The following is a 65,539-nucleotide window of genomic DNA, read 5'->3' as shown; positions in this document are numbered from 1 at the left end:
ATATCTGAAAATCAAACAAATGGCAAGTATAACATGCCCAAATGCAGTATAAAAAAATAATACGCTCCCATTTATGACAGGATAAGAGAAAAGTAATATTGCATGATTAAATATGGGCGTGTCATTTACTGTGTACAATCTGAATAAATACTAAAGGCAGGCTGGTTGCTTCTTCCACCACTATGTGGCTCAATAGATAAACGTTTCATGTTGCTGGTAAGCAGGTAGCTACAAGTGCACCCGAGGGAGGCAATTGACTTGTTGCGCATACAATGTTGCAATTCGGATCACCTAGCTAAGCAGCAGCTTGTACATTTGAAAAACAACTGTCTTCTGCAACATCACATACATCAGCTGTTCCAATGTGGCTAACATTGGTTAGCTTTGACCGTTGCTTCGCAGCCGAGCAAAAAAACTTTACCGGGCAGGTGGTCAAACTCAAGTAGATGGACGAAGTTGATATTATTAACAACAGTTAAATAATGTACTGTCACAACTTATGCAAGAAATTCTGAGCTAAGCTGAAATAGCCTGTCTTCAACTTCCGGCACCTACAGTATATTTACCCATAATGCAACGCTCAATTTATTTTCCTACGTTTTCATTGGCCTTGTCTCTATCCGCCACAACCAATACATGAAATGCATTAGAACGATATTAGATATCTATTTTACGTCTGCTACGTTAGGTTACATCTCAACAGATCTGGGATTGTTACAATGTGTAATATTAGAGACGCATCAAATTTACTTGGGATTGTTATAATGTATTGTAATGACCTGGCTAGCTCATAAAGGAACAATTGTCCAGACAGAGGTTTGAGTTTACGAATTTACGGTTTAGTAACCAAACTCCACACAGGCTACAGTTTGGCCGTAGCCCACGCCAAATAAATGAAAGATACCCTATAAAACAACCGTGACCTTCTCTTGCGAAGACCAGACGTAAGAGAGAGAACAATGGCTAAACATGGTCTTAACTTGCAATGTTCCATCCCCCTGCCAAGCCCCCACGCCACTCCACCAACCACCAGGATGCCCAAAATCAGAACATTCCAGGCATTCTCATGATTGGCAGATTTAACATAGGCGGAAATCCCAGGGGGGACGGGGGGGACACGACCCCCCCATCCTGGGAAAAATATGACTTGTCCCCCCCAATATATCACTGTAAACATAACTATGTAATTTCAATAATATTAATAATACGCAATGAAAGCACTTGTGCTGATTATAGACACTTAATAGCGCGTTTTTAAGTTTCACAAGATTGCGACCCCCCCGCCCTTTGCCTCACAATGATTTGATCCACTGACAGTTCTTTAGCTTGCAAGGTAATAGAGGGTTCGTATCTACTGTCCGAAAGGCACATGTACGTAACTGACGTGAGGTAGTCCAGTCAATCGCGCCATAGCAATGTATATATTTTTTTAATGTTGCAGGGTTCACACACTAGCTGAATTTGCAGAGCTAACGCGCAAACTAAAGCAAACATTAACTATCAAGCTAGCTAGTACCTATTCCATTTATGTGGCGTCGTCAAAGATGGAATATTTGCTATCGTCAGTTTATTCCAAGATTAGCATGCAGCTGTAGTGCTTCAAAGTCCCTGTGATAAGGTTAGCGATAAACTGAAGTCCAAACTGAATAGAACTACACTCTTATACCATTGTCTTAAATATATTTAATGGTCTCGTTGCAAAAGCTAAATTGTCGCTAGTGATTTTTTTTTTTTCACCTTTATTTAACCAGGTAGCAAAGATTATATCAAACACCACAGAAACGGAATTGGTGCTCGCTAGCTTTGCAAATTCAGCTATTGTTGGAAGCCAGCCAATATGAAACAAACTATGTTAAAATTACAAAAGGTTGCAGCATGTGTTGTGTAAATGTGTGTGTGTGCAGCTAGACCAGCCAGCCAGCCAGGTAGAAAAATGTCAGAAAAAAGTAAAAAGACGGACATCAGAGTATTTTTCAGTACACCAAAAACGCAAAGTAAGAACTCTAGTAGCCTAATATCTCAAAGACGAGTTGATAAAATGTTCATAAGAAAGAAGTGAAATGCTAATGGAAATGTTTCACAATGATGTCATTAGGCAGAGCAGGCAACAGATGGCACACAGACAGCAGAGCTGGGGACAGATATGCAGGGACAGACTGGCAGAGACAGGGAGTCTCAGGTAAGTTTGTTGAGTCTTTGTTTGGCAACATTATGAAAGGTTCTCAATTTTTTTTATTTGTAAAATAGGGACATAATTAGAAAATGCCATGGATTCCCCCACTCTCAACTTAAACTGGTGACTGAACCAAGATTTGTTTAAGGCAATGGTATTGCTGTTGTGATTAATTGTGTAGTTTTGGGTACCGGTAGTTAGGAGTACAGCAAACACCTTATTTCTTTTCTAGGAGACAGACTGTGAGTCAGTGAGGGTGGTGAAAGGGAAAGAGCCAAGGAGAGAGACTTCAGAGGACAGTGTCACAGCCACGGCAGGACCAGGTGTCACCCTTGTTGCCAGCAGCACCAGTATAGGGGACAGTGGCACAGCATCGTCCAGTTACCTCAGTGATGGCACAAAACCATATCAGCCACACCCACAATTTATAGAACCGCAAACTCTTGTCAACAGAGTGTTGACGTTTCAAGAGAGATGGTTTCGCGATTTCCCCTGGCTACATTATAATCCACCAATAAAAGGAGTGTTGTGTTTTCACTGTAGCCAAGGGTTTTCAAGCCAGCCATCTTTTGGCCAAAGAGCAGATGCTGCCTTCATTAGTGCAGGATTTAGGAACTGGAGAAAAGCCATTGAAAAATTCACAGCACATCAAAACTGCCAAACCCACCGCCACTTTGTAACTGTAACAGCACACCAGCTAAATCCAATCTGTGTCCAGTTATCCAGCGCGTGGGGTAAACAGCAGGAGGACGCAAGGCATTGCTTGATGAAAATTGTTAGTTCGGTGCGGCATGTAGTAAGACAGGTACAAGCCTTTAGAGGCCACACGGATGACAGTGGGAATTTATACCAGCTTTTGAAACTCAGGGCAGAAGAGGATGATCCCATTTTACTGAAGTGGTTAACAGAGCGTACCACAATGTACACAGGCCCCAAAGCACAGAATGAAATTCTGAACATCATGGCCAATACAGTCATTCGAGGCATTGCAGCTGAGATTAGGTCTCTTCCGATTGTACAATTTTCATTCATTGTTGATGGTACTCAAGATGTCTCTGGTGCTGAACAGGAGAGTGTCTGTCTGCGTTATGTTGACCATGACCTTGTCCCTCACGAGGAGTTTATTGGGCTATACAGGGTGTCGGAGACAACAGGCGAGGGCATTGCGAAAGTGGCAACTGATGTGTTGTTGAGGCTCAATTTGCCCATGTCTGGCTTACGTGGGCAGAGTTACAATGGTGCCTCAAACATGGCAGGAAAATGCACAGGCAATTGTGAGGAGGCAGCAGCCATTAGCCCTCTATGTCCATTGTGGAGCACACTGTGTAAATCTGATTACACAGGCTGGCTGCTCAGCCTCCCCACTGATCTGGGATTCCCTTTCTTGGGTCCATCATTTAGGTGTCCTCTATGGCCAGTCAGGAAAGTTTAAGAGCATGTTTGAATCAATTGTCACGTCCAAAGATACAAATCTGACCACCCTGAAACCCCTATGTCCAACAAGGTGGACTGTGCTGAATACTGCTATTAGAGCTGTGCTAGGGCAGTATGAGCGGGTACTAAGCAGCCTAGAGGAGATGGCAAAAACTGCATCCAAGACAGCTTCAACTGCCAGTGGCTTATTCGAGCACTTCAGCAAAGGCAAGACTGTGTTGGGCCTCACACTTGCCTCTGCTGTTCTTGGAGAGCTTGAATGTCTAAACATTTCACTGCAGAAGAAAACTCAGACTGTCTCTGGTATGCAGGCTGCAGTCGAGTGTGTGCGGTCATCTCTTAGGGGCAAGAGAAATGACGAAAGCTACCTTGCACTGTATGAGAAAGCAACAACTTTGATTGACTATTGAATCCATTGAGACGCACTCAAGACGATTTGCTGGCAAAGCAGTGGATCACTATAGGGCAGAATTTTTTAAAGTGTTGGATGGTGTGGAGGTTCAGTTTGGCGACCGTTTTGACCAGGACAGTCTAAACGTCCTGCAAAAGTTGGAAAGAGCGCTTCTCACGGGGGAGTTGGATGAGTCTCTAGATCAGTACCCTGAGCTGAACATAGATTCTCTTTCAGTGCAGATCCCTCTCTTTCACAACAAATACCCCTGTAGCAGCAGTTGAGAGGCAGCAGAGGTCCTCAGGAGGCTTCCAGTGGAGGTGCGGGGGTTGTTTGACCAAGTTGAGGTGCTGATCAGAATTTTGTTTGTGGTGCCAGTGTCTTCATGTGAGGCTGAGAGGAGTTTCAGTGCACTTCGCAGGTTAAAGACTTGGCTACGGGCTAGCATGGGCCAAGAGAGACTGAACGGCGTAGTTGTCTGTAATGTACATAAAGACAGGCTGGACAGTCTCAAGAGGGAAAATATCTGCCAGCAATTTGTTGGATCCATTGAAACCCGCAAACATATGTTCGGTTCTTTTGTTCAGTGGTGTGTATAGCAGTGGTTCTCAACCTTTTTTGGGGTACTGGAATCCCTGCATATTTTGAGGCAAGGCAGGCAAGGTTTTGAGCGGTCCTCAGGGACCTCCACCCCCTCTATATTATATGTAAACTTACTGGAAACCTTGTGGTACTGAATACGTTCATTACACTTTTTTTAATTTCACGGACACCTTGCAATTAGTCCATGGACCCCTGTTTGAGAACCCCTGGTGTAATTGATATTTGTTCTTTTGTTTAGTAGTTTTCAGTTTTTAGTACATGACAGTACACTTACAAATTATTTATTTCATGTTATTTTATTTAAAATTGCATACTTTGTGTGACATACTTGTCCATAGCTGCTGTTTGAAGAGTTGAGACACTGACTGAAGGATATTTTGTTTGATTTATTTGGGTTTTTCATTGAAGTAGTTATTTTGCTTTTAGAACTGTACTTATTTTAAGCTTTTTGTTCTTGTAAAGATATTGTAGTAGACTCAGGCCAGGTGCACATATTTAATGACTATATAAATGTATCAAAGTCAAATTAAAAGGTCAATTCAATACGGAGACCAACTTTGTGATGGTTCTCAATGGAGATTCTTTACGATGAGATCACACCATGTTCATTGTATTTATGAAAACTGCTCCCATACAGTGTACAGTACCATTGCCGCCTACTGGCCTTTCTTGATATTGCTGGTTGTAAGTACAAATACCTGCATACATACTGGACTGATAAGGAACACTGCTATAACTATTATTAGTAGTAGTATTATAATGATTTAAACAAGTTGGGACAACCCTTCAGTTAACTACTGTACCTAACAATTATCCAGTAGTAGTGATTATGGTCCCTCAATATACATTTAACATATTACAACGTAGGCTGTGTTACAGCACTACTTTTGGTGTCCCCCTCAGGAATTGCTCCTGAGAAAGTTTTCATGTAATTGTCCCCTCCAAGGTTGATATCAGATTTTCGCCCCTGGGCAGATAGCAGGTTGATTGGCATGTCGGACCCCGCGAACACTGGGTACTGGTAAGTACAACACAACCAACTAATAGCATAACACATAACACACAGCTGTCTGTGCGGGTCGCTACACTATCAAGCGTACTATCAAGCATCAAGCATCTATGTCCAGCGGCAACCCGTCATACATTTTTTTTTAGGCTTGTCTGTTTTGCATGTTATTTTGGCATATCACTTATCACATATTATTTTGGCATGTCACATCAGTTTTCAAACAATGTAAAAAAAAAAAAAAAAAAAAAAAAAAAAAAAAAATCATTAAGTTAATAAAGCTGCATACGAACATGGTCTCTTTTTTGTTTTCTTGAGTAAGGGAGATCCAAAATGCAGGTGTTTCAGCCTAGCACAGTGCTTTCTGTGGTGTTGAGGCAAGCCAGCAGAAAATACGGAGCTTTGCGCCGTGATTGGCTCAGTGTTCTGTCACTCATAACGACACTACGTCACTGCCAAGTCTAAGGGTAGAGCTTGAAAAAATTCAAGCTCCTTGGGTGCTGCCATAGAGTTACATTAGAAGTGCCCATCCAAGTAGGCTCAAGGTCATTGGCCACAGATAAAATGACATCAAATCACGTTATATCTACAGTAGCTTTGATTGGAATGATCATGTCAACATCATACTTTCAAAATCTTAGCTAGCAGTCATCATCATGAATGAAGTTGACAATCTACTGGCAAATCCTTTTTAATCCTTGTCATATGAAGAGAAATAATGAAGAGAAATTATAGATGAAACGTATCGGTGCTCATTGGACATAAATATTACACAACAAGTTTGAAATCGCAAATTCAACAATGAGTGGTTTGGAAGGAATCAGTGGCTAACTGCAAGCTTTGCAAATCAATCATTAGCCTGCTACTCAGTGGAGTGGCGGTGTGGTCCCAAGTCTAAGATTTAGGTTCTCTTTTCCTAGTTTCAAGTTATAAACATTTAACATTGGCCATGCTGTCAATGAAGCATGATTTGTACCGCGCTCATAACAACTGTAAACGCAAAGTGAGTTCAAGATAACTGGGACTGGGAAAATACGTTTTGAACTTTCATCCAACTCGGAATTGTAAATCGGGAACTCTGGCCTCTTTCTAGAGCAACGACCTGAAGATCACTGACGTCATCATGATTTTATATATTTTACCCCCAGTTCCCGGTTGTTATGAAAGCACAATAAATCAAGAGAATGCCAGACTTTGATGACAAAGTTTTATGACAAAATTTGCCCACGAAGGACCGCCGCGCCACCTTCCTGTTCAACTGAGCACAGCACAATGGTGAGTCCAAACATGTCTTGTATGCTGCTGCATAAATGATGTAATATGCCAGGAAGATATGTATACTGTAGCTAAGAAAGTAATACTAAGTGCAGTAGTGTAAAGTACTTAAGTAAAAATACTTTAAAGTACTACTTAAGTAGTTTTTTAGAGTATCTGTACTTTACTTTACTATTTATATTTTTGACAACTTTTACTTTTACTTCACTACATTCCTAAAGAAAAATGTACTTTTTACTCCCCTGACACCCAAAAGTACTCGTTTCATTTTGAATGATTAGCAGGACAGGAAAATTGTCTAATTCACTCGCTTATCAAGAGAACATCCCTGGTCATCCCTACTGCCTCTGATCTGGTGGACTCACTAAACACATGCTTTGTCTGTAAATTATGTCTGAGTGTTGAAGTGTGCCTCTGGCTATCCGTAAATAAAAATCAAGAAAATGATGCCGTCTGGTTTGCATAATATAAGACATTTTAAATGATTTATACTTTTAATTTTTATACTTAAGTATATTTTAGCGATTACATTTACTTTTGATACTTAAGTATATTTTAAACCAAATACTTTTAAACTTTTACTCAAGTAGTATTTTACTGGGTGACTTTTACTTGAGTCATTTTCTATTAAGGTATCTTTACTTTTACTCAAGTATGGCAATTGGGTACTTTTTCTACCACTGACTAAGTGTATGTGGTGTAGCAAGCTGTTAGTAGCCCATGTGCCTCACCCTAATAATTTGTTATATTTTCATCTCTTAATTTCACCTACTGTTCTGACTTGGTGGTGCACATGTAGCCTATAACCTGTTTTTGAGAAATGTAATCATTGAATATTGTAAGAGTTTTCATTGTCTGCTTATATGCTCCCTTTATTTATCCTTTATTTATGGTATCCTTTATTTATGGTTCTTTATGTATGGTTTATATGCCCCCTTTATTTATATTTATGGTTCTGACATGGTTTACAGGGAGAACACTGTAAGAACTGCCCATGTTTTGAATTCTGTTGCTGTTTATTTCAAAAGTGCCGTCCTAGCTCGCTCAAATTACGAATAGCCTCTTATCTGCTCATCGTTTCCTTATGCCATAGATTGTGCATCTCAATTGTCAGTAGAAACCACATTTGTTTTAGCAAGTCAGCTATATCAGCTATGTTTTTTTTAAAGACAGTAAATGAGGCTGAATGAACTGTTTTGCAAACAGACAAGCCTCCGCTGATAGCCAGGTGTAGCAGTGGTAAGGTGTTGGGACAGCTGTATGTAGGCCGTAACAGATTGTGGGCACCGTTTGGCACCGTTATAGCGCAATTCATGTATTGTTTAGTGTTGTGTTGTGTAGTGGCTTTGCTGGCATGCATCCCACTTTTTCCCCCCCCACCAAGGTTTACATACTAAAATCGCTACTGTCTATGGTATCAAGTATGGGGCAGTTACAGAAATTCAATTTGACAGTGATTTTCATTATGTAGACTTCAATTGAGACATCTAGTTTAGTGTATGAAATAATTACATTTATTTTAATGCCAGACTTGGTGGGCTCAGGAATGCAAATGTTATTAGTCTGGTTGACTCCTAACTCGTGAGTCGCGTCAGCCAGGCTAGGCTAGTGTAGCCAATCCAAGTGGATTTGGAGCAATAAAATATGGTAGCCATAATAATACATTATCCATACTCCACCTGGCCATGGCAACTTTATCAGTAAAATCTTCTATCTTCTGTTTTTCTTATCTACTTTAAGATTATTTAAATTAATGAAATTGTTGTACATTAATCATGAGGAATCAGATGACAACACATGTCCATCTATCTGCAATACAGTCCATTTTATAAGGTTCAACGTATGTAGACGTGTATTGAGACGTCACTGGTAGGCGCGCGTGCGGCTATGCGCTCCATGGGCGATTAGGGAGTGAAATTTGATGATAAATTGTTGTTGATGAAGACGAGGCCTGCTGTCAACAACTGATTATGTGTGTCATTGAACAACAGTTTGATATTTCAACTAAACTGATTGTTTTAATAGCTATGTGTACATTTTGCTGCTTAATGTTGGCATATTCAACATCTTCATGATAAAAACTCATCCAGAGGTCAGTGCAAATTCTGCAGTACTGAATTGTGTCACTGGAGCGAGCAAGATGACTTTCGTAAACTATCCCAAGCCCCACAGTCAGCAGCACATTTAACAGTGCTGGGGATGGCGGTAGATGGATGCTTTTGCTACGTATTCTTCCTGACACCCATTCAACGCCATCGTCAGCTTGTGCTGGCAAAGAGAGAGGTGTGCTGCTAGCTAGCTGATTGGGAAAAGCGGTCGACGTTAGTTAGCCAGATAGATATTCAGCATAAAGGCTGCAAGCAGTCAGCGGAACTCTGGATAGCTTGCTAGCTTTTTGATAAAATACATGGCTTTAACGATGTCGTCAGCACGCGACGGAATAACTTTTTTCTGAAACAACCACTTGAAGACTAACCTAAACTAGCTAGCTATTTTAATTGGTTCATAGCTTTAGCTAGCTGCAAGCTAATCTTCGACACAAAGGTACTGACTGTTAGTTGGCTATATTGTGAACTTCATGGCCAACAAAATGACTCTTGTCTGATGAAGCACATCACAGGATTTACTTTTCCAGCTCTAAAAAGTAGCACGACTCCACTGGAGAAGGACGCAAAATGAAGAAACAGTTCAATCGGATGAAACAACTCGCCAACCAAACAGTTGGCAGGCAAGTAACGTTAGCTGTTGCTAAATTGTTAACTAGCTAGCAAGTTCTGTCTTTTATTGTTAAGTGCGGCGTTGGGGGTAGGGAGTTTTCGCTGATTTTTCTATATCGTTGTAATGCCATATTGTCAGTTCATTTGGCTGAATACATTTTTTTTTTGTACCAACAGCTGGTAACGCCAAGGCTTTTATCATAGATCTAATATTATTGTCCCATTTTATCTGGAGTATTATGCATCAAGGAAAGAGTGCTGAGGTTTCCTAAACAGTTCACACGTTTCTGTATAACGGTTTTGTTACATGACTAAGTCTAAAAGTTTCCAGTTAGTTTCATGATGAATTTAGCTCACATCTATTCGCCAGAATGCATTCCGCACATTTACATCGGTAACAGGCAGATTTGCACCTCCTACTGCTGAGCAAGCTAAAGATATTTGACAGCTCTTATCCAAGGACTGTGGCGTTGCACTACTTCACATGACCTAGCAACAAATGGCAGATGCTGGAGATGCATAGCACAGGAAAGTGCATGCCCTGCAACAACTGTTATTCAACTTGTCCCCAATCTAACTGACATTAAAGAAGAGATTCAAATAATGGAGTCATGCCATGCTCTTCCATTCCACTTTCACTCAGGCTAAACACACAACTGCCAATTCAAACCCTCTGGAGTTGCATTTGGCACACAAAATTACAGTCAGCTAGATTTAATGCATAACGCATTAAACAAGCTACATAATGCTTGAGGTAAGTATGGCACGATATAGTCGGATGAATCAGTCTGTAATACACAATTCATTGGTATATACCATCTGCAATTAATGCCTGTAAATCGTGTAAATGTATTGTACAACCCAGAATGTTGAAGGCCTACTCTACCGGTTGTCTGTGTGGTTTGTCCTTCAGCTGCTCGAAATTTGAGGCAAAATATCCACAGGAAACTATTGTTTACCTGATTTAGAGAGCCGGTAGCATTTGGTTCGGTTTGTCACGAGGTAAAGTTAGTTTTATGTATTCCGTTTTTTCTCGTAAATAGCTATTGAACTAAGCATGCCATGACAATAAAACATTTATATTCTCAATCAGGGGAGGATGGAGAAGAATCCATACCTTTTGTTGTTTTGAATTGTAGTTATGTATTTAAGATTAAAAAAAATAAAACAAGAACAATATTTTGTCTCATTTCGAGCAGCTGAAGGACAGACCACACAGACAACTGGTAGAGTAAGTTTTTAATATTTTTTTTTTCTACATTCTGGCTTGTAAGGAACAATTACAAAATTTAGCAGGCAGTAGTTGCAGGTTGTATATACCAATTAATTGGGTATTAGAGCCTGATTAATCAGACCAGGCACGATTGCCTCACTCAACCATAGCCTAGGCAGCCTGGCCAAATTGCCAGTAGTGGAACCACCCTTCAGAGAACAGCCCTTTGAAGAAGTGCAATCTTTGGGAATATCTTGGCATCGGATCTCTAATTCCATAGGTTTTTTTCCATGGCGATAGATATAGAACCTCCCTGTAACAGTACCCTTGAAAAGGAGAGGCCTGCCCTGTGTTGCCCTGCCCCACCTGGGTGATGGAGGAAAGGTGACTAGGAAAGAAAGCAATTGAAGAGTTTTGAAAAACAGCCAAGATAACATCTCAGACTGGGACATTTTGCTCTGCTCTCGTTAAAGTATAAAAAAGTCACCTAGAAATCATCTGTGGGAATGCCACAAATATGTGGATTGTGGAATGGAACATAGATTTGAATCTGAATGTCCATTCTACAATTTATAATTCTATGGGGAGAAACAATGTTCAAAGGATCTAGCTCTAATTCTATAAAAGATCTGCATGGCTAAGCTACTCTGTACTTTTTGTCCCACTGGCATCATTTGATTGGCAATTTAGCACTGAGAAACATCCATGTTGCCACCCTCAATTAGGACTAATCCTGGCATGTTTATTTGTGTGTAACCGTATCCTGAGAGTGCTCAGACTATCCCCTTAATGTTCCTTCAGCGCTGTGCCGCTGGCTCAGGGTCAACATACTCAACATTTCTTCACTGTATTTGACTAACAGTAAATCAGGAGAGTGTGTGTGATGCGGAAAGCAGACTTGTGTGTGTGAGGATCTGTTTGTGTGCAAGCTACAAGCGTGCATGTGAATGTGTGTGCTAGACGAGGGCCCTTAGCCTGTTCCTGTGATTGTGCCGGAGCAGAACACTGTGTTCAGCAGTCAGCCACTCTGAGGAAATCTCTCATTCTTCACCAAACAGGAAATGGCCTCCCAGAGAAGTGCTGTTTCTAAGAAGAGAGAATGGGTGAAAAAACACTGGCGTGACCAACGCTAGGGAGGTAACTGTGTCAAAGACGATGTGAATCCTTACCTGCTCTCGTTTCTTGATTTGAGCTCCCAAGTTCTTGAACGCCTCAGACAGATAGAAACTGGTGAGGTACCTCTGTGGTGATAGTGGGATTAGATCTGTACATTGGTGAAGATAGATGTGGCCTTTTCAAGCAGAGTGGTGAGATGATTGAGGAAGGAGTCTAGCCACAGCTTGTCACAGACAGGTTGCACATCTCAGCAGAGTTGTTTAAAACCACAAGACATTCTTGAGTTCCTTAGTTTCCCAAAGGGTTGGGTGTCAGTGAAGTATGCGTTTGTCTGTTCTTGTAATAATTTGCTTTGTTGAACTCTGTGGTAGATCCATTTGACACTGAAATTGACGGATCAAATGTGGGCTCAGCTCATCTTTGCACAACATCTCCTTGTAAAACCAGACAGCAACAGTAGGCTACTTCACACCAATAGGCATTATAGCTATTCACTTGTGCACAAGTCCTATCCTTTCATCTCTATTCGATATCCATTATCTTGTGAGCCCTGAGCGGCCAACTGTTGCTAACATAACTAACTCAACCTCCTGTCCAAGCTGATTGAGTGTTGAAAAGGCCAGCAACACCCCCTATAAAGTATTAATTTACCCTCTCGATAGCACGTTGCCATGGGGATCATTCTCTAGCTGGTGGCAGGGTGTAGCCTAACTTATGTTGTTCAGTGATCCAAGTAACCCTGTTCTGTTGTAGCCAGCGCGCGCGCGTTCTCTCTCTCTCTCGCGCGCGCGCTGTGATATCACATTGTGATATTTCGCCTAACAGATATGGGAGTTTATCAATGTTTGATTTGTTTTCAAATTTTTTGTGGGTCTGTGTGATCTGTGTGAAAAATGTTTCTAATATGGTCATACCTTTTGGCTGGAGGTAAGGAAGGGCAGCTCAGTTTCCACCTCATTTTGTGGGCAGTGGGAACAGTCTTCTCTCGAGAGCCAGGTCTGCCTATGGCGGCCTCTCTTAATAGCAAGGCTATGCTCACTCGGTCTGTACATAGTCAAGGATTTTCTTCATTTTGGGTCAAATGGTGGTCATAGTGGTCAGTTATTCTGCTACTGTGTATTCTCTGTTTAGGGCCAAATAACATTCTAGTTTGCTCTGTTTTTTTTAGTTGATTATTTCCAGTGTCAAATAGTTGTTTGATTCTAATTGTGTTGCTGCCAGGGGCTTGGTGGAGTGTGGCTGTGAACTGAGTCCCAGAACCAGCTGGTGAGGGGACTCTTCTCTAGGTAGTGTTGTCAAGATATCAGTATCGCGACACTAGGAAATAAGGAAGCAAAGGAAACAAACTCAATGTCTTGAGGAAAACAGTCCTAATGATGATTAACAGCCTTGTGTTTTGACCCAGACTCACATTTCTTTGTTGCATGCTATAGCACACACTATTTTGCCAAAGTAGGTTTTAAAGGACCATAGAGTTTAGTCTGCTTCGTGTTTTTCTTTTTTTGCCAAGGAAAAGCTGGTGTCGTAGTATCGCGATATTGGTATCATGACAACACTATCTCTAGGTTTATCTATTTGTAGGTGAGGGATTTTATGGTGGAATGTGTGAGCATCACTGCCTTTTAGGTGGTTGTAGAATATAACAGCTCTTTTCTGGATTTGGATAATTAGCAGGTATTTCCTAATTTTGCTCTGCATGCATTGTTTAGGATTTTGCATTGTACCTGAAGGATATTTTTGCAGTCTCAATCGGGTGTTTGTCCCATTTTGTGAATTCTTGGTTGGTGAGTGGACCCCAGACCTCACAACCTGGAGAGCAATGGGTTCTATTTAAGCAATAAGGCCCAAGGGGGGTGTGGTAAGTGCTATTAAGTATTACGCACAACACAATGCAGAGTGCCTGGATACAGCCATATACCACCGACCCCTGAGGTGCCTTATTGCTGTTATAAATGGGTTTCAAATGTAATTAGAGCAGTAAAAATAAATGTTTTGTCATACTCATGGTAGACGGTGTGATTTGCCACAGCTGGAGTTTGTCAAAAGGCACCTGAAGACTGAGAAACCAAGATTCTCTGGTCTGATGAATCCAAGATTGAACTCTTTGGCCTGAATGCCAAGCCTCACCTCACATCTGGAGGAAACCTGGCACCATCCTACAGTGAAGCATAGTAGTGGCAGCATCATGCTGTGGGGATGTTTTATCAGCGGCAGCGACTGGGAGACAAGACAGGATCGAAGGAAAGATGAACGGAGCAAAGTACAGAGAGATCCTTGCTGACAACCTCCTCCAGAGTGCTCAGGACCTCAGACTGGGTTGACGGTTCACCTTCAAACAGGACAACAACCCTACGCACACAGCCAAGACAACGCAGGAGTGGCTTCAGAACAAGTCTCTGAATGTCCTTGAGTGGCCCAGGCAGAGCCTGGACTTGAACCCGATCTAACATCTCTGGAAAGACCTGAAAATAGCTGTCCAGCAACGCTCCCCATCCAACCTGACAGAGCTTGAGAGGATTTGCGGAGATGAATGGGAGGAACTCCCCAAATACAGGTGTGTTAAACTTGAAGACTCGAGCCTGTAATCGCTGCCAAAGGTGCTTCCGCAAAGTACTGAGTAAAGGGTCTGAATAGTTATGTAAATTTAATATTTCAGTTTTTGATTTTGTATAAATTAGCAAACATTTCTAAAAATCTGTTTTTGCTTTGTCATTATGGGGTATTGTGTGTAGATTGAGGGGAAAAAACGATTAAATACATTTTAGAATAAGGCTGTAATGTAACAATGTGGAAAAAATCAAGGGTTCTGAATACTTTCCAAAGGCACTGTATAGCATTTCTTAATAGCATGCAGTTCGTTCGGCTACCTCATGGTTGAGTATTGCTCTGTTCAAGTAGATTGGGATTTTTCTGCGGTGTATTGGTGTATTGGGTGGCTGATGTGTGAATATTCTGAGAGACTCTGGGTTGAGGTAGGTGACAAAGTAGTCTACAGTACTACTGCCAAGGGATGAGCTGTAGGCGTACCTAGAGAAGGAGTCCTCTTAAAGCCTACCATTGGCTATGTACTGACCCAGCGTGCGACTGCGCTGAAAGTTGTGACCCATTTTTGTGGTTGTTGTCATAGTTGTGTCAAGGGGTGCATATTTAGGAGGGAATGCTGTCACCTCAAGGTAGGTGCTTGTCCTCTTGTGAGATGGTGTCAGGTTCTTGTCCAGTTCTGGCATTTAGATTCTAGTGGGGGGGATATAGGTAGCACACAGGATGACATTTTTCTGAGATTATTTCCTTTTTAATTTCTAGACAAATGTAAAATGTTCCTGTTTTGATTTCACTCACTCATTCACCATTCTCTCTGGGTTGTAATTGGAAGCAGCCTGTACCATGGTCACAAGGTTACTATAGTGCAGAGAGCCCTGTTTTTGAAAGAGAAGAGGGACTTTGCTGAGTTTAACTTCTCTAGGGTAGGGGGCAGCATTTGGAATTTTGGATGAAATGCATGCCCAAATTAAACTGCCAGCTTCTCGGGCCCAGAAGATATATGCATATAACTGGTATATTTGGATAGAAAACACTAAAGTTTCCAAAACTGTTAAAATAGTGTCTGTGAGTATAACACAACTGATTTGGCAGGCGAAAACCTGAGAAATCCATTCAGGAAGTAGTTTTTTGTTTGTTGGTTTTGTAGTTTTCTATTCAATGCCATTACAGTGTCCATTGACTTAGGACTCAAATTGCAGTTTCTATGCCTTCCACTAGATGTCAACAGTCTTTAGAAATTGTTTCAGGCTTGTATTCTGAAAAATGAAGAAGTAAGAGAAGTCTGAATGAGTGGACCCTAAAGTGTCACAGAGCTTTTTCATGCTCGTGACCGAGAGAGTGCGTTTCTTGTTTACCTTTTAAATTGACAACGTTATTGTCCGGTTGAAATATTTTCGATTATTTAGGCTAAAAACAACCTGAGGTTTGAATATGAACATCGTTTGACATGTTTCTATGAACTTTACGGATACAATTTGGATTTTTTTGTCTTCCTGTTTTGACTGCGTTTGAGCCTGTGGATTACTGAAGAAAACGCGCGAACAAAACAGATTTTTGGGTATAAAGAGACTTTATCGAACAAAAGGAACATTTGAGTAAATTAATGTCTGCTGAGTGCAACCATATGAAGATCATCAAAGGTAAGGGATTAATTTTATCTCTATTTCTAAATTGTGTAACTGTTCTACTTGGCTGGTTACTGTTTGTAATGATTTGTCTAGTGGGCTATGTTCTCAAATAATCGTAAGGTATGCTTTCGCCGTAAAGCATTTAAAAAATCTGACACCGTGGTTGGAATCACAAGAAGTTCATCTTTAAACCTATGTAAAATATGTTTTGTTTTCTGAATTTTTATAATGAGTATTTCTGTATTTGAATTTGGCGCCCAGCAGTTTCACTGGCTGTTGAAGAGGTGGGACGCTAACGTCTCACGTGCCCAAGAGAGGTTAAGGCTCTAGTTACTGACTGCAGTTTAACATCTGACTTGAGAACAGTTCTCTGTACATCAGCCCTAACCTAAGCAGGATGATCTTAACAGTAAAACTGTACCAGGACCAGTTGGCAAGGGCAAAAGTTACAAGCTACAAAACGGAGGTTATGTTACTTGTAGTAGGAATGGTCACAATTCTGTTTGTACACTTGTTTACATGGATATGCTTCTCAATAAAAACTTATTTGAAACAAGCCATTACACTTCATTATTATCATGGCCTGTCTTTATTATTATTGTTAATACTTATTAATTAATCAACAAATTACAAAATTCCAGGTTTGAGAGGATCTGTTACGTTTTTGTATTAACACAACATTATTAACGGAGACAAAATGGTAGGCCGTCATTGTAAATAAGAATTTGTTCTTAACTGACTTGCCTAGCTAAATAAAGGTTAAATAAAATACAAATTAAAAACGTAGTCAAAATAAAGATATGCCTACCTTGTGCTTGTCTGTTGGCTTTTCTGCATATTTTTTTAAATACACATCCTATTTCGATGTACAAAACCCATCGGTCTCCGTTTGAATGGTTCTCCCACTTTCCCCCAAATATTTGCATAATGTCTGTTACGCACGCCTCTAAAAAGAGGGAACGCAACTCCCTGCTGCAACTCAACTCTCCGTGAAGCGAAAGAGGTATGAACTGTAGGTGCGAGAAAGGACGACAAAGGCAAAATTTACCGTTACTAGGATTTATTTCCTTAAACGGTAATATGGGGAAAAGGGGCTGGACGGAACCAAAGCAAAGAAAGTAAATATCAAAGCTCCCCCTCTCCTATCTAACCTGCCTACCCACTACTTACCTAACTTAGCACCACCTGGTGCCCTAACCAAAATACAGGGGGTGGTCCGCCCAGGTCTTACCTAGTGTGCCTAGACATTGAATATACTACGGGTATATGTATGCCCTCGGGCCTCTTGCCTAAGCACTCCCTAAGTGCCTTCCCCTTCCCCCCTGGGAACAAATGAAACAGAATAATTATTAACAATTTCACAAACACTTTACAACAAAACTGAGTAAACTAACTCAGGCCACTAAAGAAGCTTTGACAAAGCAACAAACACAGAACATATCAAAGCTGCTACCAACAACAACTAACACATTACATACCACACTTTCTGTTAAACAACCAACACTATATCACAATCTAATTCTCCAGCAAAAAAAAATCTCTCTCTCTCATCTTTCTCCTGATCTCCTGAACAGAACACTGGCTTTATATCTTCAGGTGGCAATGGTGATTAGAGTCAGCTGCTTCTTGACGACGGGGCGGAGTCAGCTCCAATCATCAATTAGCCTGGGGTCGACCAATCAGTTGGTTGGGGAGGCTTCCAGGAAGCCATCTCCTGAAACACACACACTCAAATACAACACAGAAACTGGGGAACGTAACAATGTCATTCGATGGCATTGGCAAATGTTCTTCAAAGAGAGAACGCAGTAATGAGAGAATGTAGCGTAAGCTACTGACAATAGGCCTTTTACAAGATTACATTATGACAGGAGCGTTTGATTCTTATTAAAGAGATGGAGTCCAGACAGGTTACTTTAGGAAACTCTGAATGGACATATACAGTGTCTCGCCTAGGGCGTCATATTGGCCAGGACCGGCCCTGATCATCGTTGGTTAGTCTAGAAATTAAGAAAATATTCTGTATCAAATTAAACCATGCCAGGTTGGAGAGGATTTGCGCATTGTCCATTTGACACAACGTTAGCGCATTATAGGCCTCAGAGCCAGAACAACCTTGTTGACTGCTGTTCAATGATTAATGAAGTCAGACACAATCAACTTTTTTTTAAAGAAGACCGGTTATTTTTTTTACTAATAAGTAATGAAAACGTGCATTGTATAAAAGAATGTCCACCCATCAAAACATTTTTTTTAAATAAAGTGCCATGGCCTGTAACACTCTACACTCAGGCCTTTCTAGAGGATCAGCTGCTCCAGCATCAAAGGACAGTTGGAAAGAGGAGATGTAGAATGTTTAATAGACTGTTAGCAAAATCTACATGGGGGAAAAAAGTAGTAGTAATAATAATATTAATGTATATAATTTAAACAGTTTTGATTGTTATTTTATTTTCATTATGGTCTTCATCCATAATAGTCAGTTATTCAACTACCGTCACAGCCCTAATGGCTCCCTGATATCTACTACACATAAATGCATAATTATGAATGTCATTCTCCTGATGTTTCACAAGTTTGGACATCACAGTGCTGCGTAGTAGAGTTCAGTGCTTTACAATACAGCAGAGTAGAGTTCAGTTAAGTAGAGTACAGTACAATATACTCTACTTTTCTTTACTGTACTGTACTCTACTGGGCCATACTCACTGTGCTATCCAAACTTGGTCCACTCCGGTCCATCTAGTAGATACCATAGACTTCCAGTCATTGTGCTAATGCTAGTAGCAGGTGACCCAACTGTGGTTTTTGACTACTATAAATTCCCATTGTAGCCAATTCAGTTGCAATAATTCCTTTTTTACAGATTTGTTTGGTAATTCCGTTACCAATTTGGTAGCAGTTATGCGTTTTAATCACTTAATTAAAATGATATCAGTAAAAGCACTAACTAATTGGTTGGTCTACCATTACTTGCTACTTTTGAACTTTTATTCTCCCTCATTAGGGGAGGGAAATTAGAAAATATCTTAATGATTTTTTGGTAACGGAATTACAAGGCAATATTTCTTAAACTTAAGCTAAACATTTTCTCCAACAAAATGTGTTGATATTAGTTGACAGGGGTCTTTAATTCAACATTGTGTTTTGTTACATTTCTGATAACTTTTAAGACTGGTAGTTGTTTTCTAAGACCCCTTTTCTATCTGTTTATCCAGAAATTAAAGCCTTTACTTATGACACATTTTTAAGATGGACAATGGTTGAAAAATGTATCTTTGCCTTAATTTCCCCATTTGACACCCAATTTGATATGCTGGTGCTCATGGGTCCCATTTGATGGAAATGCCCAATGGAACAAAGGATGTGGATAAACTAAGATCTTAAAGTTTTCCCTACTCTAGGTGTTCCACAGTCAATGTAACATAATGCTATTTGGAGTTGACAACTTGGCACAAACACACACATCTAAAAAATGTATCATAGTTTATCTACTGTAAGTATCCCACACACGCTAACACAATGCTATTTAGAGTTTTCTGGGAGTTGAATGTAAATTGACAGTTGAACATTTTCAACTAGGCCTAACTCCACACAGTAGGCTGTGTCAGGCTGTCAGTGACTGATCCTACAGTAGTATCAGGGTCCCCATTGGCAACGGTAACTATCAGCTCCTCTCCTGTATACTGTGCTCGAGCTCCATGCTGAGGGTATTGATAAACTATTTTCTCCTCTCCCTTTAAGTGAATCTAATCTCTCTGACCCTCAGAGCCACACTATTAGTCAACTATTAATAGCCCTGGGCCCATGGGTAAAGACATGCTAACTCTATCCAAGATGGCGTCTTTTGTCCTTGTCTTGTCGTGTCCCGTGTATATTTAAAAAAAAAAAAAAAAAGTTTTCTCAACCCCAACTTCAACATGCTATCCTGCAACCCGCCTCACCCAATGTGGTATGGATTTTCTTTACTTTAGAACCGGAACCCCCAACAGAAGCTAGCCAGCTAACTAGCTAATAGTCAGCTAGCCACTGCTAGCGGTCATCAGCTAACCTTTAGCCCGGACAACTCCTGCCAGTCTGCACAACGCGATTCAACCCAGATCATATCGGACTTCTTTTTCTCCATATCCCCGGATTCCTACCGCATGCTCTGAACCTCTTCACCTTTATCATCGCAGCTAGCTAGCTGCTATCCGATTGGCTTCTCCTGGCTAATGTCTCTGTCCCGAAGCAAGCACCAATTAACCTGGAGCTAGCCTATGCTAGGCCCATCTCCCGGCTAGCTGAAGAGGTCCATCAGCCACTCCTTGGGGTACAATACCTATTTTGCCAATTGGCCTGGACCCCTTTTATTGCCGATACAGAGCCCCGCCGATCCATCACGACTGGACTACCGACGTAATCCGCCCGAGGGTTTTTGTCAACAGGCTCCTCCGTCGCAACGTCCCCTGAATGCCCATCTGCTAGCTGGGGCCCGCTAGCTGGCTAGAGCATACCAGACTGTTAGCTGAATAGGTCCATCAGCCAATTTTTTTGGGCTACTATACCTGTTTTGCCAATTGGCCTGGACCCTTTTACTACACGAACCCCATCACGACTGGTCTGCCAACGTAACTGCACAAAGGGGCTACAACAGACTTCTTCCGTCGCGACGTCCCTCTAAGGCCCTTTTGCTAGCCCCGGCCCACTAGCTGTCTGAATCGACGTGTCTCCAGCCCGCCCAGCTACTCACTGGACCCAATGATCACTCGGCTACGCATGCCTCTCCCTAATGTCAATATGCCTTGTCCATTGCTGTTTTGCTTAGTGACTGTCTTATTTCACTGTAGAGCCTCCAGCCCTGCTCAATATGCCTCAGCTAACCCTCTTGTCCCACCTCCCACACATGCGGTGACCTCACCTGGTTTAATTGTCTCTAGAGACAATACCTCTTATCGTCACTCAATGCCTAGGTTTACCTCCACTGTACTCACATCCTACCATACCTTTGTCTGTACGTTATGCATTGAATCTATTCTACGGCGCCCAGAAATCTGCTCCTTTTACTCTGTTCCGAACGCACTAGACGACCAGTTCTTATAGCCTTTAGCTGTACCCTTATCCTACTCCTCCTCTGGTGATGTAGAGGTGAATCCAGGCCCTGCAGTGCCTAGCTCCACTCCCATTCACCAGGCGCTCTCATTTGTTAACTTCTGTAACCATAAAAGCCTTGGTTTCATGCATGTCAACATTAGAAGCCTCCTCCCTATGGTTTCATGCATGTCAACATTAGAAGCCTCCTCCCTAAGTTTGTTTTATTCACTGCTTTAGCACACTCTGCCAAACCGGATGTCCTTTTTCGTGCCTGAATGCTGGCTTAGGAAGGCCAGCAAAAACCCTGAAATTTCCATCCCCAACTATAACATTTTCCGCAAGATAGAAATGCCAAAGGGGGCGGAGTTGCAATCTACTGCAGAGAGAGCCTGCAGAGTTCTGTCTTACTATCTAGGTTTGTGCCCAACTTTTTAAAACCTTTTTCTACTTTTAAAAATACACCTTTCCAGAAACAAGTCTCTCACCATTGCCGCTTGCTATAGACCATCTTCTGCCCCCAGCTGTGCCCTGGACAACATATGTGAATTGATTGCCCCCCCCCCCCCCCATCTATCTAGAGAGCTCGTGCTTTTAGGTGACCTAAACTGGGATATGCTTAACACCCCGGACATCCTACAATCTAAGCTTGATGCACTCAATCTCACACAAATTATCAATCAATCTACCAGGTACAACCCCAAATCCAAAAACACAGGCACCCTCATAGATATCATCCTAACCAACCTGCCCTCCAAATACACCTCTGCTGTCTTCAACCAGGATCTCAGCGATCACTGCCTAATTGCTTGCGTCCGTAACGACCACCCCTCATCACTGTCAAATGCTCCCTAAAACACTTCAGCGAGCAGGCCTTCCTAATTGACCTGGCCCGGGTATCCTGGAAGGATATTGACCTCATTCTGTCAGTAGAAGATGCCTGGTTATTCTTTAAAAGTGCTTTCCTCACAATCTTAAATAAGCATGCCCCATTAAAAAAATGTTGAACCAGGAACAGATGTAGCCCGTGGTTCACTCCAGACCTGACTGCCCTTGACCAGCGCAAAAACATCCTGTGGCATACTGCATTAGAATCAAATAGCTCCCGTGATATGCAACTTTTCAGGGAAGTTAGGAACCAATATACACAGGCAGTTAGGAAAGCAAAGCCTAGCTTTTTCAAACAGAAATGTGCATCCTGTAGCACAAACTCCGAAAAGTTCTGAGACACTAAAGTCCATGGAGAATGAGAGCACATCCTCCCAGCTGCCCACTGCACTGAGGCTAGGAAACACTGTCACCACCAATAAATCCACGATAATTGAGAATTTCAATAAGCGTTTTTCTACTGCTGGCAATGCTTTCAACCTGGCCACCCCTACCCCGGTCACAGCCCTGCACCCCCCCACTGCAACTCGCCCAAGCCTTCCCCATTTCTCCTTCAGCCAAATCCAGATAGCTGATGTTCTGAAAGAACTGCAAAATCTGGACCACTACAAATCAGCAGGACTAGACAATCTGGACCCTCTCTTTCTAAAATTGTCAGCCAAAATTGTTGCAACCCCTATTACTAGCTTGTTCAACCTCTCTTTCGTATCGTCTGAGATTCCCAAAGATTGGAAAGCTGCTGCGGTCATCCCCCTCTTCAAAGGGGGAGACACTCTAGACCCAAACTGCTACAGACCTATATCTATCCTACCTTGCTTTTCGAAAGCCAAGTTAACAAACAGATCACTGACCATTTCGAATCCCACCGTACCTTCTCCGCTATGCAAACTGGTTTCCGAGCTGGTCATGGGTGCACCTCAGCCACGCTCAAGGTCCTAAACGATATCATAACCTCCATCGATAAGAGACAATACTGTGCAGCTGTATTCATCGACCTGGCCAAAGCTTTCGACTCTGTCAATCACCACATTCTTATCGGCAGACTCAACAGCCTTGGTTTCTCAAACGACTGCCTGGCCTGGTTCACCAACTACTTCTCAGAGTTCAGTGTGTCAAATCGGAGGGCCTGTTGTCCAAACCTCTGGCAGTCTCTGTGGGGGTGCCACAGGGTTCAATTCTCAGGCTGACTCTTTTCTCTGTATACATCAATGATGTCGCTCTTGCTGCTGGTGACTCTCTGATCCACCTCTACGTAGACGATACCTTTCTGTATACTTCTGGCCCTTCTTTGGACACTGTGTTAACTAACCTCCAGACGAGCTTCAATGCCATACAACTCTCCTTCCGTGGCCTCCAACTGCTCTTAAATGCAAGTAAATCTAAATGCATGCTCTTCGACTGATCGCTACAAGCACTTGCCCGGCCGTCCAGCATCACTACTCTGGACGGTTCTGACTTAGAATATGTGGACAACTACAAATACCTAGGTGTCTGGTTGGACTGTAAACTCTCCTTCCAGACTCACATGAAGCATCTCCAATCCAAAATTCTATCTAGAATTGGCTTCCTATTTCGCATCAAAGCATACTTCACTCATGCTGCCAAACACACCCTTGTAAAACTGACTATACTACCGATCCTTGACTTCGGCGATGTCATTTACAAAATAGCCTCCAACACTCCTCAGCAAATTGGATGCCGTCTATCACAGTGCCATCCGTTTTGTCACCAAAGCCCCATATACTACCCATCACTGCGACCTGTATGCTCTCGTTGGCTGGCCCTCGCTTCATATTCGTTGCCAAACCCACTGGCTCCAGGTCATCTGTAAGTCTTTGCTAGGTAATGCCCCGCCTTATCTCAGCTCACTGGTCACCATAGCAGCACCCACCCGTAGCACGCTCTCCAGCAGGTATATTTCACTGGTCACTCCCAAAGCCAATTCTTCCTTTGGCTGCCTTTCCTTCCAGTTCTCTGCTGCCAATGACTGGAACTAATTGCAAAAATCACTGAAGCTGGAGAATCCTATTTCCCTCATTAATTTTAAGCACCAGCTGTCAGAGAAGCTCACAGATCAATGCACCTGTACATAGCCCATCTGTAAATTGCCCATCCAACTACCTCATCCCCATAATGTTATTTATTTATTTTTGCTCCTTTGCACCCCAGTATCTCTACTTGCACATTCATCTTCTGCACATCTGTCACTCCAGTCTCTATCACTCCAGTGTTTAATTGCTAAATTGTAATTATTTTGCCACTATGGCCTATTTATTGCCTTAACTCCCTTTTCTTACCTCATTTGCACACAATGTATATAGACTTTTTTTCCTACTGTATTATTGACTATGTTTGTTTGTTCCATGTGTAACTCTGTGTTGTTTGTGTCGCACTGCTTTGCTTTATCTTGGCCAGGTCGCAGTTGTAAATGAGAACTTGTTCTCAACTAGCCTACCTGGTGAAATAATAAAAAATATAAAAAAATAAGGCCTGATGGTGGTATGTAGGACTGGTCTGGCCTTGAGAAAGTGGACCTGAAGACACTTACGCCTGTCTGTCTTAACCACCTGCTACTGAAGGCTAGACTCAGACAAGACTGGGGGGGGGTCAGCTGTTGGTCTCTGTGTGACTGATACATGTTTGGTATGTTCTAGTGTTTGGGTTAGGCTAGCATACTAGCCGGCCTCTGCCCAGTACCCTGCCCTGAACGTTAGTCACTAGCCGGCTACCACCCGGTTACTCTACCATGCACCTTAGAGGCGGCTGCCCTATGTATACTGAACAGAAACATGCAACAATTTCTACGATTTTACTGAGTTACAGTTCATGTAAGGAAATCAGTCAATTAATTAATTAATTGGGCCCTAACCTATGGATTTCACATGAATGGGTAGGGGCGCAGCCATGGCTGGACCTGGGAGGGCATAGGCCCACACACTGGGGAGCCAGGGAAACCCATTTGGGAGCCAGGCCCAGCTAGTCAGAAAGAGTTTTTCCCCACAAAAGGGCTTTATTACAGACGGAAATACTCCCCAGTTTCATCAGCTGTCCGGGTGCCTGGTCTCAGACGATCCCGCAGGTGAAGAAGCTGGATGTACAGGTCCTGGGCGGGCGTGGTTACACGTGGTCTGCGGTTGTGAGGCCGGTTGGACGTACTGCCATATTCTCTAAAACGACGTTGTAGGTGGCGTAGAGGTCGACTGATCAATGGGCATGGCCGATTTCAAGTTTTAATAACAATCGGTAACGGCCTTTTTGGACTCCGATTATGCCCGATTACATTTCAATCCATGAGGAAACTGCGTGGCAGGCTGATCACCTGTTACGCGAGTGTCGCGTCAAAAGGACCTTGTGGCTGCAAGGAGCCAAGGTAAGTTGCTAGCTAGCATTAAACTTATCTTATAAAAACAATCGATCTTCACATAATCACTAGTTAATTACACATGGTTGATGATATTACTAGGTTAACTAGCTTGTCCTGCGTTGAATATAATCAATGGGGTGCCTGTTAATTTGTCATCGAATCACAGCCTACTTCAACTTCGCCAAACAGGTGGTGATTTAACAAAAGCGCATTCGTGAAAAAAGCACATTCGTTGCACATATGTACCTAACCATAAACATCAATGCCTTTCTTAAAATCAATACATATTGATATTATATATTTTTTAACCTGCATATTTAGTTAAAATAAATGCATATTAGCAGGCAATATTAACTAGGGAAATTGTGTAACTTCTCTTGCGTTCAGTGCAAGCAGAGTCAGGGCATATGCAACAGTTTGGGCCGCCTGGCTCGTTGCGAACTCTGTTTCTTCCAAACAAAGTCCGTAATTAATTTGCCAGAATTTTACATATATATGACATAACATTGAAGGTTGTGCAATGTAACAGCAATATTTAGACTTATGGATGCCACCCGTTCGCCAAAATACGTAATGGTTCCGTATTTCACTGAAAGAATAAACGTATTGTTTTCGAAATGATAGTTTCTTAATTTGACCATATTAATGACCAAAGGCTCGTATTTCTGTGTGTTTATTATAATTAAGTCTATGATTTGATATTTGATAGAGCAGTCTGACTGAGTGGTGGTAGGCAGCAGCAGGCTCGTAAGCATTCATTCAAACAGCACTTTACTGCGTTTGCCAGCAGCTCTTAGCAATGCTTGAGGCACAGCGCTGTTTATGACTTCAAGCCTATCAACTCCCGAGATTAGGCTGGCAATACTATAGTGCCTATAAGAACATCCAATAGTCATAGGTATATGAAATACAAATGTTATAGAGAGAGATAGTCGATACGTCACAATTCCTATAATAACTACAACCTTTAACTTCTTATCTGGGAGTATTGAACCACCAGTTTTCATATGTTCTCATGTTCTGAGCAAGGAACTTAAACGTTAGCTTTTTTACAAGGCACATATTGCACTTTTACTTTCTACTCCAACACTGTGTATTTGTTTTATTTAAACCAAATTGAACATGTTTCATTATTTATTTGAGACTAAATGGATTTTATTAATGTATTATATTAAGTTAAAATAAAAGGGTTCATTGTTCATTCAGTATTGTTGTAATTGTCATTATTACAAATATATAAAAATCAGCCGATTTTAATCGGTATCTGCTTTTTTTGGCCCTCCAATAATCAGTATCGGCGTTAAATCATATTCGGTGGATCTCCAGCGTAGAGAAATAAACATTAAATTCTCTGGCAACAGCTCTGGTGGATATTCCTGCAGGCAGCATTTAAATTGCAAGGTCCCTTAACTTGAGACATCTTAGCGTTGTGACACAACTGCACATTTTAGAGTGATCTTTTATTGTTCCCAGCACAAGGTGCACCTGTGTAATGATCTTGTTTAATCAGCTTCTTGATATGCCACACCTGTCAGGTGGATCGATTATCTTGGCAAAGGAGAAATGCTCACTAACAGGGATGTAAACAAATGTGTGCACAGAATGTGAGAGAATAAGCTTTTTGTGTGTATGGAACATTTCTGGGATCTTTTATTTCAGCTCATGAAACATGGGACCAACACTTTACATGTTGGGTTTATATGTTTGTTCAGTGTGTGTGTATATATATATAATCATGGAACACTGGTCACTTTAATAATGTTTACATACTGTTTTACCCACTTCATATGTACAGTGCATTCAGGAAGTATACAAACCCCTTGACTTTTTCCACATTTTGTTACGTGACAACATTATTTGAAAATGGATTGAATAGTTTTTCCCCCTCATCAATCTACACACTATACCCCATAATGACAAAGCGACAGGTTTTTAGAATTTTTTGCAAATGTATAAAATAAAATAAAATACTTATATTTACACAAGTATTCAGACTCTTTACTCAGTACTTTGTCGAAGCACCTTTGGCAGCGATTACAACCTCGAGTCTTCTTGGGTATGACGCTACAAACTTGGCACACCTGTATTTTGGGAGTTTCTCCCATTCTTCTCTGCAGATCCTCTCAAGCTTTGTCAGGTTGGATGGGGGGCGTTGCTGCACAGCTATTTTAAGGTCTCCAGAGATGTTCGATCGGGTTTAAGTCCGGGCTCTGGCTAGGCCACTCAAGGACATGCCGAGACTTGTTTTCTGAAGCCACTCCTGCGTAGGGTTGTTGTCCTGTTGGAAGATGAACCTTCGCCCCAGTCTGAGGTCCTGAGCGCTCTGGAGCAGGTTTTCATCATGAATCTCTCTGTACTTGCTATGTTTATCTTCCCCTCAAACCTGACTAGTCTCCCAGTCCCTCCTGCTGAAAAACATCCCCACAGCATGATGCTGCCACCACCATGCTTCACTGTAGGGATAGTGCAAAGTTTCCTCCAGATGTGACGCTTGCCATTCAGGCCAAAGAGTTGAATCTTGTTTTTGTCAGACCAGGGAATCTTTTTTTTCTTATGGTTTGAGAGTCTTTAGGTGCCTTTTGGCAAACTCCAAGGGGGCTGTCATGTCCCTTTTACTGAGGAGTGTCTTCTGTCTGGCCACTCTACCATAAAGGCCTGATTGTTGGAGTGCTGCATAGATGGTTGTCCTTCTGGAAGGTTCTCCCATCTCCACAGAGGAGCTCTGTCAGTGACTATCGGGTTCTTGGTCACCTCCCTGACCAAGGCCCTTCTCCCTCAATTGCTCAGTTTGGCCAGGTGGCCAGCTCTAGGAAGAGTCTTGGTGGTTCCAAACTTCTTCCGTTTAAGAATGATGGAGACCACTGTGTTCCTGGGGACTTCTAAATCTTCTAAATATGTGAATGCGACCAATAAAAGGTGATTTAGTACAGTGTGCTGTATTTTTCCAATTTTAACCTTTTCTTTTTGATTTCAGAACTGAGGTTAGGCCTACCCAGCTGAGATTATATGCAAGCTGCAAGCTGCAAAAAGCAGCAATGCACATTTTACAATGTGTCTTGTAAAAGACAGATTGATGAAATCAGAGTTGAATAATGATGATCAATATAGCTTTCTCAGCCAGGTATGCTTAAAATCAATCAGCAGAATATCAATAGTTCTGCCCTGCGGTTGCCTCATTTCAATCTATGGGTCTCTTATCAAGGTGATCATATCAGTTATGTGAAAAAATGTGATTTGTTTTTGTGGTTTCCCCATAGCACCCACACCAAAACAAATGTTATTTGTCACATGCGCCGAATACAACAGGTGTAGACTTTACCTTGAAATGCTTACTTACAAGCTCTTCCCAATGATGCAGATTAAAAAATAAAATAGTAACACGAGGAATCAAGTAAAATACACAATGGCGCTATATACAAGGAGTACCAGTACCAGATCAATGTGCAGAGATGTGAGGTATTTGAGGTAGATATGTACATGAAGGCAGTGTAAAGTGACTAGGCAGCAGTATAGTTGAGGTATTTGAGGTAGATACAGTTGAAGTCAGAAGTTTACATACACTTAGGTTGGAGTCATTAAAACTTGTTTTTCAACCACTCCACAAATTTCTTGTTAGCAAACTATAGTTTTGGCAAGTTGGTTAGGACAGCTCCTTTGTGCATGACACAAGTAATTTTTCCAACAATTATTTACAGACAGATTATTTCACTTATAATTCACTGTATCACAATTCCAGTGGATCAGTTGTTTACATAGACGAAGTTGACTGCATTTAAACAGTTTGGAAAATGCCAGATGATGATGTCATGGCTTCAGAAGCTTATTGACTTCATTTGAGTCAATTGGAGGTGTACCTGTGGATGTATTTCAAGACCTACCTTCAAACTCCGTGCCTGTTTGCTTGACATCATGGGAAAATCAAAAGAAATCAGCCAAGACCTCCAAAAAATGGTATACCTCCACAAGTCTGGTTCAACCTTGGGAGCAATTTCCAAACACTTGAAGGTACCACGTTCAACTGTACAAACAATAGTACACAAGTATAAACACCATGGGACCACACAGCCATCATACCGCTCAGGAAGGAGACACGTTCTGTCTCATAGAGACGAACGAACTTTGGTGCGAAAAGTGCAAATCAATCCCAGAACAACAGCAAAGGACCTAGTGAAGATGCTGGAGGAAACGGGTACAAAAGTATCTATATCCACAGTAAAATAAGCCATATATCTACAAAACCTGAAAGGCCGCTCAGCAAGGAAGAAGCCACTGCTCCAAATCCGCCATTAAAAAGCCAGACTACGGTTTGCAACTGCACATGGGGACAAATATTGTACTTTTTGGAGAAATGTCCTTTGGTTTGATGAAACAAAAATACAACTGTTTAGCCATAATGACCATTATGTTTGGAGGAAAAAGGGGGATGCTTGCAAGCCAAAGAACACCATCCCAACCGTGAAGCACGGGGGTGGCAGCATCATGTTGTGGGGGTGCTTTGCTGCAGGAGGGACTGGTGCACTTCACAAAATCGATGGCATCATGAGGGACAATTATGTGGATATATTGAAGCATCATCTCAAGACATCAGTCAGGAAGTTAAAGCTTGGTCGCAAATGGGTTTTCCAAATAGACAATGACCGCAAGCATACTTCCAAAGTTGTGGCAAAATGGCTTAAGGACAACAAAGTCAAGGTACTGGAGTGGTCATCACAAAGCCCTAACCTCAAACCATAGAACATTTGTGGGCAGAACTGAAAAAGCGTGTGCGAGCAAGGAGTTCTACAAACCTGACCCAGTTACACCAGCTCTGTCAGGAGGAATGGGCCAAAATTCACCCAACTAATTGTGGGAAGCTTGTGGAAGGCTACCCAAAACGTTTGACCCAAGTTAAACAATTTAAAGGCAATGCTACCGAATACTAATTGAGTGTATGTAAACTTCTGACCCACTGGGAATGTGATGAAATAAATAAAAGCTGAAATAAATAATTGTCTCTACTATTATTCTGACATTTCACATTCTTAAAATAAAGTGGTGATCCTAATTGACCTAAGACAGAGAATTTTTACTATGATTAAATGTCAGGAATTGTGAAAAACTGAGTTTGTATGTAAACTTCCGACTTCAACTGTATACATTAAGGCAGTGTAAAGTGACTAGGCATCAGGATAGATGAGGTATTTGAGGTAGATATGTACATGAAGGCAAGGTAAAGTGACATCAGGATAGGTGGTGCTCAGGCTTTCACTCATGTGGTTTATAGTTTCCTGAACTGGGTGACATTCTGTTTGTGCTCCCACCAACTCCTTGTTGTCTCACCAAGGCAACAATGTACCTTAGTGATGGTGTTGAATGCTGTTCAAGCCATGTGGTTGGTACCCAGGCTAGTGCAGTGGAGACCCTGGCCCTGTTGTACTGCACTGTGGAATCTAGTATGTCTGGAATGGCCTCATTGTATTGACAGTATTTACACATTCATGCTATCCATCACTATCACAGGAGCTGTCAAACCTAATCTATCGCCTGTTGTGTTTTCTCATCCACAGAGCAGAGAAAACAGAAGTTCTCAGCGATGACCTTCTACAGGTAAATAAATCATTACCTAGGCTACATTTTCTCATTTACTTTACCACAGGGTTCCCCAACTGGCGGCCTGTGGGTGATTTATTTGGCGCCCCAAGTTTTCTGGAAATCTGTTCCAAAGTATTCCCATGCGTAATAAAGGGAAATCTAGTTGTTGATCCCTGCTCTACATACTCATTACATACTGTACCACAATCAATGGAACTGCAGACTCAGTATTGTGAATACAACAGGCTAAGCAGAGCCACAGATATTGTCAGCTTCTTATATATATTGGTAACAAAACAAATTGTAACCACGTTCTGCCAGGAATTCTGATAATCCTTGGTACTAGTGGTAAAAATATGATGACTGTGTGAGTGTATATTCTATTCAATTCAGTTTGATACTCTGGGTTCCTCCAGTGCTATTCTCAGTCTGGTTCCCAGGGAAATAGGCTACCAATTGAGTTCAGAGAGTTCCTCAGAATTCCTGTTGCTCAGGGAAGACATTCTATACACTCAAAACACATCATTTCTGTCATTCCGGAATGTTATTTTGTTTTCCTCCCCCCCACTTGAAGTCAGAGAGAGCATGTGTGTACACAAACGACACTACTGAAGAGACAGTCTCCTGCTGTTGCTTCAAGACCATTTTCTCTTAGTCACATTAGATAAATAGCATGTGGTTGACTGAAGAGAAAAGTATACTGGAAGGAAACAGTCATGAGACCCACACACAGCACTTTGCATGACCATGTTCTAGTTAGATGCATTATGAGGTGTTGTCATGAAAGGAGGGAGTGTCTGTCCAACACAGCTTAGGAATAGCTGCTGCTGAGGTGAGGACACTTTACAGTAGCTGACAGTTGACTCTGTTTTGCGTGAGACTTTCCTTTATCAACCTTCCATGGCCCACTGTGATTTAGACTCCTCTGTCTTCCAAATATCCCATCTCTCATGCTACCATGTCAGTCTGAGAACCCACTGTTGGATCACTCTCCTGTCCATGGAAGCACTGGAGGCTGGTGCTTTATCACCACGGATCAGTTTTCTGCTTCAGCCAACTCCTGTCTCTGTAGTGCTTGTTGTCATCCATGTTTGCCTGCTGTGAATGAATGGCATGCATAAGAGGCCTTTTTAAAGTGGTCAACAGTGCAAACAGATGAGGCATCCAGGCCAGTGTCTTATTCTTAGTCCCATCTGCCTGCCATCACAACACCTGGTCCTCCATGGTGGATCCATGGCATCCCAGAATTCCTCTGCTAGCCCAGCTGTCCATATAGCCACATAGCTCAGCTTTTACAGGGGCACCAATTATATCCCTGAGGCCACAAAACCCTGCATACACTACATGACCAAAAGTATGTGGACACCTTCTTGTCATACATCTCATTCCAAAATTATGGGCATTAATATGGAGTTGGTCCCCCCTTTGCTGCTATAACAGCATCCACTCTTCTGGAAAGGCTTTCCACTAGATGTTGGAGCATTGCTGTGGAGACTTGCTCCATTCAACCACAAAATTTAGTGAGTACGGGCAATTAGGCCTGGCTCACAGTCTGCGTTCCATTTCATCCCAAAGGTGTTCTATAGGGTAGAGGTCAGGGCTCTGCAGGCCAGTCAAGTTCTTCCACACCGATCTCGACAAACCATTTCTATATGGACCTCGCTTTGTGCACAGGGGCATTGTCATGATGAAACAGGAAATGGCCTTCCTTAAACTGTTGCCACAGTTGGAAGCACAAAATCTTCTAGAATGTCATTGTATGCTGTAGCGTTAACATTTCCCTTCACTGGAACTAAGGAGCCTTCCCCAAACCATGAAAAACAGCCCGAGACCATTATTCCTCCTCCACCAAACTTTACAGTTGGTGCTATGCATTGGGCCAGGTAGTGTTCTCCTGGTATCCCCCAAACTCAGATTCGTCCGTTGGACTGCCAGATGATGAAGCGCGATTCATCACTCCAGAGAACGCGTTTCCACTGCTCCAGAGTCCAATGGCAGCGAGCTTTACACCCCTCCAGCCAACGCTTGGCATTGCGCATGGTGATCTTAGGCTTGTGTGCGGCTGCTCGGTCACGGAAACCCATTTCATGAAGCTCCTGGCAAACAGTTATTGTGCCGACGTTGCTTCCAGAGGCAGTTTGGAACTCGGTAGTGGGCGGTCCCGTTCTGTCAGCTTGTGTGGCCTACCACTGTGCTGTTGATGCTCCTAGACGTTTCCACTTAACAGTAACAGCACTTACAGTTGACCGGGACAGATCTAACAGGGCAGAAATTTGACTTGTTGGAAAGATGGTATCCTATGGCGGTACCACGTTGAAAGCCACTGAGCTCTTCAGTACGGCCCATTCTAATGCCAATGTTTGTCTATGGAGATTGCATGGCGGTGTGCTCGATTTTATACACCTGTCAGCAACAGGTGTGGCTGAAATAGCCAAATCCACTAATTTGAAAGGATGTCCACATACTTTTGTATATATAGTAGAGGTCGACCGATTATGATTTTTCAATACCGATACCGATTATTGGAGGACAAAAAAAGCCGATACCGATTAATCGGCCAATTTTGTTTTTTGTTTTTAATATATATATATCATACACACACACACACATTTTTGTAATAATGACAATTGCAACAATACTGAATGAACAATTTTTTAAATATATTTTTTCCCCTTTTCTCCCCAATTTTCGCGGTATCCAATCGCTAGTAATTACTATCTTGTCTCATCGCTACAACTCCCGTACGGGCTCGGGAGAGACGAAGGTCGAAAGCCACGCGTCCTCCGAAGCACAACCGAACCAAGCCGCACTGCTTCTTAACACAGCGCGCCTCCAACCCGGAAGCCAGCCGCACCAATGTGTCGGAGGAAACACCGTGCACCTGGCCCCCTTGGTTAGCGCGCACTGCGCCCGGCCCGCCACAGGACTCGCTGGAGCGCGATGAGACAAGGATATCCCTACCGGCCAAACCCTCCCTAACCCGGACGACGCTAGCCCAATTGTGCGTCGCCCCACGGACCTCCCGGTCGCGGCCGGCTGCGACAGAGCCTGGGCGCGAACCCAGAGACTCTGGTGGCGCAGCTAGCACTGCGATGCACTGCCCTAGACCACTGCGCCACCCGGGAGGCCCCGAACACTTTTATTTTAACTTAATATAATACATAAATACACACACGCACACAGCTCTGAAGTGACAATGATACTGAAGAGTCTGCTTAGGAGACAAATACTCTCAACTGTTTGAATAAAAATACAGTTTTAAGTTACCTGTGATGAATGTTGAAAACAAAAACTTGAATTTCTATATGCAGGAAATCCTATTTTAATAATGGGCATGGTAAGAGTTGACAACCAAAGTGCGAGTCATAATTCCCATGACACCTTTTAGCAAAATCTGAAATAATCGTCCGATTAATCGGTCGACCTCTAATATATAGTGTAGTTCTCACACACTCCAGAGAAAGCTTACTGTAATTTGCTCAATGGCTCTGTGTGATGATGGCTCTGGCATTTTGTATTCTATAATGGGGAGGCTTCCTGAACTCTTGCCAGTCCGGATTTTGCTTTGGCCAATAATAGCTGTCTCCTTTACTCTGTCAGGAACGAGAAGCCAACCGGGTTACCAAGCAAGCTTAGACTGACTTAAAAAAAACAATAAATGATATTCACAACAGCGGAATTATGGGTACTATGAGTGTTGTTTAGGAATCCAACCCTCTTCTATGTTGTTTACTGCTGTTTGTGTTTAGACACAGACACGCTCTCACACCCTTTCTCTGGCTAGCCGTGCCATGTGCTTGTCTGGACATCTTATCAGTCCTGGCACAAACACACTGGTCAGTCACATTACAGTGGGGATTCCCTGCTCAGTGGATGCGTCATAGACCAAACTAGGCTCTGAGCTGATCAGTTAGCCAGACATAAGTTGTTGTACTCTTTCAGATCCTTCTGGTCTGTTTGTTTGTCTGTTTAGTCCTTTGTCTTCAGTCTCTTTTGATGTCTCTGTCTGGGAAGTCTCTCTGTGTGATGACGCTGTCTGGGAAGTCTGTCTCTGTCTGGGAGGTCAGTCCCTGTGTATGATGTTGGGGTGAGTGTGTTATGTCTGCGTGTAAGAATGTGATGGAAAAGAGAAAGCGACAGTGGCACCCCTGGCGCCATGTAATCAAAAACACACACACACACACACATCCCCAGGATCTCCCCCTGTAGAGAAGAATGAGGTGGAACTCCAGTCAGAGGAATCCCCTGTTCCTGTGCCATGTGCTAACAGGGCCTAGCCCGAACACACAGTGTTCCCCGTTCCTGTGGAGGAGGCAGGAGACCCCCTCCACACTGTCTGACCCAAGAGAGAGTGGGAGAGCGGTGGAGAGAGGGAGAGAGAGGTGTGGAGGAATCAGCCGTTGGAATTCCTGAGTTCGAGTTCTGTTTTTGTAACACAATTGTCATGGTTTCTGTTGATCTGTTCCCACAGTCTGTCCGTCTGTCCCCTTTGGCTGCTCCGTACATCTGTCTGTCTGCCCTATTCCCAAAGGCATTGTTCTGAGCTGTCAATTTCTCCTTCCTCCCTCCCTCCCCCTCTAGTTTTCTGTGCAGGTGCATTTAGTATTACATCCTTGCTTATTTTTAAAACAGACACTACATGTTCCAGACTGGGCATGTTCTGTACAACAGACACTCCATGTTCCAGACTGGGCATGTTCTGTACAACAGACACTCCATGTTCCAGACTGGGCATGTTCTGTACAACAGACACTACATGTTCCAGACTGGGCATGTTCTGTACAACAGACACTCCATGTTCCAGACTGGGCATGTTCTGTACAACAGACACTCCATGTTCCAGACTGGGCATGTTCTGTACAACAGACACTCCATGTTCCAGACTGGGCATGTTCTGTACAACAGACACTCCATGTTCCAGACTGGGCATGTTCTGTACAACAGACACTACATGTTCCAGACTGGGCATGTTCTGTACAACAGACACTCCATGTTCCAGACTGGGCATGTTCTGTACAACAGACACTCCATGTTCCAGACTGGGCATGTTCTGTAAAACAGACACTCCATGTTCCAGACTGGGCATGTTCTGTACAACAGACACTCCATGTTCCAGACTGGGCATGTTCTGTACAACAGACACTCCATGTTCCAGACTGGGCATGTTCTGTAAAACAGACACTCCATGTTCCAGACTGGGCATGTTCTGTACAACAGACACTCCATGTTCCAGACTGGGCATGTTCTGTACAACAGACACTACATGTTCCAGACTGGGCATGTTCTGTACAACAGACACTCCATGTTCCAGACTGGGCATGTTCTGTACAACAGACACTCCATGTTCCAGACTGGGCATGTTCTGTACAACAGACACTCCATGTTCCAGACTGGGCATGTTCTGTACAACAGACACTCCATGTTCCAGACTGGGCATGTTCTGTACAACAGACACTCCATGTTCCAGACTGGGCATGTTCTGTACAACAGACACTCCATGTTCCAGACTGGGCATGTTCTGTACAACAGGCACTCCATGTTCCAGACTGGGCATGTTCTGTAAAACAGACACTCCATGTTCCAGACTGGGCATGTTCTGTACAACAGACACTCCATGTTCCAGACTGGGCATGTTCTGTACAACAGACACTCCATGTTCCAGACTGGGCATGTTCTGTACAACAGACACTACATGTTCCAGACTGGGCATGTTCTGTACAACAGACACTCCATGTTCCAGACTGGGCATGTTCTGTACAACAGACACTACATGTTCCAGACTGGGCATGTTCTGTACAACAGACACTCCATGTTCCAGACTGGGCATGTTCTGTACAACAGACACTCCATGTTCCAGACTGGGCATGTTCTGTAAAACAGACACTCCATGTTCCAGACTGGGCATGTTCTGTACAACAGACACTCCATGTTCCAGACTGGGCATGTTCTGTACAACAGACACTCCATGTTCCAGACTGGGCATGTTCTGTACAACAGACACTCCATGTTCCAGACTGGGCATGTTCTGTACAACAGACACTCCATGTTCCAGACTGGGCATGTTCTGTACAACAGACACTCCATGTTCCAGACTGGGCATGTTCTGTACAACAGACACTCCATGTTCCAGACTGGGCATGTTCTGTACAACAGACACTCCATGTTCCAGACTGGGCATGTTCTGTACAACAGACACTCCATGTCCCAGACTGGGCATGTTCTGTACAACAGACACTACATGTTCCAGACTGGGCATGTTCTGTACAACAGACACTCCATGTTCCAGACTGGGCATGTTCTGTACAACAGACACTCCATGTTCCAGACTGGGCATGTTCTGTACAACAGACACTCCATGTTCCAGACTGGGCATGTTCTGTACAACAGACACTCCATGTTCCAGACTGGGCATGTTCTGTACAACAGACACTCCATGTTCCAGACTGGGCATGTTCTGTACAACAGACACTCCATGTTCCAGACTGGGCATGTTCTGTACAACAGACACTCCATGTCCCAGACTGGGCATGTTCTGTACAACAGACACTACATGTTCCAGACTGGGCATGTTCTGTACAACAGACACTCCATGTTCCAGACTGGGCATGTTCTGTACAACAGACACTCCATGTTCCAGACTGGGCATGTTCTGTACAACAGACACTACATGTTCCAGACTGGGCATGTTCTGTACAACAGACACTCCATGTTCCAGACTGGGCATGTTCTGTACAACAGACACTACATGTTCCAGACTGGGCATGTTCTGTACAACAGACACTACATGTTCCAGACTGGGCATGTTCTGTACAACAGACACTCCATGTTCCAGACTGGGCATGTTCTGTACAACAGACACTACATGTTCCAGACTGGGCATGTTCTGTACAACAGACACTCCATGTTCCAGACTGGGCATGTTCTGTACAACAGACACTCCATGTTCCAGACTGGGCATGTTCTGTACAACAGACACTACATGTTCCAGACTGGGCATGTTCTGTACAACAGACACTCCATGTTCCAGACTGGGCATGTTCTGTACAACAGACACTCCATGTTCCAGACTGGGCATGTTCTGTACAACAGACACTACATGTTCCAGACTGGGCATGTTCTGTACAACAGACACTACATGTTCCAGACTGGCAACAAATAGCATAACAATGCTCTAAAGAAGAGTTTGAAAAATAAATGTCTATGTAGTTCGTTAGACAGATTGCAGACAACACTGTGGAAGTTGCCATACAGTTTCACCATCTGACAGCTGGACAAGGCTGGCCTAGTTCCTCTGCAGTATGAAGTAGTTTTCTGCCCTGGCTTCAGAGTGCTGTGAAATCACAATTTCAGAGCATTCATCTGCCCTTTTAACGCTCCAAACAGCAGTAACAGCCCAACAACAGTCTCCATGAAGACACTTCCGATGAGTCATCCGTTTTTATAGAAAACGTTCCTGTGTTGTCCAGCTGGGAGCGGCCGGTATCATTCATGCCTGACCTTTGACCTCCATGTAGCTGACTGGACTTCAATGAAGCGGCCGTCAACAGGCAGGGATGAGGGAGATTAGAGGAATATAGTTACATGTCAATACCATTCATTCTACTGGACAGAGTTGTCAGAGGACCAAAAGGGCTGAGAAAGATAGATCAGTGCAGTTCTAAACTACAGGCATGACCTTTCAACTCAGTGTCCCTGTCCCTAGGAACTGTCTACATCTTCTGCACCACAAAGTTCCTCCACCAACATTTGTTTTTATAAACAGAGTTGAGTTCCCTTTCTTACTGTGACAAAGCAGTGCGGAACATATTGGATTCCTAACCTTGTTACACTATGAAACACAAGACGATGCATTTAATCATTCATCATACTGGTTTTTATGAAAATCATTTCCCATGTCTATAGCCTGTAGCTGCTTTACCACCGAGGTGTGTACTACATCACAGTAAAGATCTGTCTGTATGTAAGTGGTCGTTTGTCGTGCACAGATTGAGCGGCGCATGGAGATGGTACGTGTGGTCTCCCACAACACACACAAGAGGATGGTCACCTGTCTGCAGGGCCACATTGGCACCGACGCAGAGAAGAGACATGTAAGTACAGGTATCATTCATATTATTCCTGACCAAATTGTCTGAATCACTAGATCAAAGATAAGCATATATTTATGATTTATTTCCCATGAACTCTTCACCTACCTGATTTAACACTAGATTACACTACCCCCTTGAAAATAATGTTCTATATCAGCAATTAGTGTTTTTTTTGTTTACCTCATGATCCAACATGTACAATTGTGTCAATGCCAGTCTGTACCACACCTTTACACAGGAAATGGTCAGGTAAAAAGACATGTTTACTTTCTCATAGCTACATCTGTAGCTCTGCTCAACCCTCCTTCCATGTATTTCATTACAGCTTTATGGGAATAGAAAGGAATGACGAGACATCATACAGTGTCTAGTTGTTACAGTATGTCAAATTTAGCTCTTAACATCACAATAACCGTAACGTCCTCATTCTTTCTATCGTTCCATATTGTCCAAATTAATGAAAATGGACTTTCCATTGATAAGCCCTCAAAAGGAAAGCACTAGAAACGTCTTGTTGGTGCCTCAGTTGGTATCTAATAAATGTATACATATCTCTTTCCCTTTCTCTCTCTACAAACACACCTCACAGAAAAAGCTTCCTCTGACAGCGCTGTCTCAAGCCATGGTGGACGGAGGCAGTCAGCTGGGAGAGGAGTCTCTGATTGGGTGAGTGAGGGTGAATTGACAGGTTAGACAACCAATCGTCTGTCTGACACTGGTTATATGGAACAGATGAACCCTAGAGAGATGGAGAATATGTGGCTAACATACTGACCCAATTATTATCAGCGGTCTTTTCAGTCATTTCTTGTTTTTGTGGAGGATCAGAAAGTGTCTAGTGTGGATGTCTATCCACATAATGAGGATGTTTGCCAGACTGATTCTCCATTTAACAGAACGAGCTACATTGTTGCCTTGTTCGCATAGTAAGACAGTGACAGAAACAGACAGGCACTCAGACTAGAGGATGTAGAAACTACCCAGAGATTTACTGTTACTGTCTGCTTTTAGGAGGAAGTGACTCTATCTCATTTGACAACTTGCCAATGTTTAATATGATGTATTTGTGGATGTGGAATGATGGATTTGGAAGGTATTGTCAAAGGCGACTGGTGATGAATGCGACATGTACAGTACCAGTCACAAGTTTGGACAGACACTCTTTTGACTATTTTCTACATTGTAGAATAATAGTAGTAACCAAAAAAGTGTTCAACAAATCCAAATATATTTTATATTTGAGATTCTTCAAAATAGCCACACCTTGATGACAGCTTTGTACACTCTTGGCATTCTCTCAACCAGCTTCATGAGGTAGTCACCTGGAATGCATTTCAATTAACTGGTGTGCCTTGTTTGAAAGTTCATTTGTGGAATTTCTTTCCTTAATGCGTTTGAGCCAATCAGTTGTGTTGTGACAAGGTAGGGGTGGTATACACAAGCGCTACGATAAAACTGGGTCTCATGAGGACCGCCACAGGAAAGGAAGACCCAGAGCTGCAGAGGATAAGTTCATTAGTTACCAGCCTCAGAAAATGCAGCACAAATAATTGCTTCACAGAGTTCAAGTAACAGATACATCTCAACATCAAATGTTCAGAGGAGACTGAGTGAATCAGGCCTTCATGGTCGAATTGCTGCAAAGAAACTACTACTAAAGGACACCAATAAGAAGAAGAGACTTGCTTGGGCCAAGAAACACGAGCAATGGACATTAGACTGGTGGACATCTGTCCTTTGGTCTGATGAGTCGAAATGTGATATTTTTGGTTCCAACCGCTGTGTCTTTGTGAGACGCATAGTAGGTGAACGGATGATCTCCATATGTGTAGATCCCACCGTGAAGCATGGAGGAGGAGTTGTGATGGTGTCGGGGTGCTTTGCTGGTGATGCTGTCTGTGATTTATTTAGAATTCAAGACACACTTTCTGCAGTGATACGCCTTCCCATCTGGTTTGCACTTAGTGGGACTATCATTTGTTTTTCAACAGGACAATGACCCAACACACCTCCAGGCTGTGTAAAGGCTATTTGACCAAGACTGAGAGTGATTGAGTGCTGCACCAGATGTCCTGAACTCCAATCACCCGACGTCAACCCAATTGAGATGGTTTGGGATGAATTGGACCGCAGAGTGAAGGAAAGGCAGCCAACAAGTGTTCAGCATACGTGGGAATTCCTTCAAGACTGTTGAAAAGCATTACAGGTGAAGCTGGTTGAGAGAATGCCAAGAGTGTGCAGAGCTGTCATTAATGCAAAAGGCGGCTACTTTGAAGAATCAAAAATGTATTTTGATTTGTTTAACACTTATTTTGGTTACTACATGATTCCATATTTGTTATTTCATAGTGTTGATGTCTTCACTATTATTTTACAATATAGAAAAGAGTAAAAATAAAGAAAAAGTAAGTGTATCCAAACTTTTGACTGGTACTGTAGATGACCCTCTGCAGTTTTTCGTCATTATTTTGAAGGACAGTAATGGTGACTTCTGACCCCAATGACTCTTCCTGTGGCATCTGAATAACCTTTGTGTGTGTGTGTGTGTGTGTCTCCTCCTGACAGGAAGATGATGGAGGTGTGTGGGGAGGCAGAGAACAGGCTGGCGTCAGAGCTGCTGCAGCATGAGGTTCAGATAGAGAAAGACGTGCTAGACCCCCTCAACCAGCTAGCAGAGGTGAGGAGGAGATATTGAGTGCCTTATTTCATCCAAACCTGTATAAAGAGTATCCAATATTTAGTCAAAACCATTCTAACTCCATCATAAATAATTGAGTCAATATTCAATGTGTATTTGGAAAAGTGCCATACGTTCTTAACAGACGTGAACATCCATATTCTCAGGTGGACATTCCCAACATCCTGAAACAGAGGAAGCAGCTAGCCAGGCTAGTTCTTGACTATGATTCTGCCAGAGCGAGGTGAGCCTGTGTAAATGTATCACCTTTATTAACATTTAGACTGTGCTAGAACATGTTTTAAAGTTGAACAACTTTCTAACCTGTTCTGCGGTCTACCCCTTCCAGGTGGTTGCAGGCAACCAAGTCGATAATCTCAGGAACAAACACTCAAGCACTGACGGCCAAGGCAGACCTGCTCAAAGAGGAGGTGGATGAAGCTATGAATAAAATGGAACTGTGCAAGGTAAGGCCTTAAATGGATAAATCACCCCACAGTTAAGTTTGTCTGACGTTCTGCTATAAGAATTAGGATAAATCACAGGCCTCAATCCCAGATGAATGGTAGTTGCTCACATGAGGAGAAGAGGAAGTGACACTATGGAAAGTTTTGACAGAAGAAGGTAAGGACAGAAATGGACATTCCATGCCCAGTACCGTTATGGCTGTTTGATTTAGGAAGAAGGAATGCCCAGTCAGCTGTGTGTGCGTGCCTCTCTCTCTCTGCGAAGTGCTGCGGACTGAGAGTATTGTGTGTTTTGAGTTAGTTTGAGTTAGTGGTGTGTGTCAGGTCTTCTGTCCAGGAAGCTACATGATTCAGTGTTTTCCTTCCTCTGCGCTCCAGGCCTGTTCAGCCCTGCTCTACACTGCTACTATACCCTGGCCCTGTCAACAGCAGGCAGATTTATGAGTCACTGTGGAAGGCCTAATGACCCTACCCAGCGCTAACACTAACAGAGCTGCCACCTGAAATACATTGATTGGATTTTGATATAAAGGAGACCAGAGAGGTGGATGGGTTTAGGTCGATATAAAACAGGCAGGAATTTGCCTTTTATAGTGAAATTACTGTTGATGGATCACATGTTTACGTCCTGAGAGTTGGTCCTTCTCTGTCATCTGCCTCTAATGATCTCTTGTCTGCTCCTCTCTCTCAGGATCAACTGGCTGCAGACATGTACAATTTCTTCTCAAAGGAAGGGGACTATGCCTGCTACTACGTAATGGTGAATCAGAGTGTGTGTGGGAATGTTCATAGCTTTTTGGTGACTGGTGAACAGTTTGTTTGGTTTGTTGTTCCTCTCATTGTTAACTGACTCTCTTTATTTTTCTCTCTTTTTCTCTCCTCTCGCTCGCTCTCCTTTTCTCTCGCTCGCTCGCTCTCCTTTTCTCTCGCTCGCTCGCTCTCCTTTTCTCTCGCTCGCTCGCTCTCCTTTTCTCTCGCTCGCTCGCTCTCCTTTTCTCTCGCTCGCTTGCTCTCCTTTTCTCTCGCTCGCTCGCTCTCATTTTCTCTCGCTCGCTCGCTCTCCTTTTCTCTTGCTCGCTCGCTCCTTTTCTCTTGCTCGCTCTCTCCTTTTCTCTCGCTCGCTCGCTCTCCTTTTCTCTCGCTCGCTCGCTCTCCTTTTCTCTCGCTCGCTCTCCTTTTCTCTCACTCGCTCGCTCTCGCTCGAACACTCTCCTTTTCTCTCTCTCTCCCTCCTCCACACTGTTCTGTTGTGTTCCCAGCTCTTAGAGGCCCAAGCTGATTACCATAGAAAGTCTCTGATTGTCCTCGAGAGTGTCCTGCCAACCATACAAGCACAGCAAGGTACACTATACTCCTGCTCCCCCCCAAAACCCCTCTCGTAGCCAGGTGCAGTACAGCCCAGTTCCCCCCTCGTAGCCAGGTGCAGTACAGCCCAGTTCCCCCCTCGTAGCCAGGTGCAGTACAGCCCAGTTCCCCCCTCGTAGCCAGGTGCAGTACAGCCCAGTTCCCCTCTCGTAGCCAGGTGCAGTACAGCCCAGTTCCCCTCTCGTAGCCAGGTGCAGTACAGCCCAGTTCCCCTCTCGTAGCCAGGTGCAGTACAGCCCAGTTCCCCCCTCGTAGCCAGGTGCAGTACAGCCCAGTTCCCCCCTCGTAGCCAGGTGCAGTACAGCCCAGTTCCCCTCTCGTAGCCAGGTGCAGTACAGCCCAGTTCCCCTCTCGTAGCCAGGTGCAGTACAGCCCAGTTCCCCCCTCGTAGCCAGGTGCAGTACAGCCCAGTTCCCCTCTCGTAGCCAGGTGCAGTACAGCCCAGTTCCCCTCTCGTAGCCAGGTGCAGTACAGCCCAGTTCCCCTCTCGTAGCCAGGTGCAGTACAGCCCAGTTCCCCTCTCGTAGCCAGGTGCAGTACAGCCCAGTTCCCCTCTCGTAGCCAGGTGCAGTACAGCCCAGTTCCCCTCTCGTAGCCAGGTGCAGTACAGCCCAGTTCCCCTCTCGTAGCCAGGTGCAGTACAGCCCAGTTCCCCTCTCGTAGCCAGGTGCAGTACAGCCCAGTTCCCCTCTCGTAGCCAGGTGCAGTACAGCCCAGTTCCCCCCTCGTAGCCAGGTGCAGTACAGCCCAGTTCCCCCCTCGTAGCCAGGTGCAGTACAGCCCAGTTCCCCTCTCGTAGCCAGGTGCAGTACAGCCCAGTTCCCCTCTCGTAGCCAGGTGCAGTACAGCCCAGTTCCCCTCTCGTAGCCAGGTGCAGTACAGCCCAGTTCCCCTCTCGTAGCCAGGTGCAGTACAGCCCAGTTCCCCCCTCGTAGCCAGGTGCAGTACAGCCCAGTTCCCCCCTCGTAGCCAGGTGTAGTACAGCCCAGTTCCCCTCTCGTAGCCAGGTGCAGTACAGCCCAGTTCCCCTCTCGTAGCCAGGTGCAGTACAGCCCAGTTCCCCTCTCCCTGTGCTGGTTGAAGTTGCCCAGAAGTTATCCTCCTCCATCCTGTCCTACTGACCTCTAAAATCCCTCTCAGCGAGATACAGACCAGTCCTCACCTCCTCCTTCTAAAAACCTCTTTCTATTTCTCGTCACAGGCTCTTTTTTTCCTTCAGACCCATAAAGGTTTAACTGAGCGTGACACAGGAACTCTGTCCATTAGTACCGTGATGATATTGTTGGGTCAGGCTAAAGTCTTAAGTTACCATCTAGGTCTAGGCCGGGTATCCCAAGCTGGGGCACGCGCAATGCCATCGGTTGTACGCCAAATAAAAATGTGATTCACATTTATTTTATTTATTGTATTTTATTTTCAAACAGTCCATTTATATATTCCAACGGGGCTATACATTTGGGTGAGGTTTTTTCTCGCCTGAGTAGCCTCGTTTCACTGCCAAAAATAAAATTAAACCATCTAGTGTTCAGTGAAATAACAACACAATGTCAAATACAGGTAGCCTCATCCAATCACATTAACCATTACTCTCTCGTGGGAATTCCGCTAATGGTCTGTATGTAGCCAAACGTAGCTGCTGCTCATGTTGGTATCTGTACTGATGGCGTAAAAGCCATGACAGGGAGACATAGTGGAGTGGTAACGCGCGTGCAAGCAGTTGCTCCCGGTGCAGCATCCACCGGGAGGCTCTTGCTGTCAAGGGAATGCCCCGACAGCTTGAAAGACGTTTTGGACAGTACAGTGAAACTGGTTAACTTTGTTAAAGCAAGGCCCCTGAACTCTCATGTATTTTCTGCATTATGCAATGATATGGGCAGCGACCATGTAACGCTTTTACAACATACAGAAGTGCGCTGGTTATCAAGGGGCAAAGTATTGACACGTTTTTTTTTAAATTGAGAGACTAGCTTAATGTTTTCTTTACTCACCATAATTTTCACTTTCAGCTTCTCACACGACTGGCCTATCTGGGTGATGTTTTTTCTCGCCTGAATGATCTGAATTTAGGATTACAGGGACTCTCCGCAACTATATTCAATGTGCGGGACATATTGAGGCTATAATTAAGAAGTTGGAGCTCTTCTCTGTCTGCATTAACAAGGACAACACACAGGTCCTTCCATTATTGTATGATTTTTTGTGTGCAAATGAACTCAAGCTTACGGACAATGTCAAATGTGATATAGTGAGTTGGGTGCGCAATTACGCAGGTACTTTCCCAAAACAGATGAGACAAACTGGATTCGTTATCCCTTTCATGCCCTGCCTCCAGTCCACTTATCGATATCTGAACAAGAGAGCCACATCGAAATTGCAACAAGCGGTTCTGTGAAAATGTTATTTAATCAGAAGCCACTGGCAGATTTCTGGATTGGGCTGCGCTCAGAGTATCCTGCCTTGGCAAATCACGCTATTAAGACACTGATGCACATTGCAACCACGTACCTACACTACCGTTCAAAAGTTTGGGGTCACTTAAAAATGTCCTTGTTTTTGAAAGAAAAGCTATTTTTTTTGTCAATTTTAAAATATCATCAAATTGATCAGAAATACAGTGTAGACATTGTTAATGTAAATGATTATTGTATCTGGAAACGACAGATTTTTTTATGGAATATCTATATAGGTGTACAGAGGCCCATTATCAGCAACCTCCTCATGCCTTTTGCACACATTGTATATAGATTCTCTTTTTTTCTACCATGTTATTGACTTGTTTATTGTTTACTCCATGTGTAACTCTGTGTTGTTGTCTGTTCACACTGCTATGCTTTATCTTGGCCAGGTCGCAGTTGCAAATGAGAACTTGTTCTCAACTAGCCTACCTGGTTAAATAAAGGTGAAATAAAAAAATAAATAAAAAATAAAAAAACATCACTCCTGTGTTCCAATGGCACGTTGTGTTAGCTAATCCAAGTTTATAATTTTAAAAGGCTAATTGATCATTAGAAAACCATTTTGCAATTATGTTAGCACAGCTGAAAACTTTTGTCCTGATTAAAGAAGCAATAAAACTGGCCTTCTTTAGACTAGTTGAGTATCTGGAGCATCAGCATTTGTGGGTTCGATTATAGGCTCAAAATGTCCAGAAAAAATACCTTTCTTCTGAAACTTGTCAGTCTATTCTTGTTCTGAGAAATGAAGGCTATTCCATGCGAGAAATTGCCAAGAAACTGAAGATCTCGTACAACGCTGTGCACTACTCCCTTCACAGAACAGCGCAAACTGGCTCTAACCGGAATAGAAAGAGGAGTGGGAGGCCCCAGTGCACAACTGAGCAAGAGGACAAGTACATTAGAGTGTCTAGTTTGAGAAACAGACGCCTCACAAGTCCTCAACTGGCAGCTTCATTAAATAGTACTCGCAAAACACCAGCCTCAACGTCAACAGGGAAGAGGCGACTCCGGGATGCTGGCCTTCTAGGCAGAAGTTGTATACAAGCAACTCGATCCAGACCATTCCGCACGTTCTGAAGTTGGAACGGCATTTCTAGCATAAAGGCTGTAGGAGGAGTAGGCGGCGGAATAATAAGAAGTATGTTGAATATCTAAGCTGGGGCTGCTGCCACTATCCCCACCAGTAAATGTAGTGTGTAGTGTGTCAGGCTTACAATGATGGCAAAAAACAACATTTGAGAGTGCGCTGACCCTGGTGCTAGAGGGGGTATGCAGCTGGAGGTTGAATGTTTGAAAGGGTACAGGCCTATAAAAAGTTTGGGAACCACTGGTCTAGTCTATTGTCACCCTGCCTGCATAGGCTACAGCTGCTTGCATCTTGTTTATTTGTTAGACCACTTCAATCACTTATAACTAACTATATTAAAGTGGCACATCAACCATCTCTCGGTTGAAGTATTTGCTTATTTTTACTAAATGATGTCTGAAGGCATCTGGCAGGCTGTGTCATGTAGGTTATTGCTTATTGTTCCCGTAGGACTGAAAATGATTGCAGGGAAGGCATTCATTTAGCTGTTTCCACTCTTTTTAGAATGGGCTCTCTCTCTCCCGCTTTCTCTCCCTTTCCCTCTGTGTTCTGCAGGCTGGTTTTTCTCCAGTAAACAAGAGTGTGGTCTAAATCAACCCTTCTCTCCCAGCATGTGGTTTATGATGACTCAAACATTCCACACATCAGATCTACCTGGGCTTTCCTTTCCACTGAACTCCCCAACACAGCCATGGATGGAGACAATGTGGTTATTATTTACAGATATATATATTGGAGGAGTGAGTGACTGATGGTTGGCCAGAGGGGACGTTGTTGACCTAGAAATCTACCATTCCCAGCCTCCTAACCCCTCATCCACAGTCATCCTACCGCCCTCTCTTTCTGCAGACCCGTAACAACTTTAGTTTTGTTATCCCCATGCTAACAGTGCTACCACTCTCTCTCTCCCCCGTCAGACTCGTGGACAGAGAAGCCAGCGTTTGGGACGGGGCTGGAGGAGCATCTGAAGAGGAGCAGCAGAGAGATCGCTCTGCCCTTAGAGGCCTGCATCATGATGCTGCTGGAGACTGGCATGAAGGAGGAGGTAGGGAGAAAGGGATGGATGGATTGAAGCATTGGGGGAGCGAGGTAGAGGGGGAGAAAGTGAAGGGGGATCATAGTTTAGGACAAAGCAATTGAAATATGGATGCGTGAATTAAATAATACAAGGATGAATGAAATGGAATGAATCCATGCGGAAACGTTTTGTGGAAAGGGCCCAAACATGAAACCTAAAATGCACTTAAAACCTCTTAAATGTAATCTACATAATGTGGTAGACTGCATTCAGTTTGCTGAGTAGAGTGTTGGAGGCTATTTTGTAAATGACATCTCCGAAGTCAAGGATCGGTAGGATAGTCAGTTTTTCGAGGGTATGTTTGGCGGCGTGAGTGAAGGAGGCTTTGTTGCGAAATATGAATACCGATTCTAGATTAAACTTTGGATTGGAGATGTTTAATGAGTCTGGAAGTAGAGTTCACAGTCTAGCCAGACACCTAGGTATTTGTAGTTGTCCACATATTCTAAGTCAGAACCGTCCAGAGTAGTGATGCTAGTCGGGCGGGCGGGTGCGGGCAGCGATCGGTTGAAAAGCATGCATTTGGTTTTACTAGCGTTTTAAGAGCAGTTGGAGGCAACGGAAGGAGTGTTGTATGGCGTTGAAGCTTGTTTGGAGGTTTGTTAACACAGTGTCCGAAGAAGGGCCAGATGTTTACAGAATGGTGTCGTCTGCGTAGAGGTGGATCAGGGAATCACCCACAGCAAGAGCGACATCATTGATATATACAGAGAACATTTTAGAAAGAGAGGGTCCAGAGGTCGACCGATTATGATTTTTCAACGCCGATACCGATTATTGGAGGACCAAAAAAAGCCGATACCGATTAATCGGCCAATTTTTAAAATGTATTTGTAATAATGACAATTACAACAATACTGAATTAACACTTATTTTAACTTAATATAATACATCAATAAAATCAATTTAGCCTCAAATAAATAATTAAACATGTTCAATTTGGTTTAAATAATGCAAAAACAAAGTGATGGAGAAGAAAGTAAAAGTGCAATATGTGCCATGTAAGAAAGCTAACATTTAAGTTCCTTGCTCAGAACATGAGAACATATGAAAGCTGGTGGTTCCTTTTAACATGAGTCTTCAATATTCCCAGGTAAGAAGCTTTAGGTTGTAGTTATTATAGGAATTATAGGACTATTTTTCTCTCTACGATTTGTATTTCATATACCTTTGACTATTGGATGTTCTTATAGGCACTTTAGTATTGCCAGTGTAAGAGTATAGCTTCCATCCCTCTCCTCGCCGCTACCTGGGCTCGAACCAGGAACACATCGACAACAGCCACCCTCGAAGCAGCGTTACCCATGCAGAGCAAGGGGAACAACTACTTCAAGTCTCAGAGCGAGTGACGTTTGAAACGCTATTAGCGCGCACCCCGCTAACTAGCTAGCCATTTCACATCGGTTACACCAGCCTAATCTCGGGTGTTGATAGGCTTGAAGTCATAAACAGCGCAATGCTTGAAGCATTGCGAAGAGCTGCTGACAAAACGCACGAAAGTGCTGTTTGAATGAATGCTTACGAGCCTGCTGGTGCCTACCATTGCTCAGTCAGACTGCTCTATCAAATCATAGACTTAATTATAACATAATAACACACAGAAATACGAGCCTTAGGTCATTAATATGGTCGAATCCGGAAACTATCATCTCGAAAACAAAACGTTTATTCTTTCAGTGAAATACGGAACCATTCCGGTTAGGTACACGTTGGAGCGACAACAGTCCTTTTTCGCGAATGCGCACTGCATCGATTATATGCAACGCAGGACGCTAGATAAACTAGTAATATCATCAACCTTGTGTAGTTATAACTTGTGATTATGATTGATTGTTTTTTATGAGATAAGTTTAATGCTAGCTAGCAACTTACCTTGGCTTCTTACTGCATTCACGTAACAGGCGGGCTCCTCGTGAGGCAGGTGGTTAGAGCGTTAAACTAGTTAACCGTAAGGTTGCAAGATTGAATCCCTGAGCTGACAAGGTAAAAATCTGTCGTTCTGCCCCTGAACAAGGCAGTTAACCCACCGTTCTTAGGCCGTCATTGAAAATAAGAATGTGTTCTTAACTGACTTGCCTAGTTAAATAAAGGTGTAAATTTAAAAAAATAATAATAATAATCGGCAAAATCGGCGTCCAAAATTACCGATTTCCGATTGTTATGAAAACTTGACATCGGCCCTAATTAATCGGCCATTCCGATTAATCGGTCGACCTCTAGTCCAGATTGTCTAGCCCAGCTGATTTGTACGGGTTCAGGTTTTGCAGCTCTTTCAGAACATCTGCTATCTGGATTTGGGTGAAGGAGAAGCTGGGGAGGCTTGGGCAAGTAGCTACGGAGCTGTTGGCTGGGGTTGGGGTAGCCAGGAGGAAAGCATGGCCAGCCGTAGAGAAATGCTTATTGAAATTCTTGATTATCATGGATTTATTGGTGGTGACATTGTTTCCTAGCCTCAGAGCAGTGGGCAGCTGGGAGGTGGTGCTCTTATTCTCCATGGACTTTAGTGTCCCAGAACTTTTTGGAGTTTGTGCTACAGGATTCAAATTTCTGTTTGAAAAAGCTAGCCTTTGCTTTCCTAACTGACTGCGTGTATTGGTTCCTGACTTCCCTGAAAAGTTGCATATCGCGGGGACTATTTGATGCTAGTGCAGTCCGCCACAGGAAGTTTTTGTGCTGATCGAGGGCAGTCAGGTCTGGAGTGAACCACGGGCTACATCTGTTCCTGGTTCTACATTTTTTGAAAGGGGCATGCTTATTTAAGATGGTGAGGAAATTACTTTTAAAGAACGACCAGGCATCCTCTACTGACGGGATGAGGTCAAAATCCTTCCAGGATAGCTGGGACAGGTCGATTAGAAAGGCCTGCTCGCTGAAGTGTTTTAGGGAGCGTTTGACAATGATGAGGGGTGGTCGTTTGACCGCGGACCCATAGTGGATGCAGGCAATGAGGCAGTGATTGAAAACAGCAGAGGTGTATTTGGAGGGGAAGTTGGTCAGGATAATATCTGAGGGTGCCCATGTTTACGGATTTAGGGTTGTTCCTTGATGATTTGTGTGAGATTGAGGGCATCTAGCTTAGATTGTTAGATCTAAAAGGTTTAAGAACTGGCCATAAACATATTTGATCCCATACATTTTGAAATGTTAACAAACATGAAGAGACACGGGCCGAAAACATTCAAATCTGCTGCGACCTTCTCTGAGTTCTTTCCACTTGTAAGAAATGGTTTAAAGTCCAGAAGTTGTGGGGGGAGCTGGAAAGTTCCCTGTCAGAAGTATTACAATGTAAATGTACTTTTAATCCGTCTGTCTGCATATTTCAAGACATGGCATGTGGGGATGTAGTGAGATACCCAATGGGCTGGACTATTCTCTTCTCATCACTCATCTTGAAAAAACGTATACTAAAAACTTGGAAATCAATCAATCCGCCCTCATTAACACAATGGGAAAATCTACTGATTTATTATTGAATTAGCATGGGCGACTGAGAAACACATTGGTACAATGTAAGGCCAAGTGGCCAACAATAATGCAGGCACTAGGGATGGGGGTGTGAGCATGCTGGTCTGGGCAGAGGAGATGTAGTCATTGTTTGTCTGTAAGTTGTTAGTCTAAATTTGTACAGTGCATTCGGAAAGTATCCAGACCCCTAGACTTTTTCCACAATTTGTTACGTTACAGCCTCATTCTAAAATTTATGAAATTATTTTTTCCCTCATCAATCTACACACAATACCCCATAATGACAGTGAAAACAGGTTTTTAGACATTTCTGCAAATAATTTTAAAAATACCTTATTTACATAAGTATTCAGACCCTTTGCCATGAGACTCAAAATTGAGCTCAGGTGCATCATGTTTCCATTGATCGTCGGTGAGATTTTTCTACAACTTGATTGGAGTCGACCTGTGGTAAAAATTCAATTGATTGGACATGATTTGGAAAGGCGCACACCTGTCTATACAAGGTTCCACAGTTGACAGTGCATGTCAGAGCTCCGAGACAGGATTGTGTGCAAAAAAGAAAGCTATATATTATTACAAAAAGAAATGTCAGCAATTATACTGTAATTCCGAATTATCATGCTATGCGTGTTGTTTGCTGGCACGGTTCTAAATCAACTGTGTTTAGTTCTCACCATATTGTGTTCCCATTCATTCTATGTGTGAACACAGAACACAGCCTGTGGTGAGAGGAGGGACTGTTTGGGTGGGAGAGAGTAGAGGTTTTGTTTGAGTGTGAATTTATGTTTTGTGTGTGTGTGTGAGGAGAAGCTTTATGTGTGTGATTGCATGAGAGAGGTCTGTGTGTTTGCGTTTGTATGAGAGTGAGTACAGAGTGTCTGTACTGATTAAGCCCTGTCTGTTTCATCCATCCTGTCTGTGTGTTGTACCAGGGCCTCTTCAGGATCGCAGCAGGGACCTCAAAACTGAAGAAGCTCAAGGCTGCTCTGGACTGTTCCACCTCACAGCTGGAGGAGTTCTACTCGGACCCCCACGCTGTCGCTGGTACGATCCTAACCCCCACTCACATATTATACATGTTTTATACATGTTTCAGGAAGTGTTTTCAAGTAATGTAACTGAAATGATTGTCAGACCATTGCTCACATAAGTCCTTTCATTCCAGGAGCCCTGAAGTCTTACCTGAGAGAACTACCTGAACCTCTGATGAGCTTCCAGCTTTACGACGAGTGGATTCAGGCATCTAGGTAAGCCACCACCACACACTGCATTCAATAGCAGACATCCATTCAATAGCAGACATACTGTAGCTGTAAAAGGAACCAAGGAAAGTAAAGGAGAAGTAGTAGAAATGAAAAGTCAAAAAGGAGTGAAATGATGGCAACCATGAAACAGATTGTCCCTCTGTGTCTCTCCCCAGTGTTCCAGAGCCAGACAAGCGACTGCAGGCCCTCTGGGTTGTGTGTGATCAATTACCAAAGAACAACAAAGCCAACCTAAGGTGGGTAACAGATCAAATTTGATTTGATTTGATTTAGATGGACTGGTTCACACAACTTGTGTGTAATATGTTACCCTTTTTCTTAACAGCTAACATTTGCCTTACCTGTGCCTGTCTCTGTGTCCTGTGTTGTAGGTATCTGGTGAAGTTCCTGTCCAAGCTGGCTCAGGACAGTGAGGTCAACAAGATGACCCCTAGCAACATCGCTATTGTACTGGGACCAAACCTGCTGTGGGCCAAAACGGAGGGGTGAGAAAGTCGCTCTGGATAAGAGCGTCTGCTAAATGACTTAAATGTAAATGTAAAGAAGGAGAGGAAAGGGGAGAGAGGGGAGGAGAGATGGGGAGTACTCACTATTCAAACTGAAAAACTAAAGTTTGTGTTCACAAATTGGTGTCATAATCCCGGTGTCAAAATCATATAGTGTTTGTCTGTAATAGGGGTGTCAAACTGATTCCCTGGTGGGCCTAGTGTCTGCTGGTTTTTCCTTTCAATTAAGACCTAGACAACCAGGTGTGGGGAGTTCCTTACTAATTAGTGAGGAACGACAACCTGCAGACACTCGGCCGTCCGTGGAATGAGTTTGACACCATGTCTGCTCTCCTGTGTGTGCCTGCAGCACTCTAGCTGAGATGGCTGCTGCTACCTCTGTTCACGTGGTGACCATCATAGAACCCATCATACAACACGCTGACTGGTTCTTCCCTGAGGGTATGTACATATGACCTTTGACCCTTCCACTTTGACTGGGTCCTCAAAAGGGAGGTCATTGGTCTCCTTTCTATGTCAGTGCTATAAATCTGATTCCTAGGCTACTGAAAAAAATGGATCTGTTGTTTTTTTTCAAATGGCCCCTAAAGGAATTCTGCTTGCCTATTGTCCCCGTGTGCACAGATGTGGAGTTTAATGTATCAGGGATGTTTGCCATGCCCACCCCTCCTTCCAACCACATCAACCACTCTATGGAGTACGACTGTTCCACCATCGAGAGGAAGAGGCCTGGTAGCATGGTGGGGCCAGAGAACGATACCCTTCGCAAGGACAGGTAACCACAGCACCCCATCACTAGTAGCTCATTCCCTCTACTTTGGACTGCTGTGGGGTGAAAGGTCAAAGACTGGTCCTGTACCTGCCAGTGCTCTGAGCTGAGGATATCATGCTACTTAAATCGAAAGGATTTTCACTTTTAGAACTCAATAATAATTAATTTACACTTTGAATGTTTGGTTTGATTGGTAGCTCTGCTGATTATCACTACTTACATGGGGGCTTTTTGAAGCTTATTTCTGGATGTTTAGTACTATAGGCGTCTTTGTAACTTTAGACAACAAATCTACTTAACATGCCTTTTTCTCTGTTTGGTGTGGACTACCTCTCACTCTCTTTTTCTCTCTTATTTTCACTCTCTCTCTCTACCTACTCTGGGACTTGGTGATTCTGTCCTGTGGGTGTCTTTCTCAACATGGCTCTGCTGTCCTCTCCCCTCTCTCTAGTTCTGCTAACAAACTGTCGGACCATAACACCATCCCCCGTAGAGGCAGCAACACGTTAGGTAGAAAGCAGCATGTTTCACCCGCCTTCCTGCCCCCCTTACCCCCGGTGGAGTCCCCAGGGCCTTGGCAGGTCATGGGGTGTGTGGCCGAGCTCCAGGCCCCGCCGGAGGGCATGGCGTTGGAGGGCTGCCAGCCTAGCCTGGCACTGGGTATGGCTGCCCTGGTGGCAGCGCAGCAGCTTCTAGCTACTACCACGGAGGGTCTCAGGTAAGGGCGTGGGTGTGTAGTGCACTGGGGAGCATAGACACGCATGCCACTCCACTGCATGATAAGAAAACACTTTTGACTGCAATCTTTGATGATGATTTGTTGATAAGGCGTGTGTGCGCTGTTTATTGTGATGTCACTGCTCTTGTACAAATATATAAGTTTTATGTTCATTCTAATTCAGAAAATCTATTTCAAACATATTTTATTTGAGTGGAAAATGACTGGTATGGGTACCAGTCTGTTTAGCTAACATTCCACTTCTTGTACTGTGTCATATGCCAAAGTTTAGCATGACAGGAGTGGAATACTAGCTAAACAGACTGGTACCCATACTAGAAAATCTCACTCACGCCTTTCTGACTCAACTTTTCCTTTCACTGTCTAACTGCATTTTCCTCAAACTACTAACAAATAATCATTATAATAACACTGTGGGTACATCTCAGTTCAGACCACTGGCTCTGTACAACAATGGCTGCTGTGAGCCAGCCATCCTCAGAGGTCCCTCACGCCTCTGCTCTCACACTAGAACACATGAATCAGCAGAAAACTGTTGAACAAAGCTCTGTCCTCGGAAATGTTGTTTGGCCATTACTTCTGTCCTCTCATTGAGCTTATGTAACTTTTTGAAGGATGTTTTTGAATCAATTTATGAAATTATTCTATTCAATGTCAGTTCCAGACTGTTCTATTGGTTAGAATATAGAAGGTAAACCAAAGAAACAGCCCAGTGCAGTTAAGGAGAAAAAGCTCACTCAACATTTTTTACATTTCATGGTGGATATCTTCAGAGCTCCACACTAATATCTGGGTGCTGTACTTACAATGGTGACCTCTGTCTGTTAAGCAACCCAAAGCGTGACCCCACCTCCACCCAGACCCTCCATCAGAGGAACGGTTCAGGAGGGGGCAACCCGGGCACAGCCAGCCCAGCAGGAGGAGGTGGAGCAGGGGGACAGCTGGGAGTGGTAGGCCCTGGGGCCGGATCCATGGGGCCCAGTCCACACATGATGCGCAGAGGTTACTCACTCCTTAAAGCAATTCCGCTCACCTTTATTAGGTTGTTAGACATTTATTTGTAGCTATATGCATATGGTATCATGAGGAAATTTGAATAAAGAACCTATTCTGTTCTTTTTCATGAGTAAGTCTTATTACAAGGTAATTGGCACTGGTAGTTATATTGTTACATTTTGACCGATTTAAAAGCATGCTACACTGGATTCCTCACCTTTGCAGAGTGTGAGATGCACCTATTCATTTGAATGAAACCTGGGTGTAAGCAACACGGTTCCGGGAGAGGCCCGCTCTGGTTCTATTTTTTAAGAATTTAACGCGTGCCTCATGCCCAAGAACACTACATAAAGTGTCTTGGGCTCTGCTCAGGCCGGCTATAGTTACGGGTCCAGTGTAGCAGCTACAAACCCACCGTTTTTGTGACACCCCAGTGTAGCTCCCCTGTTAGACATAGACATGCAATTTCAGGTAGCCTCAAATATATGTAGACACAAGATATTTTCTGAAGTCAACCTCTCTACTATCCAGGTACAAAGAAGCCAGCCCCTGCCCCTCCCAAGCTGCCCAACCCCCCTTCAGGCCAGCCCAGTAACCTCACCAACCACAACCCCTCCTCGGGCCAGTTCCTCAGCACCTCCCCCAGACCCCTCTCTTCCTCAAGCCACTCCCCTACCTCCCCCACCCTGCCCACATCCCAGCCCTCCTCCACCCCCCGCCGCCACTCCAACAACCAGCCCTCCATCCAGGCCCCCAACCACCCACCCCCACAGCCCCCCACACCCTCACAGGTCAGCCCCCCGTCCCAACCCAGGGCCCTCAGCCATCCCACAGGAGACAACCCGGGGGCGGAATATTCTCCAACAGACACCCCCACCCCGCCTGACACACCTCCACCCTCCACCGTCCCCCAGGACATACCCAGTGCCCATCCTGCCTCCACCTTGCCCTTCCAGTCAGGCTCCCTCCCCCGACCACGCCCTGTCCCCAAACCCAGAAACAGGCCCAACATTCCTCCGCCACCTCAGCCCCCCACACAGGGAAATGATACCAACGGGATCTGCAGCACAGCCTACAAAATCATGGGTGAGTCCGGTCAAGTGATGCTTTATTTTCCCATGAAAGAAGATTAATTTGGTTGTTGGTAACACGCCACAGTAGGACATTAACAACAAATTCTAAAAACCGACACAGAACTGACACACTATATATAGAAAGTATGTGGACACCCCTTCAAATTAGTGGATTCGGCTATTTCAACCACACCCGTTGCTGACAGGTGTGTAAAATCGAGCTCACAGCCATGCAATCTCCATAGACAAACATTGGCAGTAGAATGGCCTGCTCTGAAGAGCTCAGTGACTTTCAACGTGGCACCGTCATAGGATGCCACCTTTCCAACAAGTCAAAGTTCTGCCCTGCTAGAGCTACCCCGGACAACTGTAAGTGCTGTTATTCTGAAGTGGAAACATCTAGGACCAACAACGGCTCAGCCGCGAAGTGGTAGGCCACACAAGCTCACAGAAGGGGACCGTAGCGCTTAAAAATCGTCTGTCCTTGGTTGCAACACTCACTAAGAAGTTCCAAACTGCCTCTGGAAGCAACGTCAGCACAGTAACTTAGTTGGAAAATTCATGAAATGGTTTTCCATGGCCGAGCAGCTGTACACAAGCATAAGTTCACCATATGCAATGCTAAGCGTCGGCTGGAGTGGTGTAAAGCTTTCCGCCTTTGGACTCTGGAGCAGTGGAAGCGTGTTCTCTGGAGTGATGAATCACGCTTCACCATCTGGTAGTCTGACGGACGAATCTGAGTTTGGCCGTTGACAGGAGAACGCTACTTGCCCCAATGCATAGTGCCAACTGTAAAGTTTGGTGGAGGAGGAATAATGGTCTGGGGCTGTTTTTCATGGTTTGGGCAAGACTCCTTAGTTCCAGTGAAGGGAAATGTTAACGCTACAGCATACAATGACATGTTAGACAATTCTGTGCTTCCAACTTTGTGGCAACAGTTTGGGGAAGGCCCTTTCTTGTTTCAGCATGACAATGCCCCCGTGCACCAAGCAAGGTCCTTACAGAAATCTTTTGTGGAAGAACTTGACTGGCCTGCACAGAGCCCTGACCTCAACTCCTTCGAATACCTTTGGGATGAATTGGAAGGCAGACTGCGAGCCAGGCCTAATCTCCCAACATCAGTGCCCGACCTCACTAATGCTCTTGTGGCTGAATGGAAGTAAGTCCCTGCAGCAATGTCCTAACATCTAGTCGGTATCCTTCCCAGAAGAGTGGAGGCTGTTATAGCAGCAAAGGGGGGACCAACTCCATATTAATGCCCATGATTTTGGAATGAGATGTTCGACGAGCAGTTGTCTATGTACTTTTGGTCATATCACAACAATCTCTTCTTTCAGTTTATAGTATTGGTTCAGTACTTCCTTCTCACTTGTGTATTTTACTCCAGTGTTGACAGTACATTGACAATGTTTTATCTAAAAGTCCTGTGTCCACAGGTTAAGGAGCATTTATGAAAGAGGTTTGTCAGGACTTGTATTTTGCAGCTGCTGCACGCCATCCGTTTCTGCATTACTCCATTACCACAACATACTTTTAGACACCTACGACTTGTGCCTGCTTTTCTAATAGATGTTTTATCATCGATCCCATTGGCCATGAACCATCATGACATTCAACCTTCATTATTAAATCATTTAAATGTCAGTAACATTTTGATGTGGGGTTTTCAAAGGACATCTCTAATGGTTTGTCTCTAAATGATGAGAGGATACCAGAAACTGAAAACCGATTTGATTCATGGAATTGGCAGAATATTACCTTTTTGTTTTTAAATTTGATTGATTCTCAGTATGTCTTTTGCAAACCCTTCAATTGCATTTGTTCTCCCTCTGGAAATGTATTTTCTTTTTTTAAATTAATATGTCATTGTCATCTTGATTAGAAGACTGAAGTTGAAGCAGTACTATTGTACATAAATAAACATCAACATCAGAATATTATTCTAGCATGATCAGACCATTTAGGGTGAAAGTTCTATGGACAAAAATACATATCGCCATATATTGCCTGAATTGATGCGATAGCGATAAATAGAACGCTACTTTTGTAACTATTGTGCACCACCGTTTTTGTATTATTATCCTTTTTAACTACTAATACTAGTTTGATGGTTGTAACCATCAATTGGCCCATTAACAGTCACCCAGATAAGCAAACTTATTTAATTTCAAACTGAATTTCTCTTTTATAGGCATCTTATCGCAATGAATGATATCAGTAAAACAAAAGCCTGTGAAAACTGATCGGTACGGTCGGTGTCGATTTAGTTTTCGGTTTATCTTCCCAGCTCTACTATAACCTGTCTTGTCTTGGTGTTTTAGTGTGGCAACCCGACCGCATCAGGTTTTAGTGTTCCGGTATGCATGGGACAGGATTGTGTTTAGAAGTTGCATGCCTTGGATGCCTTTGAAGCATGAGGCTCTCTTCAACTCAACAGTTCTGAGCAGAATAGTGATGACAGCAGCAATGTGGTTTTCAATAGAGAAATGTCTGCTTTCTATTCCTTTATGATGGAATGTGGATAGCATTCACGTGACTCTGTTTCAAAAGAAATCTGTGGTTCGGCATCCTCTCTGATATGCTGCCACTTAACGATACTTGATGATTTACTGCTATTTTCCTTTTTTGATCTTGACGCCAATGGAAAATGGTAAACAATGGTAGTAGATTTCAAAGGTTGACGTCATTGTTTGGATGTCAGGTCCTTCAGATTGAGGATGTGACAGTCTGTACTGGAGGTTGAATTAGCATTTTGCTTGTCTCTCGTTATGCACGTCAACCATGCTTGCCAAAACGTACTAACATTGAACACATATTTTCAAGTGACTTTTTGATGATTTTAATATCACCTATTTAGTTTTCCCCTTCAGGAATTTCTATTCATTGACTTCTTAGTACTTTGACTTTGTTAATCCACAATATTTAGCTGAAGTCAGATTCAGTGTCTCATTTTCTACAATCACTCAACTACTACAGCTTAACAGACTTTACTCCTCAGTCAGCTGGAGCAGTAACATTTCTCTGTCCTGTCCAGACCCAGCGCTGTCTCTCAAAGGGTTGACCCGAGCCTTCGTCCCTGAGTTTGCTGTGGACCAGCAGCCAGTGACCGCCCCCTCCATGGCCCCCATGACATCCGTGCCTCAGCCCAAAGACTCAGACCTGGACACAGAGAGTACCATCCTATAATGAAGAGGGCTTGGCTCTCTCTCCCCTCCATCTCCTCTCCAGGCGTGGGTAGAAGTTGACCCTAACCACAGATCCAGGGTCAGATAGTAGTTTCATCCCCTAATGGATAACTATACGACTAGGTGTAGGGAGATTTGGTCCTAGATCTGTGGTTAGTGGTAACTTCTACCGCAGGCTCCCCTCAGCCCACCACAACTCTGCTGCTCTCTGCCAACTCCACCTCCGTGTCCACCACACACTAACTTACCCACCATCATTACCACCTTGGTCCGCTCCACCTCAGCCTTGTTACAGCTACTACTATATACAATCAACTCAACAGCCTTGATTAAAGCTGAATAAATAAAGTTTTTGCAATGAAAACGGTATGTTTTTGCATGGGCTGGTTACACCTGAAGGGACTGGTAGTAGTAAGTGGGTTGTTAACAGTGGACTGACAGACTTTGATATTGGTGTAAGGTGTGTTGTTGTTGATTATGATGGCCTTAGAACTGAAGAATACTATTTGTAAATGTAAAGCACAGGAAATGTGGGTAAAAGTAGAACCCCCCCCCCCCCCCCCCCCCCAAAAAAAGAACTGTTGCTGAAAGTGTAGCTTGTGACTGCAGGTTTCCAGTCGTCTCAAACACTTTGACCTTTTTATCCCTGTTTTGTATGAAAACTATCCTTTGCTCTGTATTTATTTCCAAAAACGCATTCCCTGTGGCTTAAGTTAAAAATCATGCAGTTTTCTGAATCGTGCCTTACTGGTTACATAACTTGTTGTAGCAGTGTTAGGTCAATAGACTGTATATGCTGAGCCTCTTGGATTGTAGGGGCCTTCCTAACCTTCTGTGTGTAACAGTATAACTTTAGTACGTCCCCTCGCCCCGACCTCGGGCGCGAACCAGGGACCCTCTGCACACATCAACAACGGTCACCCACGAAGCGTCGTTACCCATCGCTCCACAAAAGCCGCGGCCCTTGCAGAGCAAGGTGCAACACTACTTCTAGGTTTCAGAGCAAGTGACGTAACTGATTGAAACGCTAGTAGCGCGTACCCGCTAACTAGCTAGCCATTTCACATCCGTTACACTCACCCCCCTTTCAACCTCCTCCTTTTCCGCAGCAACCAGTGATCCGGGTCAACAGCATCAATGTAACAGTATAACTTTAAACCGTCCCCTCGCCCCGACACGGGCGCGAACCAGGGACCCTCTGCACACATCAACAACTGACACCCACGAAGCGTCGTTACCCATCGCTCCACAAAAGCCGCGGCCCTTGCAAAGCAAGGGGCAACACTACATCACCCCCCTTTCAACCTCCTCCTTTTCCGCAGCAACCAGTGATCCGGGTCACGGCACCAATGTAACAGTATAACTTTAGTCCGTTCCCTCGCTCCGGGCGCAAACCAGGGACCCTCTGCACACATCAACAACGGTCACCCACGAAGCGTCGTTACCCATCGCTCCACAAAAGCCGCGGCCCTTGCAGAGCAAGGTGCAACACTACTTCTAGGTTTCAGAGCAAGTGACGTAACTGATTGAAACGCTAGTAGCGCGTACCCGCTAACTAGCTAGCCATTTCACATCCGTTACATGTGTTCACTCTGATGTTGTTGGGGCATTAAAGTGACAGTTCCAGTATAAGTGAATGGTGGAAAGGATGGTTTTAAGCGCTTCTACTATAGCTACTTTGTCATCTGTCTAGTGAATCACTTCAACAGTTGATATTGAACCAAGTCTAAACCCCACAAGTGCTTGCTTTCCAGTGAACAGGTTTCTATATGGAAGATCATTCTGCTATCTTTCCCACGGAGCTGGGTTTTACACACAAACTGATGTAACAACCTAGTAGTGAGGTGGTGTTGGATTTACTAGACTTTTTTTTCTGTGTTGCTTTTCCTTTAATATAATGCAGGGTTGTGCTCCTAGAGAACCTGAATGGTACCAACTGAAGGGCACATTTCTGGACGCTTCAGTTGCCCTGAACACATGTTCAGTAATTGTACTGCTTTTCAGAAACGATCATCATCCATATAGTCTTACTGAGATTCCCCCCTTCTCTCTTTTTCATTTAACTTGCTGCCTTATCCTTCTGCAGAAAGAGCACCTTGTTTGGAGGCTCTGAAAGACTAACAAGCCATTAAACTAGAAATGTTAAAGCTGCATTTTAAGCTCAGTTTTGTATGCAGACTGTTGAGCTAAAACAAGAAATACATCAAATGGCAAATGAATGCTTGGTTATACTCCCTGTCTGAATAAAATAAAGTATATGAAGAAAAAGTTGAAATGGTTGTTAGTCATGGCTTGATCACACACACATGCTCATACACACTCATACATGCAGATACACAGTAAGAAAATGCTTTATTTAGTGTTACTGATGGGAGGACGATTGTCTAGTAGTCATTTCTTCATTCTCCTGCTACCAGTAAAGTCTGCGGTGTGTCGGCCACACGATTTCTGAAATAATACAACATTTATTTTGATTCCAGACTGAGGTCTACATTCAATCCGGATCGCGGAAGATCTGCGCTATAGTGTGATTTACATTTGAAGGCAATGTTACTGCATATGTCAGCTCAATCGGCAATTACCTTTAAATTTCAATCGCGCTATAATGCGGATCTAGCCCTAGATAAAACGCACACAAAGCAATTACCGGAATCCATGAGGATGTTGGTAGCCTTGGTGTAGGTTTGTAGGAAGGTGGATGGGGAGTGCAGCACTGTACTCTGACAGAGGTAGATGACTGTATCCTCCTCTAACCGAAGAGCCTGCTCCTGATCATCCTGGCCTGAACCGCTACCCTGTAACACACACACACACACACACACTGAACAGCTACCCTATAACACACACACACACACTGAACAGCTACCCTGTAACACACACACACACACACTGAACAGCTACCCTATAGATTTGAACACACACACACTGAACAGCTACCCTATAGATTTGAACACACACACACTGAACAGCTACCCTATAACACACACACACACTGAACAGCTACCCTGTAACACACACACTGAACAGCTACCCTATAGATTTGAACACACACACTGAACAGCTACCCTATAGAACAGCACGCACACGCTGAACAGCTACCCTATAGAACAGCACACAGACACTGAACAGCTACCCTATAGAACAGCACACACACTGAACAGCTACCCTATAACACACACACACACACACACACACTGAACAGCTACCCTATAACACACACACACACACACACACTGAACAGCTACCCTATAACACACACTGAACAGCTACCCTATAACACACACACACACTGAACAGCTACCCTGTAACAGACACACACACACACTGAACAGCTACCCTATAGATTTGAACACACACACACTGAACAGCTACCCTATAGAACAGCACACACACACTGAACAGCTACCCTATAGAACAGCACACAGACACTGAACAGCTACCCTATAACACACACACACACCGAACCGCTACCCTGTAACACACACACACACACACAGAACAGCTACCCTATAACACACACACACACACACACACATACTGAACAGCTACCCTATAACACACACACACACACACACAGCACAGCTACCCTATAACACACACACACACACACACTAAACAGCTACCCTATAACACACACACACACACACTGAACAGCTACCCTATAACACACACACACACCGAACCGCTACCCTGTAACACACACACACACACACACACACAGAACAGCTACCCTATAACACACACACACACACATACTGAACAGCTACCCTATAACACACACACACAGCACAGCTACCCTATAGATTTGAACAACACACACACAACGAACAGCTACCCTATAGAACAACACACACTGAACAGCTACCCTATAGAACAACACACACTGAACAGCTACCCTATAGAACAACACACACTGAACAGCTACCCTATAGAACAACACACACACTGAACAAATACTCTATAGAACCACATAAACACCAACAGGCTTGACACTCCTCTCATGTGGAGGGCTTTGTATCATATCAAAATACCTTACAAAAGGAAAGGATGGATTTGTCTTAAGATTGGCATGTACAGACATGCAACAAAGATGTGGACATTCACCACCAACAGTGTTAAGCATCTCCTTTACCCTGCGTTTGAGTAGACACACACACATCTTGTAGATCATGGCCAGGCTGTCTGGGACTAGGGTCTCCACGGGCTGGGTCTGTGGGTTGGGGTCCTGGAGGCTGAGGGGCAGCGTCACGAAGCGGTAGCCCCACAACGGGAACATACGTCTCAGAACACAATGAGACACCACCAGGATACGCACCTCCTTCAGTGGGCAGCTGGGCAAAAAACATCCAGTCAGATATCAGAGCATAACAAGGACCATATGTCTCCAATGGGCAGGAGTCAGAGGAAATCTTACTTTGGGCTTTTCTCCATGTCATTCAGATCTTCCAGAATCATGTGGAGAACTTCTGAAGAGGACTAAAACCAAATAAATTATTTTAATAATACAAATAGCAATAGGCTATTATAGATGATACACCAACACTTGTAAGCAAGGTAAAATTGTTAATTCTCCACATACCTCCATCAAATGAATGATACTTTTGGGATATAATAGCAGTATGCCAGTGACTTTCTCAGTCTGTGTGTTTTTCTGGAATTTCGACAAAAATTGCTCATAGTATTCTGGAATGAAGACAATCACGACAGTGAGTAACTCATTCTCTCGAAATATATTCTGGCTAAGATTTCACTTTTTTTTTTACCTGCAATTGCACTCTGTTTATCGTCAGCGTTTAGCTTTCTCGTCGCTACATACACCAGCCTGTGGATAAAACGTTTCTACAAACGCAAGACAGAAACAAGCTGATTTTAGACGCGCTCACTGCTAAAAACCTTCATTCATTGAAGGGATGCTGATCATGAACCCAAATTTGTACGTTAGCGCGCCATCGCGCGTCCTGTTTGGAAACTTCTATCACATAATAATTTCTTCAAGTCTTCAGCCTTACTTTGCAGGTTGTTTTCTGTTTTTCGACATCGGCAAAAAGCGAGTTTTTGTAGGCGTTGAAATACGGATTGACGCTGCCAGGTAGAGATGATGGCAAAGGATGTACTGCCATTTTCCGTTACTATGGCAATTGCACCACCACGCGACAAACTTCACTTAATTTGGTCCAGTCCATGATCGTCTTTGGCTCAAAAGAAGCTCGTGGGTATCAGGCAGTTTATTTGTCAAGCATTTATGTATTTTTATAGATCCAAAACAAGTACAACTGATCCAGAAGCAACCACATGGCCAACATAAAAAGTAAATACTTTTTGAAC

General features: G+C 43.6%; 1 protein-coding gene across 2 annotated transcripts; it reads left to right on the top strand.

The window, feature by feature from the left end:
- The first annotated feature begins 9,102 nt into the window (after window positions 1–9,102).
- Window positions 9,103–60,776, top strand: LOC120046758 (rho GTPase-activating protein 17-like). 2 transcript variants are annotated; one of them, XM_038992244.1, is made up of 20 exons: window positions 9,103–9,610; window positions 30,966–31,005; window positions 38,976–39,080; window positions 39,670–39,746; window positions 41,646–41,757; window positions 41,925–42,001; window positions 42,107–42,224; window positions 42,916–42,984; window positions 43,484–43,565; window positions 48,050–48,177; window positions 52,611–52,722; window positions 52,844–52,925; window positions 53,099–53,179; window positions 53,315–53,428; window positions 53,799–53,890; window positions 54,074–54,224; window positions 54,673–54,939; window positions 55,790–55,962; window positions 56,488–57,042; window positions 60,064–60,776. In XM_038992244.1, exons 1-20 carry the CDS (start codon window positions 9,558–9,560, stop codon window positions 60,213–60,215), a joined length of 2,640 nt encoding a protein of 879 aa, XP_038848172.1. In that variant the 5' UTR covers window positions 9,103–9,557; the 3' UTR covers window positions 60,216–60,776. The 2 variants fall into 2 exon arrangements, with proteins under 2 accessions (XP_038848172.1, XP_038848173.1); XM_038992245.1 differs by lacking the exon at window positions 54,673–54,939 and having other exon boundaries at window positions 9,106–9,610.
- The last annotated feature ends 4,763 nt before the right edge of the window (window positions 60,777–65,539 follow it).

The sequence above is a fragment of the Salvelinus namaycush genome, chromosome 4 (genome assembly GCF_016432855.1).
Source record: "Salvelinus namaycush isolate Seneca chromosome 4, SaNama_1.0, whole genome shotgun sequence".
Lineage (NCBI taxonomy): Eukaryota > Metazoa > Chordata > Actinopteri > Salmoniformes > Salmonidae > Salvelinus > Salvelinus namaycush.
The sequence above is the reverse complement of the archived record's forward strand: the minus strand, read 5'-3'. Positions and strand labels throughout refer to the sequence as shown.

What these genes read in the sequence shown, in the direction of transcription:
- LOC120046758 (XM_038992244.1), top strand. Translation starts at nt 9,558, where the DNA reads ATGAAGAAACAGTTCAATCGGATGAAACAACTCGCCAACCAAACAGTT. An exon ending in GCCAACCAAACAGTTGGCAG is followed by an intron (nt 9,611 to 30,965) that starts GCAAGTAACGTT and finishes TCTCATCCACAG; the next exon opens with AGCAGAGAAAACAGAAGTTC. An exon ending in TGACTGGTTCTTCCCTGAGG is followed by an intron (nt 53,891 to 54,073) that starts GTATGTACATAT and finishes CCGTGTGCACAG; the next exon opens with ATGTGGAGTTTAATGTATCA.